The 71,894-nt window shown below is 47.0% G+C and overlaps 2 protein-coding genes across 2 annotated transcripts; both read left to right on the top strand.

Annotated features, from left to right (window-relative positions):
- The first annotated feature begins 11,554 nt into the window (after positions 1-11,554).
- LOC122387896 lies at positions 11,555-35,150 on the top strand. The gene is made up of 5 exons (XM_043378547.1): positions 11,555-13,103; positions 13,400-14,785; positions 28,610-28,811; positions 33,530-33,765; positions 35,125-35,150. The coding sequence occupies exons 1-5, from the start codon at positions 11,555-11,557 to the stop codon at positions 35,148-35,150; spliced, it is 3,399 nt and encodes a 1,132-aa protein (XP_043234482.1).
- An 11,076-nt stretch (positions 35,151-46,226) lies between these two features.
- Positions 46,227-67,639, top strand: LOC122387894. Its single transcript, XM_043378546.1, has 5 exons — positions 46,227-46,323; positions 46,768-46,847; positions 47,222-49,571; positions 50,848-51,549; positions 67,476-67,639. The coding sequence occupies exons 1-5, from the start codon at positions 46,227-46,229 to the stop codon at positions 67,637-67,639; spliced, it is 3,393 nt and encodes a 1,130-aa protein (XP_043234481.1).
- Positions 67,640-71,894: the final 4,255 nt, after the last annotated feature.

The raw sequence follows: 71,894 nt of genomic DNA, 5'->3' as shown, positions 1-71,894 counted from the left end.
ACGAATATTTACCAAATTTCATCGAAAAATATTCACCGGTTTTCAAGATAGTAGACTTTTACTTTTGTTTACTTTTTGGAATCTCCGCTGTTCCTAGCGACTTTATTTGAAAGTGCGGCATTTGTTGCGCGCAAAGCAGCATATACCACCGCGTGCTACAAAACGTTTTAGTCAAACATTTAACGGACGTTCGAAAGCCTGATGACGTCATCAGATTCCCGTAATGGTTTAGAGATAGGGACCACGCTGGTCCCACCCTGCAAGTAAAGGGAAGAAATTTCTTGAACACCATAAAGCTGCGGGGGCTGCGGCCTGCGACCAGGATAAATGGTGGTTTCTGAGCCTGGCCGCAAACTTGGCTATCTCAACTCAAAACTAATGTTAAGGTGGGAGGGTCCCTTTCATGTTGTCTAGGCCAGCATCTTCATTTTTCGTGAATCTCTTATACTCGGTCAGAAACCGATCAGCTGTAGGAGTCCGATCGACCCCCTCCCCCTCCCCTCCCCCCGGCCTCTAGGTACATTAGCTGCTGTAAAGACGCCAATAAGGACAAGGGTGAACCCGAAGAAGAGAAAGTTGAATACAGGGGCGCGGGAACTACTTTCCGACTGGGGGGCACACCATAATAGAGATTAACCTAGGGTACCCTCAAATCTAGTTTTCTCACCGGTTTTAGGCCACTTATTTCTCACCCCTCGGCTTTTTCAACAAAAAAGAAAACATTTGCAAAAAAAGTGTGGTATTCCGTCTCAAAGCTGTGGGGGCACCGCCCCCACGGCCCCAGAGTTGGGGGGGGGGGGCAAGCTGCCCCCACTGCCCCCCCGGCTCCCGCGCCTATGGTTGAATACTAAACACACTAATATGTCCAAAATAAGCTATGGATTTACTTGGGATACTCCTAAGGATATGCGATGGGTAGTCTTGGAATTCGAGACGAGAATCTTGGGAAATTCTGGTCGAGATCTTGGGATGGAGCAAAAATGTGGATGGCATCACTGACGCCGAGCAGGAGCTGTGAAAGGATCATTCGAAAGCCAACCGCCGTAGTGGCCTGACGTATCGTTATTCAAAGTCTCGGCCGACTGTTTATTACTTTTGGATTCTGTCGTCAAATTTGCAATACATTCTTGAAGAAAAGAAAAACCGTGTTGGTTATACGGCTGGAACAAGAGGTCCCCAAAACAGACTATCACAGAAGAAGAAATTGTTTATTTACTTTTTACATTTGTTACATGGTGGGATTTTCTGTTTGCGTTTTGTGAAATGCTGTTGGAGAGTTTTCCTTGGGTTAAATTGTATCATCCAGTTGTCACCGTACTTGTGGATCTCATTTAGATCTCTTTGAAGTGAGCTTTCAACTGTTTCTCTATTATTAGGAGAGTGTGGGGCTATCAGACAAGCATCGTCGGCGAAGAATAGCATTTCATTTTCGGTTTTTGTTGAAAGGGTTTTTAAGTACATTAACGCTAAAAGGGGGCCCAAAACTGAACCCTGAGGGCATCCCGCTTGAAGTGGTCGGAGCGAAGATGTGGAATTGTTTATTACTACGCGTTGATGTCGATTTGTTAAGTATGAAGTTAGCCATGGTATAAGGTTTGCCAGTCCGAATTCATGTTCACATTTGTGGAGAAGGCCCTTGTGCCAAATTTTCTCGAAATAGCGGCTGATGTCCAGATAGATAATGTTATGGTCCTTCCCGTCGTCAAGGGTTTCATATAACGAATGGGTTAAGTAGAAAAGCTGCAACTGAGTCCCATGTCCGGGCCGGTAACCGCTTTGCCGCTCCGTTAGTAGGTTGTGTTCAGTTATGTGGTTGTAAATACGTTTGAATACTATTTTTTCAAATATTTTCGAGATGCAGCTTAATAAACTGATGGGCCTGTACCCTTCTACATCTGCTGGACTACCTTTGTTTTTAAAAATTGGTTTCACGTTTGCAATTTTCCAGCTCTTTGGGTACTGGCTTGTGTCGATAGACTTATTGAACAGTTTTGAAAGTGGTTCAGCGAGAATAACTGCCGCTAACTTTATTATTTTTACTGGTACCTCATCGGAACCGGTTGATTTATCTACATTTAATCTATTTATTATACTTAATACTTCTCGTTCTGATATTTTGGCCGCCCTTAATAATGGGACTTCTGGATAGTCCTGTGGCTGAATCACTCTCGTTTCGCTGTCTTCAAGATGTGATTGGGCGGCAAAATATGCATTTAATAAATCAGCTTTCGCCTCATCATGTTCTATTAAGTTGTTATTGTTATTATTGTTATGCAAAGGGGGAATATGCGAAGATTTTGTTTTCCCAATCATTTTCCTTATGATTGAGTGGTACTTGTGTGCGTTGTGTTTCATTTGGACAAGGAGATGTCCTTCTTTAATAAGATAATTACGCTTTAATTTGTGTACCATTGCTGTAACTTGGTTACGGCAATGCTTTCATCTATTCCACTGCAATTTATTTAAACTGTCATCGGCACTGTTTTCTCTTCGAGCTACTCTAAATAGTCTGTCCCTTTTTCTCATCAAACGTTTCAGTTCAGCAGTTACCCAGGGTTTATCTTTTGGTCGGGGGGACACTCTCTTCTTGGGAATACTTTTTTCAGCTGCTTTCATTAGTGCAGAAGTGAGCAATTCGGTAGCGGTGTCTATGTCGTTGTCTAGAATACTGTCCCAGTCCGTTGTCATAAGTTCGTGCGTCAGTCGTTGGGAGTCGAGTTTGGAATAGTCCCACACCACCTTGTGTCGCGTCAAAGTTTCTTCTACCCAGTCGTTGAGGGTTACATATATTGGACAGTGGTCTATGGAGGAAAACGGTGGCAATACTCCGCTGTCTATGACGCTTTCCCGGTCGGATACCAGGCAAAGGTCTCTGAGATTCGCGATACTGCCCACGTAACGCGTCGGCTCGTTTATGAGTTGGGTAAATGATAGAGACTCAGTGGTTTCCTTTAATTGTTTCTCAAATTTAGTGATGGGAGTATGATTTTGCAGAGGATCTTGCAAGAATGAATTACCGGCGTTGAAATCTCCCATTATTATTATCACGGACGGGTTGTACTTCTGAGCTTTAAAGACACTTTCCGAGAAGTTACTCAAAAAAGTTTCTAAGCGCTCAGTTGGTAAGTTTGGGAGTAGGTAGAGACAACAGGTAAGGACAGTTAATTTTTTTAATTTGGTTTTCGCCCAAACCCACTCTTCCTCTCCGACTTCGAGATCTGGTAGCCTTGTCGCTGCCAGAGACGTGTGGAAGTATAATGAGACACCTCCTCCGTGCCGGTTTCGGTGTCGAGTGAAGGGAGCATGAAAGCTTCTTAGGGTATAAAGACTAGGATGTATTTCTTCGTTCAGCTTTGTTTCTGAGAGACCCAGAATGTTTATGTTGTTGTTAGCTACAAAGTATTCTAACTCGTCCTGTTTAGTTCCTGCTGTTATGCTGTTTATGTTCACGTGAGCCATATTAATTTTGTGACGTGTTTTACCCGAGCTTACCGTACAAGAATCAGAGTGTCCGATGACACGTGTACGACCAGAGGATTCGTCCGAGGCGGCACGAGCGGTTCGGGAAATGTGGCTGCTGACCCGGCCGTCCAGACGCGCCCCCAGCGCCTCACCCGCAACGCTACGGTTATCCATGACGAGCAGCCGCCGAAGGCGCGGGCGGGCACCCACCACGACGCTACCCTCACAGTCACAACATCATTATCGCAACATCCTAGAGTGAATAAGGCACATAAATGAACAAATAACATCAGATATACCCCGCGCACCGACGGGGGTCTGCGCCAACTTAGTACCGACGGGGGGGGGGGCGGATGACCGCCCCCCCCCCTGAGATCTCGAGAACGAAGCAAGATAGCGACAAGCGGTAAACGGCATCGGATACGCACGGACAAGGTCTACAATTTTTACTAAGGTCATTTTCAGGTCAGGTCAAAGATGACGTCACAGGGGTCGAAAAAGTCAAAATGGCGGCGCTAGATATGGAGAGGATTTTTCTCGAATAACTTTCGAAGTAGTCAAGATAGGAACAAACTAAGGGCATCATCGTGATCCTCTCGTCAATCCGCATCGAATGATATATATGTTGACCTCGAAAGGTCAAGGTCAAAGGTTGACCTCAGGTCACGTGACCTCGAGGTCATCATGTATATCATTCGATGCGTCTTGACGAGCTGAACACAATGAGACCATCCGCGCGGCTGTAGCTTGTTCCTGTAAGGAGTTATTGGCAAAAAACCTTTGGTGACCTTTGATGACGTCACATGACCTTACAGCTGCCCAACAGCAAAACAGACCTCAAGGTAGTGAAGGTTGATCGTATGTGAAGTCATGTATGGTATATGGGGCCATTCCGACCCGTTTTAGTGGTAAAAACAGGGAGTTGATTTTTCCCCCATTGACTTATAATGGGGAGGTCGCGAAATTGACCTGACCTTAGGTCACCGACATCAAAATTCCGAGATATACAAATTGTAGCTACTAATGACCTAATAACATCCTGCGACTTTCAAAGGCCTCCGACATCTACTGTAGCTCTGGCACGGTGACAAAGTTGCAAAAAAGTGACTTGAGGTTGGGTCATTCAAAGTGACCTGGTGACCTGACCTTAAAAGTTAGGAGGTTCAAACTTGCACACCATGTGTAAAATTGATGAGGTTATAGTCATACCAAATTTCGCGGCGCTACGCGCCGCGGTTTTCCCGCTATCCGCGAAAAACCTCAGGGGGGGGGGGGGCGGATATCCGCCCCCCCCCGTCGGTGCGCGGGATACGCTAACAAAAAAGAAACACACAAAAAAAAAACAAAAAACATGCAACTTGTAAACACCCTAATCCACCTTACATACATGTTACGCTTACATGAGCTGTTTCTGTGCTTTAAACCGTAAATGGTTCGATTATTCCGAAATGCGATCTCTATGGAAAAAAAAACATTTACGCTAAATGTGAACCTACTGAACCCACTCCCCCCAAATGCCTGTGAACGGTGAAAATCCGACCTTTGACCTGACCTGTGACGTTATCGGTTTGACCTAGGTCAATTAAATTTGGTCAAAAGGTAGTTCTCTAGTGGGGATATCGAACGTCGTTTAAATTTTGAAAATCGGCCGGTAAATTTCCGAGATCTAAGGGGGGCCGAAACGCCCCCCCCCTCTACGGGTGGTAGGGCCCGCCGGTAGCCCTAAGGGGCGCGGGTTAATAAGAAAGAGCTATCGAATGCGCTTTGCTGCGGCGCTGTAGCTCAATCTTATTCTGAATCCTGACTTATGCGCCGATTTGTCGAAAAAAATGCCAAAATCGGCGAAATTTGATTTTCGGTCATCTCTGGTGACCTGACCTTCGACCAGTTCGAACTAACCTTAACAATGACCTTAGTAGTTTTATAATAGTTTTTGACGCTTTTTCGAACGCCGCCTACTGCGTGTCTCGACGTGGCCCACAAGCTGAGTTAGAAGTGGGTGTTCAAACACCCCCAGCAGGTTCAATAAAAAAGCGCGCACGCTGGGGGTGGTACCGCACTGCTAGGCAGGGGCGGCATCACAATAATGGGCGGTGTTGTGAATTTAGTTGCGACTCGCTATTAGATCTGCGTCGTTTTGTTGTCTTGCTTTGTTGTTTTGTTGTATTGATGTCACGGATGTGTGAATTGGAGTTGAGTGTTTTTGCCGCGTTGGGAGGTGCGGTCGTGGTGAGCCACGTGACCTTTGTCAAGGCTGGTATTTTGGCATATTTACGTCTGGACAACGAGTTGCGTTGGAGAGGCCGGAAATAGTGGCGATTTCAGGACCGCAAGAATGGACCGTCATTGGAATGATTCTTTTTTAAACCGTGGACTGTTTTCAGCCGGAACTTAATAGTTACTACAAAATATTTTGTAATTACGTTTCCACCAAGAATGAATGCCATCAGGGCTAAATTTTCACTTGTATTGCATTTTGTCAAGAAGCATATAGTGCTGTTATATTGCAGTTTTAGCGCGTTTGTTACAAAATATGAAGCGAATAAGCGTCAGTGTAATTCATTAGTGCCAAAAGTTAACTTGAGGGGAAGCTGTGCTAATTGCTCTTGTCCATCCACTAAAATTTATTAAATATTTTGCTTTGTGTATTCCAAAAGGAGAGGGAACTATTTCATTTGTGCCTTCATGTCAGAATTGATGGTGGATCATTAAATTTTCAACGCAGTTTACAAACAAGCATTTGGTCTTTCTCGTATATAAGCAGTGGCTAAGAAAAGGTTGATCAATCCTGAAATTCAGTCATCGTACCTCAACTTGGCAGCAATATCCCCCCAAGGACAGAGGATATATTGTATACATGTCCTGTAAATCAAAGAAACAAGCATTTGGTCTTTCTCGTATATAAGGAGTGGCTAAGAAAAGGTTGATCAATCCTGAAGTTAAGTCATCGTACCTCAACTTGGCAGCAAGATCCCCCAAGGACAGAGGATATATTGTATACCTGTCCTGTTAATCAAAACATTTTTGTGCCTGCAAAGGCTTAAGTTATCTGTGGTGTGTTTGGAGTTAGGCCATATGGCCGTTTTTGTTGTATGTTTATGTGGAGATTGAATATAACTGTGACCCTGTGCTTGTTTGTATACTTACTATGGTCAAACAGGGAACAGCACATTCACATAACATACTCACCTAGCACCTAACTCATAGCTGTACCCTGCAGGATCTGTACTTGTTCATGTCTCGAGCATTAACAAAGCACTAAAGTAGCTAAGTAATCACTTCCCACATTTCTGAGCATCTAACATGACATACAGCAGTGCAGAGCAGCTTCAGAGAAGAAACACTTTAAATGCACAGACTCACACCAGCCACCCAATGAGCCAGTTCCTCAGTTGACTGTTTCCCTGGATGCAGCTTGGCAATGTGAGCTAACTTTTGGCAAGTTGAAGGTTAGCAGGTAAGATTGAGTTAGGGTGAGTACCTACCTATAACTGTCTTAAGGACATGATGTGGAGTTTGTTAATGTAATGGGTAAGTGAATAAGGACTTTACTCCACAAGAAATCGTTCGGGTCGGAGCTTTCGAATCAGGGTTGGCAGGGGGTGGCAAAAACTGGTTTTTGCCAGTGGTTTTAACCGGTTTAAACCGGCTGGCAGAAACCCCGGTGGCAAAAACTGGCAAAAATTGGATAAAACTCAGGTGGCCCAAACCACAACTGTTCTAGTTAGGAATGGATCTGAAATGTACAAATGTATTTCTAGATGTCATAGAGATGCACCAAACATTCTGAAGTTTGCCTCATTACTTATCTCCGCTTAAAATGTCTATGCATGTCCTGATCCTCGTTCGCTCTACGGGTCGTGAACGACTGGAACCTACTTCCGGCTGAGGTGGTGTGCGCCCCATCGATCAACTGTTTCAAGGCGAGGCTGGATGCACACTGGTCCCACTTAAGATACACCATTTCCGACTCTGATTGATCCTCGACAAGCCAAATACCAGGAGGCTCGATGAGATCGGGTACGACAGGCTATAAGCCTAAAAATCCCGATACCGTATGGTAAGGTAAGGTAAGGCAGACATCCACCACAGAATGTATTTCCATGTAGGGGAGAGTGGGGCAAAGCGGCCACGGTAGGGTGCAGTGCGCATATCATTGGCAGATACCCCTTCGCACTTCTGATTGTGCAGGACTCACTCTTGCACTGGCTCATTTGTCAACCTCAAAACTCAAAAGGCGTCTTACTGGTTCCTTATGGAAAGCCCATGAAAGTGTTTTTGAGTTATAGAACACTTCAACGGTCAATGTCACTTCTGTTGGAAAGCATTAAGCTTTCACCGAATTCTCCTCAAAATGTTACTTGTTTAAATCCGTGTCTAGGCATATCATTGTGATGGTTTTTAGTTTTTGCCAGTTTTTGCCACTTTTTGCCGGTTAAAACCGGTTTAAACCGGCAAATGGCATAAACTAGTTTTTGCCGGCAAAAATGCCAACCCTGTTTCGAATTGTATTACAAAACTTCGTCAGCGAGTCGTAATCGGGTTCGAGGGGTATCGGTCGCAAAATATTTGCGACCGATACCCCTCGAACCCGATTACGACTCGCTGACGAAGTTTTGTAATACAATTCGAAAGCTCCGACCCGAACGATTTCTTGTGGAGTAAAGTCCTTATTCACTTACCCATTACCTATAACTGGGTGCTACTGCTATGCAGGTCTTGGGTAGGCTGCAAATATGTGTGATGATTGAGGCTAGGTCAGCTGTCAGGCTAGTCAGGAGTATGCTCATTGCTCAGGTCACATTTTTATGGACACTTGGCAAATTAAAAAACTAACGATCTAATCTAAGCTAACCTGACTAAACATACACAACTACTGACTATAGGAACTAAGCACCTACCTACTTGTGCATACATCTCATACCATGTCAAAGTAGAGTTCCTTGGTGGAAGATTACCCTCAGTACTTTTTATCCCAGCCCTGTGAAGAAAACTAATGCTTCAAAGCTCTGAGTCACTGCTGGCCATCCACAGGAAGAAACGCTGAGACTGAGAGCTTTGCCATTGTATATTGGACCAATAATCACTGTCACCGCAACGGTGGGGAATTGATAACACTACATGTCAAGTTGAAGGCGTCTGAGCGATACTTCGTCTACACTGACTACCAACGTTGTACCGCAATATATATCCACGCCAATTTCCAATATGTAGTGTTATCAATTCCCCACCGTTGCGGTGACAATCACTATCACGAATGACTATAAACACATTATATGATCACATCGTTGCATGGATTATCACATTGACAATTCTACTATAATCCTTTTTTCAAGAAATACAGTGATGATTAACATCAAAATCAACATAAAGTGGATTTAGTGATCCAAGCTTTCTCCTCCAGTAGCAATAGAATGATCGCATGTTTCATTTGCCAGACACTGAGTACCTGATGCACATTACAATCTGCATAGCATGAAGCATCTAAGCTGCCCAAGTCCATTCATTCTAGATATTTAACTTGAAAGTTAGCACTAATTTATCTTGCTGTTGTAAGTTATCATTCAATATCCATACCAATACATCAATATGCGTTCACCAGTCAACATTTTCTGGCATGATCCTGCTCAGCGTGCTCTTCAGTAGGTATTGCTCTAAGGTCTGCAATATTATAGCTTGTTTTTGGCCAATAAGCTCTTTTAATTTTACTTTTTCTTGCTGATATATGAGCCCGATCACCTTGCGTTTATCAACCAAAATTTCATAACTTGTTCAACTTGATATTGATATTGCTCAGGAGTCAGGACCTCTGTCAGCCTCCTGGATACTTCGGATTGTTTTCAGTCAACATGCTTCTTAAATATGGTATAAGTCAATCTTAAGGGATTCAAAACATCCAACAAAACGATGTACAAGAGCAAGAAAACCACCAGATAAACTAAAAAATGGGCTTGGAATGGTGTGCTCCATTTGTTTGTTTACAATGATTGTAGTGCTGATGTATTTTTAGGACTCTGAACGTCGGCTTATAAAAAATGAAACGTTTTTACAAAAGTTGTAAGGCAAGTAATATTTATCTGAAAGAACTAAAATATTCAAAAGCCAAACACTATGAAATACATGAATCGGAACGAAAAAGTAACCCAAAAATCCAGCCTAATCACCGGCTCCTAAAACTGCAACAAAATCAGCACTTTTCCCCGCAACTCGTTGTCCAGACGTAAATATGCGGTATTTTGCGCCTTATTGTTGTTGTCGGCCAGATTCTGAAGTCTGAAGTTCTTGATCGGACGTTTTGTTCTGTTTTTTGGCTGAAATCGATGCTTGAAGTATTCTCTTTTCAACATGGGTTTCAATACAGAGTGTGATTTAATTCGTTACATTTGGTGCCGAAACGCTCGGGAACGGGATCTTTGATTTTCGTTTTGTGATCTCGCGTCAAGATGAGCACTGAAAAGCTTCGAAAGAGAGCGGCAGCGCGAGGATGGATGAGTCGCTGTCGCCGTAAGTTGGAGGAGTTGCTCGAGTGCCAAGGCATTGATGTAAGCGCCCTTCAGACAGCTAAAGGTGATTGTGAGAAAAGACTGGCACTGTTGGATGAAGCACAGTCAGAAGCCGAGCTCAGTTTCCCCTCAGAGGCAGAGATGTTAGATGATATTGAGAGTGCTGCCGAGTTCCGAGAGGGGATAACTGATGTGCTGAACAGAGCTGATGCTGTACTGAGCAAGAAGCCCTCAAGTTCCATTGGATCCTCGCAAACAGGCCATCTGCAGCTACCCAAACTAGAACTAGGTACCAAAGTTTGGAGGAGATGTGCTGCAGTGGCAGTCCTTCTGGGAGTGTTTTGAGGCCGCAGTGCACAATGCTGATCTGCCTGAAGTGACCAAATTCGCTTACCTGAGATCATTCCTCGTGGGTGAAGCCAAGGAGTGTCGCTGGCCTGCCTCTGACTGGAGCAAACTACAGCAGTGCTTGCGACCTGCTGATGAAGAGATTTGGGAGGAAGGAGGTGGTTGTCTTCTCCCACATTCAGCAGCTGCTCTCTGTTCCGGAGGCGTCATCCTCGAGCGTCCCATCCCTTCGAGAACTTCAAGACCGTCTTCAGGTCCACATTCGCAGCTTGGCATCACTGGATGTCGGAGGTGACCGTTACGGCATTGTTCTGGTCCCTCTGATTCTGTCGAAGCTGACCCCAGACATTCGCCTCGAGTGGGCCCGTGAGGGCTGTGGCAGGGAGTCGGACCTGGATTGGCTGATGAGCTTCCTGTCTGAAGAGATCAACCGCAGGGAGCGATCCTGTGCGTTCAGCAGACTACAGGTGGCGTCTGCTCGAGAGACTGCTGCGTCCACCGAGAGTCGACCGAAGACCACAAACGGCCCTCAGCAAAGGAGGAAGAAGGAGCCGCGTGAAAGGGTGCCAGCAGCAGCAGCTCTGCAGTCAGGAGCGAGTCCGGGGTGCCCTTTCTGTGGGCAGACACACCAGCCTGAGGTATGTGTCAAGCTTCAGCCCCTGTCTGTCCCCGAGCGTAGAGATGCCATCCGACAGGCAGGACTGTGTTTCCGCTGCCTGCATGCTGGGCATGTTGCACGAAAGTGTAGGGCAGTGTGCGCTGAGTGTGGTGGACGGCACAATGTAGTGTGCTGTTTCAAGCTACATGGAGGGGGTATGCAGCGCGATCAAGGGGGTGCGACAGGAGCCAGTGATAGCAGTATCCGTAGCAGTGGCTCAAACCCAGCTCAGCATCCATCCCTGTCATGCAAGAGTGGTGGTCTGGAGAGGAGCTGCACAGTGCTGCCCACCGCTCGTGTAACTGTAGTAGGTCGCGGCGGACAGCGAGTAGAAGCCACTGCGCTTTTCGATACAGGTAGTGATAGGACATATGTCAGTGACAGACTCGTTAAGTCAGCTGAGCCCGAGTGGGTAGTCTCTGAGACAGTATCCTATGCGGCATTTGGAGGGACTGGCTCATCTGCTGAGCACAGAGATGTGTACCGAGTGGAGATGGTTGGCTCCAATGTAGCCTCTCCGACAGCCCTTTCCGTTCAGGCTATCAGGATCCCTGTGATAGGCATGCCACTCCAGCGCCCACGCATGCCTGCTGCTGTGCTGCAGTCCTTCAGTCACCTGGAGCTGGCTGATCCGCCCTCTGACAGACAACTGACTGTAGACATACTGGTGGGGCTGGACTGCTACTGGGATCTGATGAAACAGGGTGAGATTCGGCTGGAAGGGGGACCCGTGGCGCAGGAGACCGCACTTGGGTGGATCATCTCCGGTAAGGTGAGTGCGCCAGATGGTGCTATGACGGTGGGCAGCGCCACAAGTCTGCTGTGTCTTGGTGACATTCACGAGCGGTCTCTGAGGCGGTTGTGGTCCCTCGAAGGGATTGGGCTCAGTGAGCCAGAGGAGACCGATTCTGAGGTGCTTACCCACTTTGATGCATCTGTGAGCAGAGTTGATGGTAGGTACGAGGTGGCGCTGCCGTGGAAGGCTGGCAGCGAAAAGAAGCTCGAAGAGAACAGGTCCGCCGCTGAGGCGCGCCTGTCGGGTCTGTCTCGTCGGCTGGACAGAGACCCAGAGCTGGGAGTGGCCTATTCGGAGTCACTCCAGGAGATGGAACAGGCGGGTGTGGTGGAGGAGGTTCCCAGCCACGAGCTGGATGGTCCTTATCCTTGCTTCTACCTGCCTCACCGTCCTGTTGTAAAGGAATCCAGCACTTCGACTCGGGTGAGACCGGTGTTTGACGCTTCTGCAACCGGTCCCAATGGTGTCTCGCTCAACGATTGCCTTGAGGTGGGACCCTGTCTGATTCCCAGTCTTGTAGACGTGCTGCTTCGTTTCAGACGCTGGAAGGTGGCCGTGACGGCGGACATCAGCAAAGCCTTCCTGCAGGTGGGCCTCAGGAAGGAAGACAGGGACGCTCACAGGTTCCTCTGGATTCATGAGGGTCGGAAGCGGGTGATGCGCTTTCGAAGGGTGACCTTTGGGGTCAGCTCCAGTCCGTTCTTGTTGAACGCGACTATCCGCCATCACCTTTCAAGGTATCCCTCCTCTCGCGCGATAACTGAGATGCTCGAGAACTTTTATGTTGATGACCTCCTTTCGGGAGCCGACTCTGAGCAGGAGGCGAGCGCTCTGCTGACGGAGGCTCAGGCCGTGATGGCTGACGCCGGCATGATCCTGACGAAGTGCACGTCAAACAGCTCAGTGATGTTCGACAAGGCTCACGCTGCCTCTGGCACAGGCGAGCTCGAGAGTGTGAAGGTCCTGGGGGTGAGTTGGAGTCCAGCTGAGGACGTCTTCTCGTTCGAGGGCCTCACTGTCCCTGCTGATGTGACTCCGACCAAGCGTGTGGTGCTGAGCTGCATAGCTCGGCTATTCGATCCCTTGGGGTTTGTTGCTCCGTTCGTGATGGTTGCAAAACGCATCTTCCAGGAGCTGTGGAAGCTCGGTATTGGGTGGGATGATGAGCTTCCCTCGGAGTCCAGCCTGATGTTCATGGAGTGGCTGAAAGGCCTGGAGCTGCTCCAGCAGATTCACATTCCCCGCTGCCACTCGACTGAGGGCTGGAACCGTGGTGCTGGCGTTTCGATTCACGCCTTCGGTGACGCCTCTCCTAAGGCTACCTCCGGATCTCCCAGTCAGATGGCTCTGTTGAGGTGACCTTGGTCATGGCCAAGGCGAGGTTGGCGCCACTGAAGAGTGTTACTCTGCCACGACTTGAGCTACTGGGAAGTCTTCTGGCTGCACGCCTGGCCGTTCTTGTGAGGCAGGCTCTGAGGCTTCCTGATGACACAGAGACTCGGTGCTGGACAGACTCGATGATCGCACTAGGATGGATCCGTGGCGAGCCTAGGCGATGGAAGCAATTTGTTGCAAATCGAGTGACGGAGATACAGGGTCTGGCCGCTCCGTCGGACTGGTCTCATTGCCCAGGTGAGGAGAACCCAGCAGATCTGACGACCCGCGGAGTATCGGCTGAGTGTCTGAGCGGATCGGAGCTGTGGTTCCGTGGTCCCAGGTGGCTGGCTACGCCTCAGGCTCGTCCCGGGGCTGATGAGTCAGTGCCTCTCGTGTCCAGTGAAGAGCTGCCGGAGGCAACACTTCTGTCGTGCGAGCTGGATGATGCCGGTGTCTCGGTGGTTGGGAGCGCCGGCCTCCCAGCTCTGGTGACTGCGGCACAGAGTGCCCCAATATTCGACTGCAGCCGCTGGTCGTCTATGAACAAGGCGGTCAGAGTGGTGGCTTGGGTGAACCGCTTCCGCCACAACGCGCGGTCTGGGCGTCACAATCGGTCCACTGGCGATCTCTCGGCCGAGGAGTTGGTGGCGGCCAGGCACCTGCTGCTGCGAGAGGAACAACGGCTGGCCTTTGCAGCGGAGTTCAGCGCCCTACAACGGGGCAAGCCAGTACCTAAAAATTCGAGGGTATACCGTCTGTCCCCCTTCATAGGCGACGACGGGCTCCTGAGAATCGGGAGCAGGCTTCAGGAGTCTGAGTTGACCAGTGAGGAGCGACACCCTGTTTTGCTCCCAAAGGGACGGGTGGCCGAACTGCTGGTGTGGGACCAGCATCGTATGATGTGCCACTGTGGTGTGTCTACTCTGATCACTGCACTCCGAGCGGCCTTTTGGATCGTGGGTCTCCGCTGCCTGGCAAAGCGCATCAAACGCTCGTGTTTGGTTTGTCAGCGACAGGATGCTGTCCAGTGTAACGAGCCGGCGGCGCCGCTCCCTCGCGACAGGGTAACCCGTGCGCCGCCGTTCTCGGTCACAGGAGTGGATTTCGCGGGGCCGATTTTCGCGGTGGACTGCCCGCGAAGAAAGTTCTATGTGTGCCTATTCACCTGCGCTGTGACACGCGCAGTGCATCTGGAGTTGACAGGATCACTGTCACAGGCTGACTTTTTGATGGCGCTCAGGCGTTTCGCTGCCAGAAGGACTCTGCCGTCAGTTATCTATTCAGATAACGCGCGAACGTTCAGCGGAGCCGATCAGCTGATGCAGCGGTACTTTGGCCATCTCGCTCCCCGGTGGAAGTTTATCGTGCCAAACTCACCGTGGTGGGGCGGTTGGTGGGAGCGACTGGTGCGCTCCGTGAAGGTGAGACTCAGGAAGTCGCTCGGCACAAGATGTCTCACTCAAGTGGAGTTTGAGACTGTGCTGACTGAGGTCGAGTCATGTGTGAATTCACGTCCACTGACTCAGGTGACTGACGCGATCGACTGCGAGAGTCCACTGACGCCCAGTCATTTCCTCACTGGACGTGGCGCCGGCTTCCAGGCCAGGCTGCTCATGCTGGAGGATCCAGAAGCGGTAAGTGGTAGAGCGCTCTCCGACAGGGCTAGGGTACGGGAGAGGCGTCTGAACCGTTTCTGGACGGTCTGGAGGGATGTATATTTGCGGAACCTCCCTCACTCGGTGCGCAAGTTTTCGCATCAAGGTCAGCTACAGCCGGGGTCGGTGGTGCTCGTCAGGGAGGATAACGTTCCCCGAATGAAGTGGGTGATGGGGACCGTCACAAAGCTGTTCCCTGGCAGAGATGGGGTGACCAGGTCTGCTGAGGTTCGAACCCAGGGAGGGCACTTGAGGACCCGGGCAGTCCAGAGACTCTATGACTTGGGACTACTCGACTGATGCCCTCCACCTGACAGCAGCAGGCAGCGCGCTCCTCTTCTTACCTCTGTCCCCTCATAGACAGTTCGAATGAGAAAGGGCTGGACGGATTGAGGCAAAATAGGTTTGGATTGTCAAGGCAATTCAAAGGCGGGGAGGATGTTGTGAATTTAGTTGCGACTCGCTATTAGATCTGCGTCGTTTTGTTGTCTTGCTTTGTTGTTTTGTTGTATTGATGTCACGGATGTGTGAATTGGAGTTGAGTGTTTTTGCCGCGTTGGGAGGTGCGGTCGTGGTGAGCCACGTGACCTTTGTCAAGGCTGGTATTTTGCGCCTTATTGTTGTTGTCGGCCAGATTCTGAAGTCTGAAGTTCTTGATCGGACGTTTTGTTCTGTTTTTTTGGCTGAAATCGATGCTTGAAGTATTCTCTTTTCAACATGGGTTTCAATACAGAGTGTGATTTAATTCGTTACAGGCGGCACTGCGCTGAGGGGCACCAACGCCAAATTTACAGGGTAGATGTGTCCATAGAAGATCTCACCTCTGTGCAAATTTGGTTGTTCCAGGTCAAAATTCAGGGTTTTTTTGGGAGGGAGGTATAAATGCAACAATTTCGCTAAAACAGGTCAAAAGTTTTTCGCTTATTCCTTTTCATGTAGTTAACACAGAGCAAAAAGAAAAGCACTAGTGAACTCAGCACATCTGTGCGCATGGAATGGTATACTGATCGAACGTACAATGAGGTGAAGTACTACGAATATATACAGTTAACCATTAGTGATAGTCTATTCTACGATACCTTAAAGGGACCCTCCCACCTTAACATTAGTTTTGAGTTGAGATAGCCAAGTTTGCGGCCAGGCTCAGAAACCACCATTTATCCTGGTCGCAACCCCCGCAGCTTTATGGTGTTCAAGAAATTTCTTCCCTTTACTTGCAGGGTGGGACCAGCGTGGTCCCTATCTCTTAAACGGGAATCTGATGACGTCATCAGGCTTTCGAACGTCCGTTAAATGTTTGACTAAAACGTTTTGTAGCACGCGGTGGTATATGCTGCTTTGCGCGCAACAAATGCCGCACTTTCAAATAAAGTCGCTAGGAACAGCGGAGATCCCAAAAAGTAAACAAAAGTAAAAGTCTAATATCTTGAAAACCGGTGAATATTTTTCGATGAAATTTGGTGGATATTCGTTTTTGCTCTTTCTGAACCGAGCGACATCACTTTCATGCCTATTCATTAACTTTTTTGAAGGTGGGAGGGTCCCTTTAATGATGATGATAAGAGGCGAAACATTTAAATTTTCTAAGAGTAAAGCAAGAAACACACGGAGTCTAATTTAGAGAAGGAAGTTGCAAAAGCAGAAACGAAACTTGTAAGATCGATAAGATAACCCGGCAGGCGGCGGGCCTCCCGGCCACCTTCCGCGCGGTGGGGGGGGGGGGCATTTTTTTGCCCCCCCCCCGAAAAAAAATATTTATCTTATTTCATTATTTCATTTCACAACTTGGGGCTGTAATAGCCACGATGCATTGTGGATTGCCCTGCAATTGTAATACAATACAATACAATAATACAAGGTCAAAGATTGACCTCAGGTCACGTGACCTTGAGGTCATCGTGTATATCATTCGATGCGCCTTGACGAGCTGAACACAATGAGACCATCCGCGCGGCTGTATCTTGTACCTGTACGGAGTTATTGGCAAAAAAAACCTTTGGTGAATTTTGATGACTTCACATGACCTTACAGCTGCCCAACAGCAAAACAGACCTCACCTCAAGGTAGTGAAGGTTGATCGTATATGAAGTCATGTATGATTTATGAGCCATTCCGACCCGTTTTAGTGGTAAAAACAGGGAGTTGATTTTTCCCCCGTTGACTTATAATGGGTAGGTCGAGAAATTGACCTGACCTTAGGTCATCGATATCAAAATTCCGAGATGAAAAAATTGTAGCTACTAATGACGTTATAACATCCTGCGACTTTCAAAGGCCTCCGACATCTACTGTAGCTCTGGCACGGTGACAGAGTTGCAAAAAAGTGACTTGAGGTTTGGTCATTCAAAGTGACCTGCAGTGACCTGACCTTAAGAGTTAGGAGATTCAAACTTGCACACCATGTGTAAAATTGATGAGATAATAGTCGTACCAAATTTCGCGGCGCTACACGCCGCTATCCGCCCCCCGTCGGTGCGCGGGATAGTGTTGCAGCGTGACCTCCAGGAATTGCCCGAGGTATCTCGGAAACCGTTGTTCGAAGAAAAAACCCTTGCCACAGTTGGCTTCCCGCCCATGATAACCCTTTGGACCAATTTTGAATAGAAAATAAAATATGCGGGTGTCAATTTTTTTTTTGTTGATCTATCGTGGAATGCCCCTCATATATGTCTGCCCGCCCATTCGTTGCACACTGTATGTACTTACAGCACCCGGCCCCGCCAGAAGGATCCTAGCGCGCTGAGAAGTTGCCTCCAGCCGCGTCATCGCGAGGCCCCGCGAGGCCCATAAATGAATACTTAACCCGCGCCCCAGTGGCGGTCTCAGCCAACCTCGCCCTAGTGAGGGGGGGCATATGTTACCACCCACCTCTAACTCAAAAACTAAGAGGGCTAGAAAGACGCGGTAAAAAGCAGTCGATAGCTCTCAATGCGTACGTTTGAAAGTATTTCGGTCATTTTTCACCTTAGAGCAATATTGGGGTCACCAGAGGTCATCAAAGGTCAAAATTTGCCAATTGTCATTATATTTTTCAGAAAACATGCCGCTATCTCAGGAACTATGGTAGCTAGAAAAACGCATGAAAAAGCAATCGATAGATTTTGAACTCTGCTTTTGAAAAGGTCATTATCAATATTGACCTCAGGTCAACGGTTTAGCCTCTAGAGGGCAAAAACTCAAAAAATAGCTGTTTTTACGAAAAGTGTTTTTCGACAATAACTTTCGACTACAAAAAGCCACGACATATATATTGCCAGAATCGTGTTCCCCTCGCCGAGACGCGTCGAATGAACTATAATTTGACCTTGAAAGGTCAACTTGAAAATTTGACCTCAGGTCAAGGTCATGACCTGACCGGAAAAGGTCATGTTGCATATCAGTCGATGCGTCTCAACGAGGCAAACACAATGAGACCATCCGCAGCGTTCTATCTCTTTCCAATCGCGAGTTATTGGAAAAAAAACTGTTTGTAGCCTCAAATGACCTCGGATGACCTTTCTAGAGGCTATCAGCAAAAATGACACCTTGGTCATCACGGGTGGTCCAAATCATTGTGATTCTGAAATATTTGGACTGTTCCTATGCGTACACACGGATCTAGAGGCATTTTCATTTTTCTCCATTGACTTGTAATGGAAAGGTCACTCCACTGACCTGACCTTAGGTCACGGATATAAAAAATCCGAGATATACAAATTGTAGGCGCCCATAACAGCATACAATCCACGAAGTTTAAAACCTTTCTGACAAATACTGCAGGCTGGACATGATTGCAAACTTTGTTTTAGGCTTGGTCAGTTAACCTGACCTGGTGACCTGACCTGACATGACCTGGGGTCAAAAATTTCACACATTGTCCAAAATTGATGTACCAAAAGCTACCCCAAGCGGCGCGGCGCTACGCGCCGCGGTTTTTTATTCAAACGCGAAAAACGCGACAGGGTGGTAACATATGCCCCCCCCCCCCCACTGGGGCGAAGGTTAACGTGAATAGCCGTTGCTGAGCGTATAGGAAGGCCTTAAATTAATTATTGTTCATTTGTTTTAAACTAAGACTAAAGCTAATGTTTAAAAATTGAGGTTTTTTTGCCCGACGTTTCGCGTTTATTGCTTATTCATGGGCTAATGCTAAAACATAATTTCGTCGACATACATATCAAAAATTCAAATAACATCATTGACAGCACGCTTCACTATAAACATTGTCTTTCGCTAAAAGATATCGTATCCGTTCGATCGATCGATTGTGTTCCTTCGTATACATACGTCCATGCATCCGTTCATATCTATCGCATGTCTTTGATCTGGGATGCTATAATATCATGTAGTTTGAAGAAGCCTGGCGATACGTTTATCACTTTTTCTGTGGAAATGTAAGCGGCCTCTATCAGCCACCGACGTGTTTTCGTTAAACCTGTGTGTATGGCCTGTGCTTCTTTCCAGTTTGGTAGATGTCCTTCTTGATCTGCGTGAATGACTAATGCCTTGGATGTTCTGTGATTGCGTAAGTCATTTTTGTGCTCTTGAATACGTTTTCTTAGACCTCTCCCCGTTTCTCCGAAATACGATTTATCACATTTGCTGCAAGGGATTTTGTACACAATACTGTCTGAATCTACTTCCTTTGGCTTTTTTTCTAGCAAGTATCTGCCCGACCTTCTTTCCCGAAGCTGATACTACTCTCAGATCAGGCGCCAGCATCTTTGCTATTTGATCAGTTGTCTCACTATTTGGTGCAATAAAATATGCCCTTTTCTTGTCTTGTGCATCCCTCTCTGTCCTGGGCCTGTGTCTGATCTGTTTTGCTTTTTTTGTAACTCGATCAGTAGAGCCTCGGGGAATTTCAACGCCATGAATGCTTTCTTAATGTAATCTAGCTCGTCCTGTAGGAACTCAGGAGAGCAGATACGGTAGGCTCGCAAAAAGAAACCAATGACTATGCCTGTCTTACTTCGCAAGCTGTGTGCCGAAAAATAGTGCACGAAATCATCTTTGTTAGTTGGTTTCCTATATACAGAGAACTTAAACCCTTGTTCAAATCTCCTGATGACTACATCAAGGAACGGAAGTTTTCCGTCCTTCTCCTGCTCTAACGTAAACTGGATGGCTGGTTCGACATCATTGAGTTGTTTTAACAGGTCTTCCACATTACGTTCATTGGGGATGAAAGCTACTATATCGTCTACATATCTGTAAACTGTTGTATCTTCCCCGAAGATAGAAAGGAAGTGCTCCTTTTCAAGCAGCTCCATGTATAAATTCGCCAAAACTGCACTCAATGGAGACCCCATTGCTAGTCCGTTGATTTGTGTGAATTCCTCCCCTTGAAACTCAAAACTTCCAAATCTTATGCAAAGTTCGACTAATCTAATATAATCATCTTTTGGGACCGGAAGTTGGACGTCGTCCACTAGATCTAGTACCTCATGAAGGGCCCTCATGGCTCCATCAATTGGAACATTTGTAAAAAGTGATTTTACGTCGAAACTTACCATGTGTTTTGTGTGGTCTACTGTCTGGATTCTTTCCAAGAGGTCTGCAGAATTCTTTAAGTGTGTTGGACTCATTTTTCCTAGACATTGTGAGAGTGGTTTGGCTAGATGTTTGGCAAGTCTGTGCGGTGCACTGTCGACACCTGATGTGATGGGCCGCATCGGCACGTCCGTCTTATGTATCTTGGGCTGTCCCCTCATGGACGGTGTCTTGGGCTTTTCTTCTAGCAGGTATTGCAGCTTTTTTCCCGGTTCTGAGTTCCGCAGTATCTTCCTTGCCTCCTTGGAAAAAGAAGTGGACTTTTTCTTAGATGTGCCTGGCGCCTCGTTCTGGTAAGTGTTCCCGTCTTGTAGCAGTGTCTTCATTTTGGCTTCGTAATCTTTTGAGTTCATGACAACCACTCCTCCCCCTTTGTCAGCGGTGGTGATGATTATGCTACGGTCCTTTTTCAGTGATTCCAGAGCCTGCACAAACCGCTTAGGAACAGTAACTGTCTGGTCCTTGGCCATTGCTGTTAAACACGCAGAGACACCTTGCTTGAAGCCCTTCTCTATGTCCGAATCTCCAAATCTATGATTTCTTATCACAAATTTCTGTAAATGCTTGCTTGGGCCACCCACATCGAACTTTAAACCGAGCGATAGCACTGCTATTTCTGTCTTAGTAAGTATACGGTCGGATAAGTTCGTGACCAGAGACATGTTTCCTGCTGTGTTCCAGTCACTTGAATCGCATAACTTGTCTAGCTTCCTATTTAGATTCATCCTATGTTCAACTGATTCTGCCTTCAGTCGATCCCTCAGATGTTGTGGAAGCTGTACTTGGTTCTCAACGCGGCTCGACAAAATGACGTCCTTATTCCGCAAAGTCTTAATTGCATCTTCTAGGTATGCTTTGGCTGCTGGAGTAAAAGGATGTTCCTTTGACTTCAGCTGTACTGGTGCTGAGGAAGGGAGAACTTGTTCCTCTATACACCTTTGAAGAAACTCAATTCGTTCGATCGTTCGGTTTCGTTTTTGGCTAACGTAAAATGCTTGTCGTACTTCAAATGGCTCTTCCATGACACTTCTGGACAGATTAAGTATATAAATTGACAAGTGTTGCTGAGCGTATAGGAAGGCCTTAAATTAATTATTGTTCATTTGTTTTAAACTAAGACTAAAGCTAATGTTTAAAAATTGAGGTTTTTTTGCCCGACGTTTCGCGTTTATTGCTTATTCATGGGCTAATGCTAAAACATAATTTCGTCGACATACATATCAAAAATTCAAATAACATCATTGACAGCACGCTTCACTATAAACATTGTCTTTCGCTAAAAGATATCGTATCCGTTCGATCGATCGATTGTGTTCCTTCGTATACATACGTCCATGCATCCGTTCATATCTATCGCATGTCTTTGATCTGGGATGCTATAATATCATGTAGTTTGAAGAAGCCTGGCGATACGTTTATCACTTTTTCTGTGGAAATGTAAGCGGCCTCTATCAGCCACCGACGTGTTTTCGTTAAACCTGTGTGTATGGCCTGTGCTTCTTTCCAGTTTGGTAGATGTCCTTCTTGATCTGCGTGAATGACTAATGCCTTGGATGTTCTGTGATTGCGTAAGTCATTTTTGTGCTCTTGAATACGTTTTCTTAGACCTCTCCCCGTTTCTCCGAAATACGAAATAGCAGTGCTATCGCTCGGTTTAAAGTTCGATGTGGGTGGCCCAAGCAAGCATTTACAGGAATTTGTGATAAGAAATCATAGATTTGGAGATTCGGACATAGAGAAGGGCTTCAAGCAAGGTGTCTCTGCGTGTTTAACAGCAATGGCCAAGGACCAGACAGTTACTGTTCCTAAGCGGTTTGTGCAGGCTCTGGAATCACTGAAAAAGGACCGTAGCATAATCATCACCACCGCTGACAAAGGGGGCGGAGTGGTTGTCATGAACTCAAAAGATTACGAAGCCAAAATGAAGACACTGCTACAAGACGGGAACACTTACCAGAACGAGGCGCCAGGCACATCTAAGAAAAAGTCCACTTCTTTTTCCAAGGAGGCAAGGAAGATACTGCGGAACTCAGAACCGGGAAAAAAGCTGCAATACCTGCTAGAAGAAAAGCCCAAGACACCGTCCATGAGGGGACAGCCCAAGATACATAAGACGGACGTGCCGATGCGGCCCATCACATCAGGTGTCGACAGTGCACCGCACAGACTTGCCAAACATCTAGCCAAACCACTCTCACAATGTCTAGGAAAAATGAGTCCAACACACTTAAAGAATTCTGCAGACCTCTTGGAAAGAATCCAGACAGTAGACCACACAAAACACATGGTAAGTTTCGACGTAAAATCACTTTTTACAAATGTTCCAATTGATGGAGCCATGAGGGCCCTTCATGAGGTACTAGATCTAGTGGACGACGTCCAACTTCCGGTCCCAAAAGATGATTATATTAGATTAGTCGAACTTTGCATAAGATTTGGAAGTTTTGAGTTTCAAGGGGAGGAATTCACACAAATCAACGGACTAGCAATGGGGTCTCCATCGAGTGCAGTTTTGGCGAATTTATACATGGAGCTGCTTGAAAAGGAGCACTTCCTTTCTATCTTCGGGGAAGATACAACAGTTTACAGATATGTAGACGATATAGTAGCTTTCATCCCCAATGAACGTAATGTGGAAGACCTGTTAAAACAACTCAATGATGTCGAACCAGCCATCCAGTTTACGTTAGAGCAGGAGAAGGACGGAAAACTTCCGTTCCTTGATGTAGTCATCAGGAGATTTGAACAAGGGTTTAAGTTCTCTGTATATAGGAAACCAACTAACAAAGATGATTTCGTGCACTATTTTTCGGCACACAGCTTGCGAAGTAAGACAGGCATAGTCATTGGTTTCTTTTTGCGAGCCTACCGTATCTGCTCTCCTGAGTTCCTACAGGACGAGCTAGATTACATTAAGAAAGCATTCATGGCGTTGAAATTCCCCGAGGCTCTACTGATCGAGTTACAAAAAAAAGCAAAACAGATCAGACACAGGCCCAGGACAGAGAGGGATGCACAAGACAAGAAAAGGGCATATTTTATTGCACCAAATAGTGAGACAACTGATCAAATAGCAAAGATGCTGGCGCCTGATCTGAGAGTAGTATCAGCTTCGGGAAAGAAGGTCGGGCAGATACTTGCTAGAAAAAAGCCAAAGGAAGTAGATTCAGACAGTATTGTGTACAAAATCCCTTGCAGCAAATGTGATAAATCGTATTTCGGAGAAACGGGGAGAGGTCTAAGAAAACGTATTCAAGAGCACAAAAATGACTTACGCAATCACAGAACATCCAAGGCATTAGTCATTCACGCAGATCAAGAAGGACATCTACCAAACTGGAAAGAAGCACAGGCCATACACACAGGTTTAACGAAAACACGTCGGTGGCTGATAGAGGCCGCTTACATTTCCACAGAAAAAGTGATAAACGTATCGCCAGGCTTCTTCAAACTACATGATATTATAGCATCCCAGATCAAAGACATGCGATAGATATGAACGGATGCATGGACGTATGTATACGAAGGAACACAATCGATCGATCGAACGGATACGATATCTTTTAGCGAAAGACAATGTTTATAGTGAAGCGTGCTGTCAATGATGTTATTTGAATTTTTGATATGTATGTCGACGAAATTATGTTTTAGCATTAGCCCATGAATAAGCAATAAACGCGAAACGTCGGGCAAAAAAACCTCAATTTTTAAACATTAGCTTTAGTCTTAGTTTAAAACAAATGAACAATAATTAATTTAAGGCCTTCCTATACGCTCAGCAACACTTGTCAATTTATATACTTAATCTGTCCAGAAGTGTCATGGAAGAGCCATTTGAAGTACGACAAGCATTTTACGTTAGCCAAAAACGAAACCGAACGATCGAACGAATTGAGTTTCTTCAAAGGTGTATAGAGGAACAAGTTCTCCCTTCCTCAGCACCAGTACAGCTGAAGTCAAAGGAACATCCTTTTACTCCAGCAGCCAAAGCATACCTAGAAGATGCAATTAAGACTTTGCGGAATAAGGACGTCATTTTGTCGAGCCGCGTTGAGAACCAAGTACAGCTTCCACAACATCTGAGGGATCGACTGAAGGCAGAATCAGTTGAACATAGGATGAATCTAAATAGGAAGCTAGACAAGTTATGCGATTCAAGTGACTGGAACACAGCAGGAAACATGTCTCTGGTCACGAACTTATCCGACCGTATACTTACTAAGACAGAAATAGCAGTGCTATCGCTCGGTTTAAAGTTCGATGTGGGTGGCCCAAGCAAGCATTTACAGGAATTTGTGATAAGAAATCATAGATTTGGAGATTCGGACATAGAGAAGGGCTTCAAGCAAGGTGTCTCTGCGTGTTTAACAGCAATGGCCAAGGACCAGACAGTTACTGTTCCTAAGCGGTTTGTGCAGGCTCTGGAATCACTGAAAAAGGACCGTAGCATAATCATCACCACCGCTGACAAAGGGGGCGGAGTGGTTGTCATGAACTCAAAAGATTACGAAGCCAAAATGAAGACACTGCTACAAGACGGGAACACTTACCAGAACGAGGCGCCAGGCACATCTAAGAAAAAGTCCACTTCTTTTTCCAAGGAGGCAAGGAAGATACCGCGGAACTCAGAACCGGGAAAAAAGCTGCAATACCTGCTAGAAGAAAAGCCCAAGACACCGTCCATGAGGGGACAGCCCAAGATACATAAGACGGACGTGCCGATGCGGCCCATCACATCAGGTGTCGACAGTGCACCGCACAGACTTGCCAAACATCTAGCCAAACCACTCTCACAATGTCTAGGAAAAATGAGTCCAACACACTTAAAGAATTCTGCAGACCTCTTGGAAAGAATCCAGACAGTAGACCACACAAAACACATGGTAAGTTTCGACGTAAAATCACTTTTTACAAATGTTCCAATTGATGGAGCCATGAGGGCCCTTCATGAGGTACTAGATCTAGTGGACGACGTCCAACTTCCGGTCCCAAAAGATGATTATATTAGATTAGTCGAACTTTGCATAAGATTTGGAAGTTTTGAGTTTCAAGGGGAGGAATTCACACAAATCAACGGACTAGCAATGGGGTCTCCATTGAGTGCAGTTTTGGCGAATTTATACATGGAGCTGCTTGAAAAGGAGCACTTCCTTTCTATCTTCGGGGAAGATACAACAGTTTACAGATATGTAGACGATATAGTAGCTTTCATCCCCAATGAACGTAATGTGGAAGACCTGTTAAAACAACTCAATGATGTCGAACCAGCCATCCAGTTTACGTTAGAGCAGGAGAAGGACGGAAAACTTCCGTTCCTTGATGTAGTCATCAGGAGATTTGAACAAGGGTTTAAGTTCTCTGTATATAGGAAACCAACTAACAAAGATGATTTCGTGCACTATTTTTCGGCACACAGCTTGCGAAGTAAGACAGGCATAGTCATTGGTTTCTTTTTGCGAGCCTACCGTATCTGCTCTCCTGAGTTCCTACAGGACGAGCTAGATTACATTAAGAAAGCATTCATGGCGTTGAAATTCCCCGAGGCTCTACTGATCGAGTTACAAAAAAAAGCAAAACAGATCAGACACAGGCCCAGGACAGAGAGGGATGCACAAGACAAGAAAAGGGCATATTTTATTGCACCAAATAGTGAGACAACTGATCAAATAGCAAAGATGCTGGCGCCTGATCTGAGAGTAGTATCAGCTTCGGGAAAGAAGGTCGGGCAGATACTTGCTAGAAAAAAGCCAAAGGAAGTAGATTCAGACAGTATTGTGTACAAAATCCCTTGCAGCAAATGTGATAAATCGTATTTCGGAGAAACGGGGAGAGGTCTAAGAAAACGTATTCAAGAGCACAAAAATGACTTACGCAATCACAGAACATCCAAGGCATTAGTCATTCACGCAGATCAAGAAGGACATCTACCAAACTGGAAAGAAGCACAGGCCATACACACAGGTTTAACGAAAACACGTCGGTGGCTGATAGAGGCCGCTTACATTTCCACAGAAAAAGTGATAAACGTATCGCCAGGCTTCTTCAAACTACATGATATTATAGCATCCCAGATCAAAGACATGCGATAGATATGAACGGATGCATGGACGTATGTATACGAAGGAACACAATCGATCGATCGAACGGATACGATATCTTTTAGCGAAAGACAATGTTTATAGTGAAGCGTGCTGTCAATGATGTTATTTGAATTTTTGATATGTATGTCGACGAAATTATGTTTTAGCATTAGCCCATGAATAAGCAATAAACGCGAAACGTCGGGCAAAAAAACCTCAATTTTTAAACATTAGCTTTAGTCTTAGTTTAAAACAAATGAACAATAATTAATTTAAGGCCTTCCTATACGCTCAGCAACACTTGTCAGTGAATAGCCGTGTCGCCCTCTGGACTCTGGAGTCTACATACATGCCCAAATTAACGTTGAGCGCGGCCGTTTTCGGTCGGTTTTCCGCGACCTTTTGTCGAAATCGCCTTATTTATTCAACTGGGGTGGACTAGTTCGCTTAGCAAGGAATAAGGTGTTGAAGAGAATTATTCAAGGAATAGAGCTGTGCAATTTTTTGTGTTGTTAAAACTGTATCCGCCCTCGAACGATAAGTATTGTTGACGCATCAGAAACACATCCCATGGAATGCGTTTGGACTTGGCTGGATCTAATATTAGCGAGTATCTGCTAATGCAGCTTCTTGGCTTGCACAGCATGCACATAAACATACATGCTTCCTGCCCTTGGATTATTCCTCACTTGAATAGACATTTTTCTATAATAACTATTCCAAGCAGTTGACAGGGTTAGTGCAATGCAAAGTCGGAACCGTCCCGCGCCGCCAGTCTCCCAGGCGGCGTGTAACGCGACCCCCACCGGACACGATTTGGTAGCCGAGGTCTGTGACGTCAGCTGGGCGCGAAGTTTTCCCTTCACCATAGGCTTTACACACAAATTAACCAAAGTTCATGCCAGGATATCTCAGTCTGGAAGTGCAAAAAGGATTAAATGTTGGCGTCATTAGATTCAGTGTTTCATTTTATGTCTGAAAACGTCCATTATTAGGCCTCAAAGAAGGTACAAGTACTCGAAATCAAAGTTCAAGAAGATGCTGTCGTGTACATAATCTGGTAGCATCACGTGACCTCTTTACAGCAGTTTATAAATAATTTCAAAATCTAGTTACACGATTGCTGCTTCAAACAACATACCTAAATAATACATCACCAACATTTATTACTTCCGTTTAGGTCACAACATTGCAAAAAGCAAAGTTTACCACCGTAGTCACGTGACCAAAGGTGTAGCGGGGGGTTGGGACAAACGCTTGAAGGGCTTTAATTTTCAAAATAAATTATATAGGTAGTTTTCGTGATGAAATTGAAAGATTGCACCACCACACCCGTGTTACCAGTGTGGTGTCGGTTATGCCGTCTGTTGAGCTGGCTGGCTGTAGTCTCAGCTCCGCCCCCACACCAAGGCCCCCCACACCAGTGTGACTCAGTGACTGCCGACTGGTGTGGGATGACGTTCGCCGTGCCATCTGTTGGCTCCAATGGAAACCCCAGTTGTGCCCCGCCATCTGTTGGCCGTAATTTAGACTTCGGTTCCGCGCTGTCAGTGCGTCCGCCACCTAAGGGTCGTAATGTGAGTGAGGAAATGGAGCTTGGCTCTCTTGCCCCGCGGTCGCCGCCGCAGCTGGCCGACGAAGTGGCCGGCTGCCGCCATTTTATAATAAATCCGCTGTCGCTGTTAATGAACCTCTCTCTTTACACCGGGGATAACTGGCGTGGTGACAGCGTTTTAACCTATGCCTCCCCTTGATGTTCGTTTTGCCAAAAGCGGCGCAGCGACACTTGTCGTACTGCACATTTGAGGCGGTTTATTTATCAAGATGGCGGCGCTGGCGCGTCCGCGCCGTGGCCTGAGTCACCTGAGTATTGTTTATTCTCGGAATTGACAAGCATCGGATTTGACGTCAACAGAAGCTAGAAGATACGGTTCTGCGCCTGTTGTTTGTTTTTCAAGCTGAATATGTCTGCTGGCTCGCTCTGCCGTGGTTCTGCTGGTGCTGTCGGCCGGAGACATGCTGCGCCACGTCGGTCGCCGCTGCCTTCGACGCCTGTCGGTTTGACCGCCTCAGACTGCCGCCAGCTGCGGGCCGTTGACGGCGGCCCCGCCGACTCCAACTCTGATTCTACTGACTCCCTAGTCCCTGCTGAAGACTGCCGCGCTCACCGTCCGCCGTCCGGTTTGCCCCTGCGTGAGGCTGCCGGCTGGCCGAAGAGCGATTCCAGTCGGGGAAACTGTGGAGCCGCAGCCTGCTGAAGAAGCGGCTGGTCCCCAGTATTTCTAACTTCTCTGCCGGCCTGACCCTGCGGCCGCACACTGGACGGCCGCCCGCTCCTGGTCGCTGTGCGACGCTCCTGCGCGCCGTCGACCGAGGAGATCGGCCCATCAAGACTCGACTGTACGAGCACGTATGTAGCCGTGACCCCGCCCGAGTGTCTTTGTTGTTCATTCGGACTGTGCCTATGTTAATGCGCGCTCAGCGACTCCCCTCTCCCGTTCGTTTGGGGTGATACGAGTACGACCTTACGATTCGATACGATGCGATGTTTAGTGATGCGTGTTTTGCCACCCGCGGTGATTTCACTTGTATTTTTTTCCATTCGCTCCTTGCACCTCGTTTTGCAGTCCATCACAAGCAGGGCTATGCTGATTTTATCCAGGGCATTCGTAATTTTCTTCTCGCTTTTTTCGATTGCGGAAGAGAAGAAAAAGTGGTCACACCACCACACCCGTGTTACCAGTGTGGTGTCGGTTATGCCGTCTGTTGAGCTGGCTGGCTGTAGTCTCAGCTCCGCCCCCACACCAAGGCCCCCCACACCAGTGTGACTCAGTGACTGCCGACTGGTGTGGGATGACGTTCGCCGTGCCATCTGTTGGCTCCAATGGAAACCCCAGTTGTGCCCCGCCATCTGTTGGCCGTAATTTAGACTTCGGTTCCGCGCTGTCAGTGCGTCCGCCACCTAAGGGTCGTAATGTGAGTGAGGAAATGGAGCTTGGCTCTCTTGCCCCGCGGTCGCCGCCGCAGCTGGCCGACGAAGTGGCCGGCTGCCGCCATTTTATAATAAATCCGCTGTCGCTGTTAATGAACCTCTCTCTTTACACCGGGGATAACTGGCGTTGTAATTTTTCATTACATAATACGAATTTTGGTATGTGGGATATTTTATTTGTAGCCAGAATTCTCCACATAAAAAATGATAATGACGTCACGGGGGCTTTACTCAAAACATCCGACCTACCTGTTTCTTATAGGTATCTTGGTGTAACGGCCGCCGCGCCGTCGCTCTGGCAAGGTGTTTGACTTTATACCCCGGCCCTGTTGTCAGTAGCGGCGGAACACCTTCAATTAGGGGGGGGGGGGCAAGGCCGTATAAGAGAGGTAGAATCACCCCGCGATTTCCAATGGACCGGTCGCTAAGCATTAGCGTGACGTCACTGGTGGAGACCGGGCGGCGCCCGGCTCCAAGCTGTACGTCTGGTACATCTGGCACCGTATATTGTTAGTATTACTGAACGCAACGACAACTAAGGACTCTTAATAACTTCTTTACTCACCTAAAGCTAATTTCCTTGCCGGTACATTGCCGACCCGAGCCCCAGGGTTGACAATCATGGGATATGGGTCGGATGGGCGGCCTCGCGACGGGAGAAGGAACGATTGCAATTGCTGTGTCCCGCACCGCCGATTGCATTCTCTATCTGCGCCTGGGGGGGGGGGGGGCAGGGGGCACGTGCCCCCATCGGGTCAGGGGGCCTCAGGCCCGAGGGGCCTTGCGACGCCAATTGGCGGCTGAGGGTCCACGCTGGCATCTTTCGACTCAGACGGGCCCCACAGGGCTCGGAAGAACACCTTATGTGCTCCGAAGAGCCACATTCCTCTCCATAAGAGCCCCACACCGGTTTTTAGGTCCCTTGTCGGCCTTTGAGGGCCCCTTGCCGGCTTCTCAGGGCCTATTGGCGACCTCTGAGGGCTACTTGCCGGCCTCTGAGGGCCCTTACCGGCCTATCAGGGACCAGCAGCTCTAAGGGTTCCACACACGCCTGCGATGACCCCCTAAACCAATGGTTGAAGGCCCCACAACGGCGCCTGCGAGGGCCCTCACCGGCGGCTGTGAAGGCACCACACCGGTGCCTAGCTGAGGGCCCCACACTGCCACCTCTGAGTGCAACCGGCACCCCTGAATGAGGTCCCGAAACCAGTGCTTCTTAAGGCCATATATCGGCGGCTCTGAGGGGTCAACCCCTTAGCCTCTGACGGCCTCAGACGGGACCTGCACATCGGACGGCCACTCACCGGTGACTTTTGAGGGCCCCGCACCGACGACTCTGAGGGCCCCCACCGGCGTCTGAGAGTACCTTGCTGGTCTCTGAGGACTCCACAGTCCACAGGGCTCCCAAAGGCACCGCAGACCTCTTGAGAGCCCCTTGTCGGTTTCTGAGAGCCCCTGTCGGCCTGTGAAGGGTTCGAGCCAGCAGCTCTAAGGGTCCCACACCCGACTGTGACGACCCCACACTGCAGTGTCTCTGAGGGCCCACAACGGCAACTGTGAGGCCGATGACCCTCACCGGCGCCTCGGAGGGCCCACAGCGGCACCTCTGGGGGCCCGCACCAATGCCTCTGAGAGCCTCACACCGGTACCTGTGAGGGCCCACACCAGTGCCTCCAAAGGCTTCATAACCGGCGGCCCCGGGGGCCCTACACGGGTGATTTTGAGGGACCTACCGAAGGCATCACGCAATCCCTTAGTCTCGCTAAGCTTCTATCCCAATCACAAACTGGTTTCTATCCCAATTCTGGCTCAACCTATTAGCAGCCCACGCCCCCTCCCCCCCCCCACCCCATATTGACAGCAGCGCCGCGCCGGTGCCGGGGCCAGCGCCATCGGGGCGGCAGTCGGCCACGCGTACTTACATAATGGTTAGCGCTTAGCACCGGCGGCTAGCGCACGCTCGGTGTGTTATCTGGTCGATATAGGTAGTAAGCAGATGCAGAGATGCAGGTGGATTGATGACCGGCAAGCTTTTGTGTTTTACGAGGGTGAAGGGTCGAAGTCGGCTGCTAAGTGGTGAGCGGATTTTATCAGATGCCGGTTCACTATCATTCTTTCCATGCAACGCCCTTAGGGCTAATGCCAAAATGCCAAAATCAAAGGGGGCACGGTGCCCCGGTGCCCTCCCCGTTCCGCCGCCTATGCCTGTTGTTAGAAAAGCTGTGGATCGATTTACTTGATTCTTGCATGACAAGATCCGCCATTCAATTCTTAGCAGGTACCGAAAAGTTGACGTCAATCGCACGATCCGCCATCCATATTGCGGTACTGCCATCTATTGACATTGACAAGGCTGGAGAACTAAAGCCGTGCGGCAATTTCCACTTCTGACACACCATGTAAATATTTCACCTCGTGAGTACATCGACGGCGCCGCAATGAGCGTTTTTGATAAGCGTCAATAAGGTCACGAAGCTGGTCGACGGAGGTCATGTTACATATCATTCGATTCAGCAGGTTTTCCCGAGTCCATATCGCCAACGTGTTCGGAGCTATCGCAAAAGAAAAACCCTATGGGGGGGGGGACCTCCCCTCGGCCGGCGAGGGTTAAAACGGTTAGAGCGAGTCTAGCACAAATTCCTTACATGGTTAGCAGCTCGGGCCGGTGGCACGGACAGATCAACTTGCCTGGAATACCCTCATCGTTTACACTTCTTTCAGGTTTCATCCCTCGGGGCGCGCCGTACCCAGTTCCATCTTTTATACCTGAAAAGCATCTGTTCTGGAGTGACCTGGACGTATCGACTCGTCTTTTTTTATAGCTTCATTCGCGCTACATACACCACGTCGTCCGACAAGGAATGTCCTCTAGTGCGACAGGGCCGGGCCCCCCCCCCCATAGGTTTTGTTCGCGATAGCTCCAAAGTCCAAACACGCTTGAGATAGAGAGCTGAAACTTAGCATACCTGACCTTTGATTCAAGCCAGATCTTTTGACACCAACAGTATTTTCGGGTCAGGTCAGGTCACTGACCTATGACGTCATAAGTGAACCTCTGCACGGTCTTAAGATATCGCAACTTCGCAACGCCCTCCCTGCCATAGGAGCTTTCACAGGGAAATGAAACTTACAGGATCTAGTATCTATTACGAGTCTCACGACTTGCGTATCTCGGATTTTTCCTAAAGGTCATATGAGGTCAGGTCATTTTCGTGACCTCACCATTTTAAGTCAATGGGGAAAAATGAAAACTGCTATTCTGGCGCCGGGAACGATCTCCAACTATCTCAAGCACACAGAATCGTGATTTAATGCACTCATTGCAAGGTTAGATGCGTCACTTTTGCAATGTTGACCTTGCGTGACGTTATTTATGACGTCATAAAGGTCATATTTGTTTTTCGTCAATAACTCCCGATCAAATTGCGCTAGCGAGTCGGGAAAGCCACCAGTGGACTCAGGAAGACCTGCCGAATCGAATGATATGCGACATGACCTCCTCCGACCGACTTCGTGACCTTGGGGTGCTGACCAGACCGTGACATGAGGTCAACACCCTAAGTTGACCTGACCCAAACAAAAACTATATCATTCGAAGCGCCTGAGCGAGGCAAACACGATGCTGCCAAAATCGCGGTTCTGCGACCGTTTTTTTTTTTTTTTGCTAAGTTATTCACCAAAAACAGAACCGTACCTCGGGGCACTTGACCTGACCTCAGAGGTCACCGGTTGACCTAGAACCTTAAAATTGGATATCAATCTCTGCGTCTCGTAAGGGCGCACACGCTCGTTTTTTTCCGCGACGCGCTAGCTGAGTACTGAGAGAAAGACACCAGGCGGTGGACCATTTGCAAATATTGGTGAGATCAGTTTGAAGGAGGCCGCAATCAGCAGGAGATGAAATTTACCGGTAGGATCTTGAACGTTTATTTTTGTCTCGCATTTCTTTAAACTTCCTATCGCGGGTGCTCAGGAGCGTTTGCACGTGCCCAGTTTGACTTTGTTGGTTGCCCATGCACCCACAAACAGAAATAAAACCCCATTCCTGCAACAACACCCTTTTTTCTGAGTGCACACTGCACATAGATTGTACGGTGGCTAACAGCGTGACCGACTGGCTGTGCAGGTGGGAGGCTGCCGTGTGGGCGCCCCCAGATCCCTGGGTGAGGAGAGAGCAGCAGCACTTGGCATCCATTCGGCCTGAGCCGGAGCGGCCGACCAGCGCCCTGGTCTGTCTGCTGGGCCGCCTGGTGCCGCGGAGCCCGCCGCAGCAGCCTCGTCACCAGCGAGCGCGCCGGCGGCGGCGGCCGCCGGCGCCGGCCAGCGCCGTCCGGGCACCAAGCAGCGCGGCCGCTTCGGCAGGTCAGTGGCCACGGAGCCGAACACCAGCTGCAGCTGCCACAGGCCAGCCACGCGCCACGCGGCCGTCTCACATCGCTTCGATGCAGCTGTGGCCGAGTTTGTTTATCCCTATTAGTGGCACTGTCATAAATAGATACTAAGGTAACACGGAGCCGAAGCGTCAAGCCAGGGGACGCGGGAGGCATGCCGTCAGCTGTCCATTTATAAACAATCGTTTTCTTTGACATAATTTCTAATGTTTTTTATGTCTTGCATGAATTAGGTTCATCAAAAATTATATTTTTTATTCATGAGGCAGGAAATATTTTGTAGTCCGAACTAGTGGTGTCAATCGGTTACCGAAATTTCGGTATACCGATAGCGAACCAATACCGATTCGGTGTTTGGTATTATATACCAAAAGCATTTGGTATTTTGTCGGTATTATAAAAATCAACTACTGCCACCAGTATAACGCCTTTTGGGGCGACTAACGGAGCGAGCGAGAGGGTGGGCCTTGCACGTGCGAAATTGCGAGGGGTACCTCCAACTGACTTGTGCACGGCACCCTACTAACTGGTCTCTAGCGATGTGCCAAATTTGGGCACAATCGGCCCAGCCGTTCTCGAGATCTGGAAGCGGCACCCTGCACGTGCGCACGTGCAAAATGGGTCCCAACTGACTTGTGCACGGCACCCTACTAACCGGTCCCTAACCGTGTACCAAATTTGAGCGCAATCGGTCCAGCCGTTCCCGAGATCTGGAAACGACCCCTGCACGTGCGCACGTGCAGCAGCACCCCAACTCTGGCACATGTATATGCAGTGCCTAGTGGGTGCCTACCTACATGCCAACTTTCAGCGCAATCGGCCAAGTAGTTACCGAGATATTGCAACAATTACAAAACTGACACCTCTTCGTTTTGCACGTGGCACGTGCATAAGGGGTCACCCACATGCATCGGGAATAGTCCAATACGTGGTAGAAGGAATGTAGCTACCCTACAAAAATTACCGCGTGTAAATCGGTCAAGTGGTTGCTGAGATATAAGCCTCGCAAAAGCGTGACCACGGCCGGCCGGCCGGCCGGCCGGCCGGCCGCTCATACTCAGAAATTTCCGTTAATCTAAGGAAAGACTACGCTCGCTTCGCTCGCTCCGTAATAAAATATTTGAAAGCTTTTTTAATAAACCCTCTGAACTCAAATTTGATTTGCTAAATGACGTTGGATGAAGAAAAATGGCAATCATGACATATTTCTCCCAAATGCATGATGTCCAAACAAATGGGCAAGCACGTTAACTGTAATATCAAACACATCAGTCTACCAAGGTTAAATGGCAACTGTTCGTGTGATTCGTGGTCGTTTACTCTGATCCAGCACGGCAGACCAAAGTGTTCATGTAATCGTCCAGTTCACTAAGAATTGCGTAGCTGATCGTATCGTTTCATTAACCGGAGGACCAAAAGAGTTCTTTGATGAATGTCTATTTCTGGATTACTCGTCACACACTGCACGTCAATTGAATCGTGCGACACCGGCGCCGTTGCGCCGGCGGAGCCGCGCCGTCGTCGTCGTTTCGCTGCGAACTGCACTCAGCACACATGTGCTCCAGATGACCCCCCAGGCCCTGCAGAGGACCACGTGGACGGCGGGGCTCGGCCGTGCCCGCCGCGCGCTGCCGTCGCTGTGCGGCACGGTACGTTTTCTCTCGAACAGCAACTTATCAGTGCTAGCAAATTCCAATACCATGAGGATAATTATCTTACAAAGAAAGCTAATGTGCAAGACAGAGACAATGTTTAACTCACTGTATGCTGGAAAACATCCTTTAACTACCTTACTCAAAATTTCCAAAGCATTTATTAGCAACAAATTTGACTGTGTTGAGGAGTCTGTGATTGATCTTCACCTTGTCTTGCTCTCTATTTCACTGCAATGTAATTACATTATCCAAAACCCTGTTTTATACAGCACTAGCTTCACCATTATCATCTGATATTGACGGAAGCATTTATCACTATCATCACCCCACAATTCCTCAACTTCGCTCAACTTCTAACAGCCTCTGTTAATGACTGAGCGATTCTGTGGATAATTTATTTTATTTAATTAGTGTTCTCTTTCCTGCTCTCCTCAACAGATAGAGATCGCTAGCAATGTAATCAAAATCATTCCTAAAATATAATTGGTTTTTGGCTTGATTCGCACACAGCAGTTTCAAAACTGAACAAATCTAAAAAAGTATGTCGCAGCTGCGCCAAGTACCTACTGATGTAGCTCAATAACTAATTGAAAATAATTGAACATTTTCTGGTTCTTCATTTTTCAGCAATAGCAGCCTACAGTCTTTCTTGAATTAATTTTAAGATGCCAAAATATAAACATGGAATTTTTTACTTAAGTGTACTAAAGCAAAAAAGAAAAAAAATTATCTTATACAGTTCCGTGCCTAAATGCAAATGGCCGCCGCCATCAAGGCTGTCATTTGTGGAAGAGATGACATGTGACATGTGTCAATGCTTCCATAAAATTGTGGACATTTTACTTAGCTTTCATCGCGATATCATTACAGTGGTGTTTGCTATCTATCAGTGTGCCTCGTAAGTAATTATTTATCAAGTTTTGTTGTGTTAAACATTTGTTTATGAAAAAAAAATGGTTGCTTCAGTATCGTCACCATCGCCCTTGGGTTGACTACACTGAACTCTATAATGTGGAAGGCGCATCGGCCGCCAGATGGTGTCCAACAGTGCCGCCATGTTGCACAGACCAGGGAAGCGGCCGCCGCCTGTGCTGGGGAATAGGGAATTCGGGACCTCTATTTACGTTTGCGGCCGCTGCATCCGTTACGTTCAAGCTATGTAGACACAGAACCCGGCATCTTACGCGGAGTTGAGTGGAGAACAAGATGCAATCTTTAAAAATCCTCAGATACAGGAAACTTATACGATAAACCCTTATAAGTCAATGGGGAAATATGGAAATTACTTCTGTTTAACCCTCGCCCGTATTGGTGTTTTTCCAGCCGCGAACGTATAAGGGGGGGGGGGCTCCGTTGGACCCCCCCTTGCCGTTTCGCCCCTGATCGAGCTAGAGCTTCGCGGAAAAATCGAGCGTGTTGCCCGTGACAAGAGGAAGCCGATGATACCCAATTTTAAGGTCCTAGGTTATTGGTTGATCTTCCAGGTCAGGTCAATGACCCAAAAGTCGGGAAAATCGGGACCTGTCAGAACGTCGTAAAATGTGGCTACTTTGGGGTTTTTCGGGGTGCTGATCACGAATATCATGCTAGTTTTGTTCACAGATGATGTCTTCATGCATTTAGGCCAGGTCGGGTCAGGTCAGGCCAGGTCAATCAGTAGAGGTCCTGCCGGGTATTCGTAGTAGGTGTCAACCGGCTCTGACAGCTTCGTAACATGTTACGAAGGCACCAAAACTACTTCGTAAATGTTAATATGGTTGCTAAATTCGAATTCAGGTCCAAAAACTGGCCTAGAAACATGTAAAACTCGAAAAAGTGAACCGAGGTCATCGAAGGTCAATGACTTGACCTGACCTTAAGGTGACCTTGACACCCACCCTAATGCATGGGGGCAACATCATATCACATGTTTGAACGCTTGTAACCACGAAAAGACTGCAAACACGCGGCTAATGCGAGCCGACATACGCCGAATCGCGATTCCGGCCAAACATGGTCTCGAAAAGTAGGTCACAGGTCAAAGGTCATTTGGGTCAGGGTCATGAAATTTTCAGGGTAGGTGTAAAATTGATCAACTCGATGGTACTGACAGTTTCGTCGCGATCAGCCGCTTTTTACGCGAGTTATTCGCGAAAAACCGAGGGGGGTCCGTTCGACCCCCCCCCCCCCCCTATACGGGCGAGGGTTAAGTCGTAACATTGCAAAACGCAAAGTTTATCATGACAGTCACGTGACCAAAGGTATAGCAGGGGGTTGGGACAAACACTCAAAGGATTTCAAGTTTTTTAATTAAATCATATAAGTTTAATGATGAAATCGGAAGATTGTATTTTTTCCTAATAAAATACATATTTTCGTTTGTAAAATATGTTCCTTAACGGCGAAATTCTCCATAAAAGAAATGTCAGTGACATCACCAGGGCTTTACATTCGACCTATACATTCATACATTCGACCTACCTGACAGCTGCCTAAGAATATTTTTCGGGGTACATAACTCGGCCCTGGTGGCGCAGTTGGTTAAGGCGTCGGCCCGCGGTGCGGGTGGCTCTGGGTTCGATTCCCGGTGTCGCCCGTCCCGCGGGCGTCGTCCCCAGCTGTGTCACCAGGAGTGGGGTGGGCTCCCACGTTAGCCGTAGCCTAGGGGGGAGGGGTAAGGAAGAGGAGGAGCAGGAGCCTTCCTGTAAGTGGGCGCATCAGCCTGTTGAGCCTTCCTGTAAGTGGGCGCATCAGCCTGTTGGAAGGATGACGAAATAAAAAAACTCAAGTTGACCTAGCCCGCGCGGGGTTGGGGTCTCCAGCCGAACGCGCGGGGCTGGGGGGGGGGTAAATTTTACCCCCCCTGTTATCTCCCGAACTAATGGTCCGATTTGGAAAATTCAAACGCCAGTCGAAAGCTCTCATCACGAACTACTAAAAACATGTACTTAATTTAACCCGCGCCCTGCTGGGGGTCCTGGATTTCCACGCCCTGCTGGGGGGGGGGGGTGTTTGAACACCCCCCCCCCCTTGTAACTCGGCTCCTGGGCCACGTAGCGATACGCGGAAGGCGGCGTTCGAAAGAGCGTAAAAAATAATGACGAAATCACTTCGGTCAATTTTTTGGTCAGGTCAAAGGTCAGGTCACCAGAGGTCATTGAAGGCAAAATTTCGCCGATTTCCAGGTCGAATGTCGAAATTTTCCAAGAAGCCAACGCATAACTCGGGAACCAATAGAGCTACAGCGCTGCGGAAGAGCGCATTCGATAGCCCTATTAACGCCCTTTCTGAGTAATTCTCTCAGATTTGACCTAACGTCAACGGTTTTGCCTGCAGGGGGCAAAAACTGCAAAAATAGCCGATTTTTTCGAAAACAGTTTTTCTGCAATAACTTTTGACCCAAGCCTTGTACGAGCTTACTTTTACCGGCATCGTGTTCCTCTCGTCAAGACGCATCGAATGAACTATGACTTGACCTTGAAAGGTCAACCTGAAAATTTGACCTCAGGTCAAGGTCATGACCTGACCGGAAAGGGTCATGTTGCATATCAGTCGATCCGTATCGTCGAGCTGAACACATCTAAGGCGTTTTCATCGCTCTAGCATGCCTCTATCAAAAGTTATTTGCGAAAAACTGTTAGATACCATTCGTGACCTAAGATGACCTCAGGGCATAAACAAGGGTCACGGACACCATTTTCAAGTTCAGTGTGTCTAAACCACTTGTAATTCGGTGTTTGGAAGTGTTTATAATGTCTTTCATCCAAAAGAGACGCATTTCAATTTTCTCCCATTGACTTATAATGGGGAGGTCGCAAAATTGACCTGACCTTAGGTCATCGATATCAAAATTCTGAGATATACATTTTGTACATGCTATTGCTCTTAGCAATCGCTGAAAGTTTCAAAGTGATCGGTCACTCGGTGTAGCTATGACAGACATTGAAAGTTTTTATGAGGTGAGGTCACTTCAAGTGACCTGGTGACCTGACCTTGAATGACCTTGGTCTGAAATTTTTACAACATGTGTAGAATTGATGTATGATAAGGTGTACCAAAAACGGCGGCGCTCCGCGCCGCCGTTTTTGAGATATTCGCGAAAAACCACAAGGGGGGTGTTCAAACACCCCCCGCCAGCAGGGCGCGGGTTAAAGTTTGAGGTCAAGGTCAAGGTCAGGTCAAGGGTACAAATTGCAAGTTTCTACAGTATCGGCCTTGCACCGTAGTTACCGAAGAATGGAGTCATGGACTGAGACTGATCGCCCAAAACGTGTTCTTAGGCTACCAAGACAATATTCGTTGCATACAATATCATTCAGAGGTCAAGGCAAAGGTCAGGTCAGGTCAGGTCAGGTCACCAAAAAACAAAATATAGAAAAGGGCATGTGCGACACATGTTTTATGGGTCATTTTACTCATAGAAGTCAATAGGCACACTCAATAAGTGATATGGACCACCTCTGGATGAATTTCAGGTCGAGGTCAGGTCAAGGTCAGGTCAAGTGAGGTCAAATTTTGAAGTTGGTTGTTAAGGCCTAAAAAGGTGTCTATCTGATGCAGTTTTTCACGGCGAATCGAATGGTGCTATTTTTGTTTCCGTACGAGGTCTAGAACTTCCAAAACAGTCATTTTTCAAAAAAAAATTGTGTCGTGACGTCATAAAATTTTGAATAACTCCCACATTTTTGAACCGATTCTTCTAAAATTTGGTATGTAGGTGCACATAGACCAATTCTATGACATATATTCCGGTTTTTTCGATAGACTCAAAATTTTGGATTTTATAATGATTTTCCCAAAAAAGTTAGTTTTAGTTTTTTGAAAAAATTTAGGCAAAAATCCAAAATTTTCAAAAAACCGAGATAGCCATTTGATAGACAAAGTAAAATTACGTATAACCTTTTTTGTTACGTCTTGATTCCTTTAAAAATGAAGATGTTAGCGGCGTTTGAACTTTAGCCGTTTTTGAGGCGAAAATGGCGAACATGACGTCACTAAAACGTCAATTTCTCAAAAATTTTCCAAAGGATTTCGCTCAAATTTACAGGGAACGTGTCAAATTGATGTAAGAAAAGGTACTGAAAGTTTGGCGGCGCTGCGCGCCGCCGTTTTTGAGATTTCGCAAAAATTCGCGAGGGGGGGGGTAAAATTTACCCCCCCCCCAGCCCCGCGCGGGTTAAGCTTAAGACTTACCAGAGGACTCAAAACAGTCGAAAATGTCTTAACCCTCGCCCGCACATGCCATTTTCCCATCCTAGAACGCACATTGGGGGGGGGGGGGGTTGCCACCCCCGCGCCATTTCGTTCCTGTGGGAGATAGAGCTTAGCGGTAGGGATCAAAAAGATTCTTTGGGAAGAGACGAATCCAATGATACCCAGTTTTACCTTCTAAAGTCATTCATTGACCTTCCAGGTCAGGTCAAACTAAAAAATGTTGCTGTTTTCGTTCACCGTTGGATATCAAGTGCGCTGCTTATATAATGTATACCGATGACGATGCCGTTTTCTAGTGCCAAGCCAGCTAGAACCTCTTTGTCACACTACCCGACCAGGTTTTTGCTGCTGAGGTCATTTCAGGTCAAGTTAGGTCAAAGTCAATTATATGTGTTTGTATGTCTGTGTGTGTCTGTGTGTGTACTGATGTGTGCACCGAGTGTTTGTGTCCATATTACATGAAATCACGATCTGAGAGGCTTTTACCAAAAATGCAGTCAAAAAACTTCACAAAAAGTAAATTCCGCTTGCCTAAAACGTTATTATCTTAGATGACCTAGGTTGACCTTGACCCTGACCTTGACATCTGTACATCGTCGAACAACATGTTCCATGATAGGTGGGTGGTAAGACTGGCATAAAAGGCCGAAATCAAGGTGTCAAAAGTTCACAAGGACCATAGCCAACGCAAGATGTTGAGAATTGGCCATTTGGGTCATGACATGACCTGAAAAACAAGGTCATATCTCCGAAACCAAAAATCACAGAAACTTGAAAGTTTCAGTGGACATCAAGAAAGGATAGAGGAGCAGCTATACGAAAAACCAGCCTTCTAGCTCTAAAAATGTTAAGTGCAGAGCAGAAAGACTACCTGGGGGGGGGGTGGCAACCCCCCCCATGTGCGGGCGAGGGTTAAAATGGTCAAGCATGTGTTTCGTTATGCCTGAGGCCAAAAAACTGAAGGGCCGATGACATCAGCGTGCTCATCTGGACTACCTAGTCCATGTTCGAGATGAACACACGCGTCCCAACCCTAAAACGGTCCCATTAAGGCGAAAGAGAAGGCCTCCGTTTCGTCCCTCTTTTTTCCTAGCAAAAGGCCAGGGTCACGGTATTGCGGTGTTATAGGCCTCCAGACGCTGACCAGGATGCGATTGGTGATCCAGAAACAGTTTTGGGACGCAGAATGCTTCTCCACGAAGACCTGGAAGGAATATCCGCGTTCTAACTCAACTCAAACCGCAAGCATGAACACATTTTTGGAGCAGAAAATGGCATCCGGAAGGTCGTAGGCCCATCTTCAAGCGAGACACTGAATCGGTGAACAGGTCAATAAAAGCTAAAAAGCGGTGCCAGGAGAGTGTGGCAGGCATCTGTCGCAAGATCACATGTCAGGCAACTCATGGGATCAAAAATTTCATGAAAATACGTTGGGGATATTGAAATCGTGGCTCGTCGAAGCGAAGCGCCGTTCCAGCCTCCAGGAGCTCACCGCGAATGTTAAGTCAGTAGGTATGGGCTAACTTCAAGCCTGCTACGCTGCGAAACATGCCGGTTGGCATGCCGCATCATGTAGTCATGTGTTTGACCATGAAATGAGGAGCACATTGACGTGTCATTAACCCTCGCCCGCACATGGGGGGGGGGGTGGTTGCCACCCCCCCCCAGGCAGTCTTTCTGCTCTGCACTCAACATTTTTAGAGCTAGAAGGCTGATTTTTCGTATAGCTGCTCGTCTTTCCTTTCTTGATGTCCACTGAAAATTTCAAGTTTCTGTGATTTTTGGTTTCGGAGATATGACCTTGTTTTTCAGGTCATGTCATGACCCAAATGGCCAATTCTCAACATCTTGCGTTTGCCATGGGCCTTGTGAGCTTTTGACACCCTGATTTCGGCCTTTTTTGCCAGTCTTACCTCCCACCTATCATGGAACATGTTGTCCGACGATGTACAGGGGTCAAGGTCAGGGTCAAGGTCAACCTAGGTCATCTAATATAATTGCGTTTTAGGCAAGCTGAATTTACTTTTTGTGAAGTTTTTTGACTGCATTTTTGGTAGAAGCTTCTCAGATCATGATTTCATGTGATATGGACCCAAAAACAATCGGTGCACACATCAGTATACACACAGGCACACACAGACATACAAACACATATAATTGACCTTGACCTAACTTGACCTGAAATGACCTCAGCAGCAAAATTCTGGTCGGATAGTGTGACAAAGAGGTTCTAGCTGGCTTGGCACCAGAAAACAGCATCGTCATCGGTATTTGATAAGCAGCGCACTTGATATCCAACGGTGACCCAAAACAGCAACATTTTTTAGTTTGACCTGACCTGGAAGGTCAATGACTGACCTGAGAAGGTAAAACTGGGTATCATTGGATTCGTCTCTTCCCAAAGAATCTTTTTGGTCTTTACTGCTAAGCTCTATCTCCAACAGGAACGAAATGGCGCGGGGGGGGGGGTGGCAACCACCCCCCCCCATGTGCGTTCTAGGATGGGAAAATGGCATGTGCGGGCGAGGGTTAATATATCAAAACGCAATATGCTCTGTTTTACATGCAAATTGAATGTGAGAACGAACTTATGGGACACCGTGTATGTATCATTAACCCGGTTTACATAGGGTTTGTTGCAAGCTTATATCTCCGTCCGTGATGTTGCAGAAGATGCCAATGGTGCTTAACCCACGAGCCGCTGGGGGGGGGGGCATAAAGTTGCCCCCCTTTACGTTTTGTGAAATATCTCCGAAACCTGATGAGCTACGAACGTGAAACTTGGCATAGCTTCAAATGAATACCTAGGCAATGTTTGAGGAAAGTTTGGTGGTTGTAGCGCCTAAGATGACGTCACAGTGACGTCATAAAGTTTTGTCGTTTTCCGATATGGACCGTTTCTGATGACGCTGAGCATGAAACTCGACTGTAAATGAACTAGACAGCACCTGCTGTCATCCTAAAACATCTTACTACACTTCCATCTAGTTTCTGACCAATAATCGGCCCTTTATATTCGGTCCCATATATGTGATGCATCGTGAGGAATATGAGAGTCGCAAATCTATAATTTCACTTATGACGTCACTGTGACGTCATTTCAAATGGGATCGACATCAAATTTGGACACAACCTCGGCTAGGTATTCAGGAAGATGTGTGCAAAGTTTCGCTTCTCTATCTCTTCGCGTTGCGACGATATCGTCGCAGAAGTAAAGGGGGGGCAACTTTATGCCCCCCCCCCAGCGGCCGGCGGGTGGCGCGGAGGCCCAGCGGCCGCCGGGTTAACAATTTACAAAATGATCCCATCTAAATATTTGAAGACCACTGCATCGAAATTATCGCCAAATTAACAAGCTAAGAGCCTCGTCAAAAATGCTATGTAAACCGGGTTATTGTTGATTTTTATCCCACAAACAGTTAACGATTGATTCGTCGTTTTTACTCATAGCGGATGGTATTCCGGTACCTATGAATATCTGAAATAATAACAACGCCTTACGTTAACGGCCAATGTACCTTCTTACACCTGATTTCCCTATCCCTCCGGTACTACTACCATCACGTCTACTGAACCGAAACCTGTCGGCTACCCATCATGTTGGCAGCTCCAGCCGACCGGAAGGTGAGTCGTAACGACTGAGCAGCCGTATAGTGCAATGTGGTGAACCGTTATTAGTTATGAACCACTACCTACTATTTGGCGAAAATGCATTGCATAGCTTAATGCCATATGCAATGTGAACAAAACATCACAAATCATTATAATTAGATAAATAAAAGAAGTTGACCTTTTCCTCGACATCAAAAATGTAAAAAGCCGAATAATATATTTAAAAAAAAAAAACGGTGAGCTTTCGGCCACTGGCCTTTATCAAACCAACGTGATAACAATATTAAAAGACTTTTAACATTTTAACATTGTTATCACGTTGGTTTGATAAAGGCCAGTGGCCGAAAGCTCATCGTTTTTTTTTTAATATATTATTCGGCTTTTTTACATTTTTGATGTCGAGGAAAAGGTCAACTTCTTTTATTTATCTAATCATATTCAATATGTTCCTCGCTCGAGCACTTAGTAATATTACCACAAATCATTGTATAATTTGAATTCACATAATGTATCTAAATTACGTCATATCAAGTCAGCACCACTCTTTGGCAGTATCCGTCACGTTGGTGTCCTAATATGTCTCCTGTCTTTTTCTAATGCCATCCAGCTCCTGCAACCCGTTCCACATCGGATCCTGCCGGCGGCCCGAGCCCGACTCCGATGGTCCCGCACCTCCGACAGTCCAGCCGAGCCGGGAGAGAGCGCCGACGACCCGCCCCCGCCGTCCGAGACGCAGCGGCGGGACACCGATCATGAGACCGTTGACGGAGAACTAGGTGAGCTTCACCCTCACCCCACTAAAGGTGAAGCACGAGGCCTCCCTGACCGTCCGACCCAGCCTGTGCTGGCCTTGTTTCCGGTCTCCAAGGGTCGGAGTTTTCGGCGGAATTGGTACAATCAATTCCCGTTTCTGAGCTATCATGTTGATACTGATACGGTGACTTGCCACAAATGTCAGTCAGCTTTGTCAAAGAAGCTTATCAATGCCGAACAAATAAAGAAAGCATTCGTGACAGGTTCAAGTCGTGGAAGAAGGCCACCATTAAGGCCCTATAACGTAGGGAATGTTATGGATTTTTATTTAGTTGTCTGTTACTGTCGAAAAGTAGCAGTGCTTTAGCTGGGTTTCGCTTGATTGCGTCGCATTTCGTATGAAATGCGTCAGTTTGTGTTCGGCGTGGTCTTTTCGGTTTTTGGTCTTACGCAGGATTATTGTTGTACGTTGTTCGGTGGAAGATGGTCGCACATGGCAAAATAGACTCTTGCTGAGGACTAGGAGTTTATTTGGAACAATTTTGGTGCCATCGACCCGGGACCAGGAACCTTTTGATTTATTGATGTGATTAGACTGGAGTGGTTCCATTTCCGATAATGAGTGCAGAGCTACTAAGGAAGAGGGCGGCAGCGCGAGGATGGGTAAGTCGCTGCCGCCGTAAGCTGGAAGAGCTTTTAGAGTGCAAGGACTTGAACATTGAAGCCATTCAGGCTGCAAAGGCTGACTGTGAGAAAAGACTGAATATTTTAGATGAAGTCCAGTCAGAAGTTGAACTGAGTTTTCCCTCTGAGGCAGAGATGATGTCTGACATTGAGAGCGCTGCCGTACTAAGAGAGGGAATTTCTGAAGTGCTTTGCAAAGCCAATGCTGCCCTGAATCTAAAGGCACCAAGCTCTGTGGGCTCATCAGGTCACCTGCAGCTCCCTAAATTAGAATTGCCCAAGTTTGATGGAAATGTTCTCCAGTGGCAGTCTTTTTGGGAATCTTTCGAAGCTGCAGTGCATGGCTCTGACTTGCCTGATGTGTCTAAGTTTGCCTATCTCAGGTCATTCCTGATTGGTGAGGCCAAAGAGAGTGTTGCTGGTCTGCCGCTGACTGGGACCAACTACAAAAGTGCCTGTGAGTTGCTGAAGGCGCGTTTTGGAAGGATGGAGATGGTGATTTTCTCCCACATTCAAGAACTCCTCTCTGTTCCAGATGCCTCGTCCTCTGAAGTCCAATCCCTCCGAGAGCTGCAAGATCGCCTCCTTGTCCACATCCGAAGCCTGGCATCGTTGGACGTCGACGGTGACAGGTATGGCATTATTCTTGTTCCTATGATCCTTTCCAAGCTGACCCCTGACATTCGTCTTGAGTGGGCCCGTGAGGGCTCAGGCAGGGAAGCAGACCTGGACTGGCTGCTGAGCTTCTTGTCGAAGGAGATCAGCCGCAGGGAGCGATCCTCCGCATTCAGCAAGCTCCAGGTGGCTTCAGCTCAACAGACAACTGCATCTGGTGAAAGTCGAACAAAGGCCACAAGCGGTCCTCAGCATAGGAGGAAGAGGGAACAGCGAGAGAGGATGCCAGCAGCTGCAGCTCTGCAGACAGGTGCAAGGCCTGTATGTGCTTTCTGTGGACAGGCCCATCACCCTGAGGTATGTGTGAAGCTGCAGCCCCTGACAGTACCAGACCGCAGAGACATGATCAGGCAGGCAGGACTTTGCTTCCGCTGCCTGCGTGCGGGTCATGTCGCCCGTAGATGTAGTACAGTGTGTGCTGAGTGTGGTGGGCGACATAATGTGGTGTGCTGCTTCAGGATTCATGGAGGGGGTGTGCAGCGTGAGCATGATGGTGCTGCAGGTGGCAGCGACAGCATGCTCCGCAGCAGTGACTCTAACCCAGTGCAGCGCCCATCACTGGCTTGTCAGAGTGGTGGACATGAGAGGAGTTGTACTGTGCTGCCTACTGCCCAAGTAACTGTGCTAGGTCAGGATGGAAGGCGTGTCCAAGCCACAGTGCTTTTTGATTCAGGCAGTGACAGAACTTACATTAGTGATAAGCTCGTAAAGGCAGCTGAACCTGTGTGGGTAGGCTCGGAGGCTGTGTCCTATGCTGCTTTTGGAGGGACCGGCTCATCCTCTAAGCACAGGGACGTGTACCATGTGAACATGATTGGCTCTAATGTGACCTCTCCATCTGTCCACTCTGTCCAGGCTATCAGGGTTCCAGTCATCTGCCTGCCTCTGCAGCGCCCGCTCTTGCCTCCTGATGTCCTCCAGTCCTTCAGCCATCTGGAGTTGGCTGATCCTCCGTCCGACAGGCAGCTGTCTGTGGACTTGCTGGTAGGGCTGGACAGCTACTGGGACTTCATCCGACAAGGTGAGATCAGGCTGAGCGGGGGACCCGTGGCTCAGGAAACCTCCCTGGGGTGGGTCATCTCAGGCAAGGTAAGTGGGAAGTCGTCTGGTGGCGTCACCAGTCAGCTGCTATGTCTCGGAGACATTCACGAGCACTCTCTTCGCCGGCTGTGGTCTCTCGAGGGCATCGGCGTCTGTGACTCGGATGATGCAGAGCAGGACCAGGTTTTGAAGGAGTTCAGCTCCTCGGTGGTGAAGGCTGATGGCAGGTATCAGGTCGCCCTGCCGTGGAAGGCAGGTGCCGCCGAGCACCTGATGGACAACCGACCCGCCGCCGAGGCGCGTCTGCAGGGTCTGTCGCGCCGCTTGGCGAGGGATCCGGAGCTTGGGGCAGCATATTCTGAGGCGCTGCAGGAAATGGAGAGCGCGGGCGTCATTGAGGAGGTGCCCAGTCATCAGCTGGACGTCTCGCGCCCGACGTTCTATCTGCCACATCGCCCTGTCGTTAAAGAGTCTAGCGAGTCGACAAGGGTGAGGCCGGTTTTTGATGCTTCCGCTGCCGGTCCCAATGGCGTCTCCCTCAATGAGTGTCTGGAGGTGGGGCCTTGTCTCATTCCGTCGTTAGTGGATGTGCTGCTGAGATTCAGACGCTGGCAGGTCGCAGTGACTGCAGACATCTCTAAGGCTTTCCTCCAGCTAAGTCTCAAAGTGGAAGACAGGGACGTCCACAGGTTTCTGTGGGTCCACGAGGGAAGAACACGTGTGATGCGCTTTCGCAGGGTAACGTTCGGCGTGAGGAGCAGCCCGTTCCTGCTAAACGCTACTATCCGGCATCACCTGTCCAAGAGCGCTCCGTCCAGGGCTGTACGTGAGATGGCCGAGAACTTTTACGTCGACGATCTGCTGTCTGGGGCCGATTCCGAGGAGGAGGCTAGCTCGCTGCTTAGTCAGGCTCAGGACGTGATGGCTGGAGCGGGAATGACTTTGACAAAGTGTGTCTCCAACAGCGCAGTTGTATTTGACAAGACTCACGCCGCTAACGGCTCTGGCGAGCGTGAGAGCTCCAAGGTTCTGGGAGTCATGTGGCGCAGCGGTGAGGACGTGTTCTCGTACGAGGGCCTCACCGTCGCCGCTGATGTAACGCCGACCAAACGTGTGGTGCTCAGTTGTATTGCCCGGCTTTTCGACCCGCTGGGGTTCGTGGCTCCGTTTGTGATGGTGGCCAAGAGTCTGTTCCAAGAGCTTTGGCAACTGGGGCTCGCCTGGGATCAGGTCATCCCGGCGGACCGTAGTCAAATCTTTTCAGATTGGCTGAGAGGTGTTGACTCGCTGAAGCAGCTGCGGATACCGCGCTGCTACTCGACTTCCGGCTGGCGACACGGTGAGGGTGTGTCCCTACACGCCTTCGGTGACGCTTCTCCCAGAGGGTACGGAGCGGTTGTGTACCTCCGTACAGCCAGGCCTGATGGTTCCGGCGAGGTCAGACTGGTGCTGGCAAAGGCGCGGCTCGCGCCGTTGAAGCGAGTGACGGTGCCGCGACTCGAGCTGCTGGGCAGCCTACTGGCAGCTCGCCTCGTCGCTCTCGTGCGCCAGGCACTGAGACTTCCCGAGGACACGGTAATCAGGTGCTGGTCGGACTCGATGATTGCGCTGGGCTGGATAAGGGGAGATCCACAGCGCTGGAAGCAGTTTGTGGCCAACAGAGTGCGTTCCATTCAGAGTCTGACGACTCCGTCCGACTGGGGCCACTGTCCGGGGGATGAGAACCCTGCTGACTTGACGACTCGAAGGGTGTCGGCTGCGGAACTGCTTGAATCCGAGCAGTGGTGGAGCGGCCCGAGCTGGTTGGCCTCTCCTCGGGCTCGGCCCGACAGTGGCGAGGCTTGTGACGAGCCGACTGAGTCTGGTCAGGTGACTAGTGTCCCAGTGGAGGTCAGATCAGAGACAGCGGAGGCCGTTGGCGGCAGCTGTCTGGTGGCTGGTACAGGTGAGCAGCCTGTGTTCTGCACGACCCGCTGGTCGTCTTTATCGAAGGCGGTCAGAGTCGTGGGCTGGGTGCGCAGATTTTGTAACAACGCGCGAAACGCGCGTCAGAAGTGCGCCCTTCCCGACCTGTCCTCTGATGAGGTCGTGTCTGCCCGGCTGGTGCTGCTACGGGAGGAGCAGCGGCTGGCGTTCGCTGCTGAGCTGAAAGCGCTGCAGCAAGGCAAAGAGGTTGCGAGGAGCTCGAGGGGGAGCATTCATTCTGGCCAGGGTTCATAATGTCCAGGGTACGCTATGCCCAGTGTCAAAATGGCCAGTGCCTTGAATGGGCCAGAGTTCATAATGTCCAGGGATTGCATGGTCCAAATGTGGCCAACTGGCTGCAGATAGGGTAAATTCAAAGAGGCCAGGGTCCATAATGTCCAGGGCACGATGTGTCCAGTGTTCAAAATGGCCAGGGTTCATGATGTCCAGGGCACGATGTGTCTAGTATTCGAAATGGCCAGGGTTCATAATGTCCAGGGCACGATGTGTCCAGTGTTCAAAATGGCCAGTGCCTTGAATGGGCCAGAGTTCACAATGTCCAGGGATTACATAGTCACTGAAAGTGACGTCATTATGTAAAAAACACGGAATCAGCTCAATGCAAAGCAGTGCAGTGCCGAAGGCAATGCCTTAGGAGAGATTACAGGCAATCTATTCATGCGAGAAACTATTTCCTTATCCCTGGTAGGCAAACATCATTACCTTAGGTTAGGTTAGGTTAGGTTAGGTTAGGTTAGGTTAGGTTAGGTTAGGTTAGGTTAGGTTAGGTTAGGTTAGGTTAGGTTAGGTTAGGTTAGGTTAGGTTAGGTTAGGTTAGGTTAGGTTAGGTTTGGTTGGGTTGGGTTGACTATGTAATCCCTGGACACTATGAACTCTGGCCCATTCAAGGCACTGGCCATTTTGAACACTGGACACATCGTGCCCTGGACATTATGAACCCTGGCCATTTCGAACACTGGACACATCGTGCCCTGGACATTATGAACCCTGGCCATTTCGAACGCTGGACACATCGTGCCCTGGACATTATGAACCCTGGCCATTTTGAACACTGGACACATCGTGCCCTGGACATTATGAACCCTGGCCTCTTTGAATTTACCCTATCTGCAGCCAGTTGGCCACTTTTGGACCATGTAATCCCTGGACAATGTGAACACTGGCCAATTCAAGGTACTGGCCAATTCGAGCACTGGACACATTGTGCCCTGGACATTATGAACCCTGGCCTAAATAATACGCACCCAGCTCGAGCGTGCACTCTCTGACTCCATTCCTCGATGGTGATGGACTTCTGCGGATCAGAGGCCGGCTGCAGCAGTCCGACTTGTCCTATGATGAGCGGCATCCGATTCTGCTTCCCAAGGGATGGGTCGCCGAGCTGCTGGTTCGGGACCAGCACCGCCTGATGAATCACTGCGGTGTATCTACGCTCATCTCCGCTGTCCGAGCAGCGTACTGGATAGTGGGTCTGCGCTGCCTCGCTAAGCGAGTCAAGCGCTTCTGTGTTAGTTGTAAGCGGCAGGATGCTCTAGCCTGCAACAAACCGGCGGCGCCGCTGCCGCGTGACAGAGTGACCCGAGCGCCACCGTTCGCCGTCACAGGGGTGGACTTTGCGGGGCCCATTTTCGCTGTAGATTTTCCGCGTCGCAAGTTTTATGTGTGCCTCTTTACCTGCGCTGTGACGCGCGCGGTTCATCTTGAGCTCACAGCATCTTTGTGCCAAGCAGAGTTCTTGATGGCCCTCAGGCGGTTTGCGGCCCGAAGGGGACTCCCGTCCGTTATTTACTCCGATAACGCGCGGACGTTTTGTGGAGCCGACGCGATGCTGACGCGCTACTTTGGACACCTCGCTCCCAAGTGGAAATTCATTGTGCCGCGCTCACCGTGGTGGGGCGGCTGGTGGGAGCGACTGGTTCGCACGGTGAAGGTGGGTCTGCGGAAGTCGTGCGGCTCCAGGTGTCTCTCTCGCACCGAGCTGGAGACGGTGCTCCTTGAGGTTGAGGCCTGCATCAATTCCCGACCGCTCACTCCGGTGACCGACTCATTGGAGGGTGACAGTCCGCTGACGCCCTCCCATTTTTTGACGGGACGCGGCACAGGCTTTCAGTCGAGAGTGCTCGAGGATCCGGAGGCAGTGAACGCCAAGATGCTTTGTGACAGAGCGCGTGTGAGGGAGAGACGGCTGAACCGCTTTTGGTCTGTTTGGCAGACTGAATACCTGCGGACCCTCCCTCAGTCGGTCCGTAGGTTCAGAGAGCACGGTGAGTTACGGCAGGGTTCAGTAGTACTGATCAGAGAGGACAACCTTCCCCGTATGAAGTGGATGATCGGGGTGGTAACTAAACTGTTTCCGGGCAGGGACGGTCTGGCTAGGTCGGCCCAGATCAGGACCCAGGGGGGACAAGTGAAGACCCGAGCCGTCCAGCGATTGCATGATATGGAGGTATAGGACCCGTGAATGTACCCACCTGACACTACCTGTCTTGCCGCCTGGTCACGAGTTTGCCATGGAAATGCTCCTGTGTTCCTCCCTCTGCCTGGTAGGTCACACCAGTTAGAGCAGCGTTGTATGTTTGTTTGGATGGTGTTACATCCAAAGGCGGGGAGGATGTTATGGATTTTTATTTAGTTGTCTGTTACTGTCGAAAAGTAGCAGTGCTTTAGCTGGGTTTCGCTTGATTGCGTCGCATTTCGTATGAAATGCGTCAGTTTGTGTTCGGCGTGGTCTTTTCGGTTTTTGGTCTTACGCAGGATTATTGTTGTACGTTGTTCGGTGGAAGATGGTCGCACATGGCAAAATAGACTCTTGCTGAGGACTAGGAGTTTATTTGGAACAGGGAACATTACGACGCGGAAAATATCAAAATAAACCCTAGAATATTTTTACTTAAAAAATTGTGACGGTTGTGACAAATAATGTAGCGTACATTTTAATTTTTACAAAGATTTTCCATATTCCTATCCTAGCTATCGGATTGATTTGGACATGTTCTTGTACATACGGGCCCAACATAATCAAACCTTACCTAACCTGACCTACTGATGTTTGCCTACTGGGGGATAAGGAAAAAGCCGCTCCCAGGAATAGATTGCAAGCAATCGTAAGTCAAATATTTTTAGGTTAACCCGGCGGCCGCTGGGCCTCCGCGCCACCCGCCGGCCGCTGGGGGGGGGGGGGCATATTTTACTTCTGCGACGATATCGTCGCAACGCGAAGAGATAGAGAAGCGAAACTTTGCACCCATCTTCCTGAATACCTAGCCAAGGTTGTGTTCAAATTTGGTGTCGATCCCATTTGAAATGACGTCACAGTGACGTCATAAGTGAAATTATAGATTTGCGACTCTCATATTCCTCACGATACATCAGATATATGGGACCGAATATAAAGGGTCGATTATTGGTCAGAAACTAGATGGAAGTGTAGTTAGATGTTTAAGGATGACAGCAGGTGCTGTCTAGTTCATTTACAGTTGAGTTTCATGCTCAGCGTCATCAGAAACGGTCCATATCGGAAAACGACAAAACTTTATGACGTCATTGTGACGTCATCTTAGGTGCTACAACCACCAAACTTTCCTCAAACATTGCCTAGGTATTCATTTTAAGCTATGCGAAGTTTCACGTTCGTAGCTCATCAGGTTTCGGAGATATTTCACAAAACGTAAAGGGGGGCAACTTTATGCCCCCCCCCTAGCGGCTCGTGGGTTAACCCGCGCCCGGCTGGGGGTCCTGGATTTCCACGCCCTGCTGGGGGGGTGTTTGAACACCCCCCCCCCCTTGTAACTCGGCTCCTGGGCCACGTAGCGATACGCGGAAGGTGGCGTTCGAAAGAGCGTCAAAAATAATGACGAAATCACTTTGGTCAATTTTTTGGTAAGGTCAAAGGTCAGGTCACTAGAGGTCATTGAAGGCAAAATTTCGCCGATTTCCAGGTCGAATGTCGAAAATTTCCAAAAAGCCAACGCATAACTCGGTAACCAATAGAGCTACAGCGCCGCGGAAAAGTGCATTCGATAGCCCTATTAACGCCCTTTCTGATTAATTTTCTCAGATTTGACCTAACTTCAACGGTTTTGCCTGCAGGGGGCAAAAACTGCAAAAATAGCCGATTTTTTTCGGAAACAGTTTTTCTGCAATAACTTTTGACCCAAGCCTTGTACGAGCTTACTTTCACCGGCATCGTGTTCCTCTTGTCAAGACGCATCGAATGAACTATAACTTGACCTTGAAAGGTCAACTTGAAAATTTGACCTCAGGTCAAGGTCATGACCTGACCGGAAAGGGTCATGTTGCATATCAGCCGATCCGTATCGTCGAGCTGAACACATCTAAGGCGTTTTCATCGCTCTAGCATGCCTCTATCAAAAGTTATTTGCGAAAAACTGTTAGATACCATTCGTGACCTAAGATGACCTCAGGGCATAACCAAGGGTCACGGACACCATTTTCATGTTCAGTGTGTCTAAACCACTTGTAATTCGGTGTTTGGGAGTGTTTATAATGTCTTTCATCCAAAAGAGGCGCATTTCAATTTTCTCCCATTGACTTATAATGGGGAGGTCGTAAAATTGACCTGACCTTAGGTCATCGATATCAAAATTCTGAGATATACATTTTATACATGTTATTGCTCTTAGCAATCGCTGAAAGTTTCAAAGCGATCGGTCACTCGGTGTAGCTATGACAGACATTGAAACTTTTTATGAGGTGAGGTCACTTCAAGTGACCTGGGGACCTGACCTTGAATGTCCTTGGTCTGAAATTTTCACAACATGTGTAGAATTGATGTATGATAAGGTGTAACAAAAACGGCCGTTTTTGAGATATTAGCAAAAAACCACAAGGGAGGGGGGTGTTCAAACACCCCCCCCCCCCCCCCAGCAGGGCGCGGGTTAAGTGGTTATGGATTTCGGGCTGAAGCCTGCTCCATAACCACTTAACCAAAAAATATTTGACTAACCATTTCCTGTTATCTCTCCCACGCAATGCCTTCGGCACTGCAATGCTTCACTACGAGTATTTTGACGTCACTTTCCTTACAATTTTGTATCATCGTTAAATTCGCTCAATCCTATGACGTCACTTCTTTAGCAGCTTAGCATCATTCGTAAATTCTCTCAACCTTGGACGGTCTTTTGACGCGCGCACTGCGCAGTTCCGGTCGGAGGTCAGAGGTGAGAGGGATGGGTTGGTGGTGATGGTAAGTAGTAAATAGTGTACTGGTGCTTTTGAATTGGTTTCTAGAAGGAACTAGTGGGTGTCTACCTACATGCCAACTTTCAGCGCAATCGGCCAAGTAGTTACCGAGATATTGCAACAATTACAAAACTGACACCTCTTCGTTTTGCACGTGGCACGTGCATAAGGGGTCACCCACATGCATCGGGAATAGTCCAATACTTGGTAGAAGTAATGAAGCTACCCTACAAAAATTACCGCGTGTAAATCGGTCAAGTGGTTGCTGATATATAAGCCTCGCAAAAGCGTCCGCACGGCCGGCCGGCGGCCGACCGGCTGCTCATACTCAGAAATTTCCGTTAATCTAAGGGAAGACTAGGCTCGTTTCGCTCGCTCCGTGATAAGTATCAGAAATGAAATCAGGAGGCCTTAGAATATCTTGGGAATGGCTTTTACTTATCCGTCTGTTTTGCGGACCTAAAGTAAATGAATACCCAACCTTCTAGTTTTGACCTGAACCTGAGCTGAGAAAGAACAAATAATTGGTCTTGTGAGTACTAATTCATACGATGCTGAATATTTTTCGAGTGCAGTACACGGTGAGGCAACTAAAAGCAAAACCGCTCACCGCCGTGCCCACTGGCAGTTCGAGAGGCACAGTTTGAGCACTTGTCCCTCTCACAGCGCTCCAAATGTACGAAATTATACATTTTCCCTCGCATAGGAAGGAATTGCGAAGCCCAACAACCTTTACAAGACGAAGTTTGATTTAAAATGAACAAATAGGCATAACAGATCAAAATCCGATAAATTTTCGGAGAAGTAAAGATGAAGCACGTTATTGGGAACCCTCGCCCGTATAGGGGGGGGGGGGGTCGGACGGACACCCCCAAGGTTTTTCGCGAATAACTCGCGTAAAAAGCGGCCGATCGCGACGAAACTTTCAGTAGGGTAGGGTGGGGTAATTTGAACATATGGGGCAATTTGAACATAGTGTGAATAACAGAAAATTACGGAAAATCCATAAGTGGCATGACAATAAGACCAAGGAGAGAAATTATCGTAACTAAAAGGGCTATCATATGAACGGGGTTTAAAGTTTCAGGGAATGAAGATGTTGACGCACAGTGTAAAAAATCAATTTCGCAAGGAAAAACGCCTAACAACACGTCATTGCAACTTCATTGCAGCGCAAAATCTTGCATTGCTAGCGCCTAATACGCAACGGCTTTTGTTGTATAATGACCTAATCAGTGCCTTCAATCCAAGAAGTTTGCTTTTGAACCCTGTTTTTTAAAATGGCAAAATAACTTTTAGCGTGGGGTAATTTGAACATAGTGTGAGAATTTGAATGAAGACAGGGATAGCTCCGAAAAAAACAACGCTCCCAGTTTTTTTTGCCAATATTTTCGACCCAAGGCAGTAGCAGATAAGTGATGCCAGTTTTAGAAAATTTACGTCTAATATCCGTCTAATGTCCGGCATTTTTGTTGATTTTCCGTCAAAAAATGTTATTGTCAACTATTTGTCCAAATATGTCCGAAAATTATGCAGCTATCAACACTCAAAACCGTCATTTATATTGCTCATCATGTAATTTTACCAGCCGAAAAGTGTTCATTATATTGAGAGCTTAACAAGCTTTCCATTCGCCAATCAATGCTATGCACGATTACTTTATAAAAATCGCTGAAGTGTAGCAAGCCATCGTCCAATGTTGTCCAGTCTGCTACCTTTGTCCAACTAATTCTGAATTGGACATTGGACAAAATCAGAACTCCAAATGTCCAGGTTTCGATTGGCACCACTTTAACAGATGTAGTTCGGTTGCGAGAGTTTTTATCGAACAAAAATGATAGACGTTCGGTTAATTGAAGAGGGGCGAATTCTGTCAACTGACCGGTGTGCAGCGTGCAGATATTGATACTCTGCAACTGTTGTTTTTGCTGTTGTGTTGATTTTTCAAGTGAAGGTATGTTTAGAATTGTTCTGCCTATTTATTTATGGGTCAAACAACATCGGTGCTGGCGAAACTGTCGTTTTTATGACAGGTAAAGGCAGTATGTTCAAATTACCCCACGGTGGGGAAATTTGAACACACCGTGACTTGGTGGAAAAGTGAGGCTATGCTATTCAATGTATGCTCGGCTCGTCCAAAAATGAGGCTTGCATGGTGAAAGCAAGTGACACTTGCGCTACTGAAGCAGTTTTTCTTCATCCAGGGTTGAACTGGAATTTCGTACAACGGAGAAGACGTAAAAATATGTTCAAATTACCCCACACTATCCTACCCTCGCGTTCATCAATTTCACACCTACCCTGAAAATTTCATGACCCTGACCGAAATGACCTTTGACCTGTGACCTACTTTTCGAGACCATGTTTGGCTGGAATCGCGATTCGGCGTATGTTAGCTCGCATTAGCCGCGCGTTTGCAGTCTTTTCGTGGTTTCAAGCGTTCAAACATGTGATATGATGTTGCTCCCATGCATTAGGGTGGGTGTCAAGGTCACCTGAAGGTCAGGTCAGGTCATTGACCTTTGATGACCTCGGTTCACTTTTTCAAGTTTTACATGTTTCTAGGCCAGTTTTTGGAGCTGAATTCGAATTTAGCAACCATATGAACATTTACGAAGTAGTTTTGGTGCCTTCGTAACATGTTACGAAGCTGTCAGAGGCGGTTGCCACCTACTACGAATACCCTTACTGGTTGACCTGACCTGACCTGACCCGACCTGGCCTAAATACATGAAGACATCATCTGTGATCAAAAGTAACATGATATTCGTGATCAGCACCCCGAAAAATCCCATGGCGGCCACACTTTACGACGTTCTAACAGGTCCCGATTTTCCCGCCTTTTGGGTCATTGACCTGACCTGCAAGGTCAACCAATGACCTAGGACCTTAAAATTGGGTATCATCGGCTTCCTCTTGTCACGGGAAACACGCTCGTTTTTTCCGCGAAGCTCTAGCTCGATCAGGGGCGAAACGGCAAGGGGGGTCCAACGGACCACCCCCCCCCCTTATACGCTCGTGGCTGGAAAAACACCAATACGGGCGAGGGTTAACCCGCGCCCCACTATTCATAGCTATTCATAGCCCCCTCCAGTTTTTCTGCAATAACTTCCAAACCACTTGACGTATCGACGCCAAACTTTCAGTACCTTCGGCTGCATCAATTAGACACCTTGTGTTAAATTTTGAACATCGTAGCTACCATAGATCGGCCGGAAATGACGTCAGAGTGACGTCATGTTCGGCCGATTTCGACGCAAAACATTGAACCACGGCAATCGCTCCCAGGAGCTCAGTTTTTAAGCTAGATCCATTTTTTCATGAAAGGACTCAGAATTGAATGTGCTATCAAACTGCTATCTCGGATTTTAAAAATTTTGAATATTTCGAAAATTTTATAATAATATTCAAAATTTATATTTTTATATTTTTTTCAAAAAGTTTTTGACTTTTCGAAAAAAAAACCGGAATACATGTGACAGAACGCATGCTTATGACTAACTCTAGCAAGTTTTAGCTAAATATGTTCAAAAATGGTCAAGTTACACGCATTATTGCAAAAAAATCAGAATTATTAATTTTTCAAATCAATTTTTCAGTACATATTTGACATCGTATACCAATATAAATATCACCATCGTGTTCCTGAGCTCAAACTGCATCCAATAAATACTCTTTTTGTTGAAAAATTTTAACTTCAAAATTTGACCTTTTTTGACCTGAAAGTGACCTGACCTAAGCTAAATTCGACTCAAAATGACCTCGAATGACACAGACGACATCAAATTCGAAATCTGTGGCCTAAATGGACCATAAAACATGTGTCACGTGACCGACGCATGTTATAATATTTCCGTGACCTGTAATGACCTGACCCTGACCTGAAAATCAAAGTACAAGTTTTGTACCCTCAAGGTATCTAGAGCATCTATTCACGAGTGTGTAAACCAAAAATGAGCCTGATCTGACTTGTAAGACGGCGGCCATAGCCCAAAATGTGAACCAGCCGAAATGCTAATAATTTTGACTTTGACCTGACCTGTGGCGTCATCGGTAACCTCGAGGTCAATGAAATTTGGTTTCGCTCGACAGTTTTTTTCCGGGGCTATCAGACGCCGTTTGAATTTTGACGATCGGCCCAGTAGTTTCGGAGTTAGGAGGGGGGCTATTGAGAGCCCCCCCCCCCCCAGTAGGGTGTGATATACGCAGACCCCAGTGGGGCGCGGGTTAACTGACATATAAAATAACTTCTGGGTCTCCTATGGCTGTGTCGGTTAGCCGACGGAGTTATATACTTTACAGCGGCGCTATCCACTCGGGCTATTGTGTGCGATGTTCTCCTATACCTACCCACCTACAAGCAGCTCTGAATAAGTACGGCAGTCGCTGCCGGTACCTTATGATGCCAGATAGGCACTTTGGCAGCCATCGACAACGATTGGTAGGTATCTTGTCAGCTATCGAAGCCATCTGTTCAAATCGGCCCCCGCCGAAGTTAGTTGGTAGCACTGCTGCTCCACGGCGTACATTTCCTACCAGCCCATAGCGTTTACATGTTAAATGGCCTGTTTTCGGCGAGCGATATCTCGGTCAACCTTTGAAAGAATCAATGGTTCTTAGTCTCAAATGATAGATCGATGAATTTTCTTTCGACAATTCCTCTACCATTTTTCACGAAACCCAGCCGATCTTCTACGGCGTACAGGGTAAAGATTTCTCTGCACGCCAGCACCCGCGATCCGCCTCTCCGATCGTCGGTTCGCGGTCCTCGGTAGCGCAGTCGGTAGCGTATCGGGCTACAGATCCGAGGGTCGTGAGTTCGAATCCTGGGAGCGCCGCGTGTTCTTGGCTAGAATTAAATGATGTAGATTCTTGAATGTTTGCATAATCAATTATTAATAGCTAATGGAATGTATCTGCCCACTAATCGGCACTTAAAACCTGTTATTTAAGAAATTTAAGAAATGATTGTCACGTGCGCGTCACGACTGCCAACCATAAGCGCTACCATATTCTAGATTGAACTAACTTTTTGCTAGTCCCGACCACATATAGTAGGTTTTCTAGTAGGTATACTAGAAATTCCTACCAAAGTTCGTCCTACCCTTCACTCAATATACCCTGGTTCAAATAACCAACTGTGCGCAGTGTGAAGGGAGAGGACCGATGAGCAAGTAGCAACTTAAACCGCGACAGGGAGCGCCCGTACGAGTTCATTGAACCACCCGGCGGCTTGTGGAATATCACTTTTCTCGCTCATGTGTTGTAGATACTTGCGCAAGTGTATGCGAGGCTGCGTGTTTGTAAACTTTGATACAAGATACCTATAAGGAACAGCCAGCTGATAATCCATCCTGAAAAGCCAGCCTATCAACTTTTAAACATTTTGACCTTTTTGATGGCCACGTCGACGCCAGACAGTTTTGGCCACATGGCTCACTCCTGAGGGCTGCCTGGAAAGAGGATTAACTTGCAGTGATTGACTCCCGGCAAATCATCGGTGTCGCTTGCTGACTGCGCGTGAGTTAGCGATGGACATTACATTGGCTACAGACTGAATGGCCTCAATTACCCTCAATCGTCGCGAATGGTCACGTGGTGACTAAATACCGAGACGTACCCGTATCCGAGACCTCTATGTTGCGAGTTAGCCGTCTCTATAGAAGTGGACTCTAGAAAAAAACTCTTTTGTCTAGAGAAATAATTTACTGTGGAGCATATTGCTACCAGCCATGGCAACCGCATAAGCTCAGTTACAAACCAAGTTCAGCGTGCCTTTAGGCAAGAGAGCCTCTAAACGTAAAATTTAGGTGATAACGAACTTATGGAACACCCTGTAGGATTAGGAAAATATTCGAAGTGACGGAAATTATGACTAATCAGAACATTGACCTTTTACGATAAGAAAGTCATTGTTCCTGAGACATCTCTCAACTGCCGAACATGCTAACATGAGGTTAGATTTTTAAAAGGGAAAAACGGCAAAAGTTAAACAGTTTTCATGATAATACATCGTTGAAAATTGCATTTAACTTGCGCAAAAAAATTGTCAGCTTTATAAACTTTGATGCCTCCACCGATGAGTGGAGCTTTTCCAGGAACGTTGGTGGGGCAAAAAGTTGTCAAACCTGCAATGTCCGATTGTTAAGTTAGATAAAATACAACAATGAATCAATTATTTTCATTACAGAGATAATATTTTGCATTACACAGACATTTCAAAGCTCCTCAATCATCAATGCGAAAAACATTGGTTTGCTAAGCAGTAAAGTCCTGAAAATCGGCTTAAGTTGGTGGGGCAAAACGCTTATTGGTGGGACAAAATGGCAAGTTGGTGGGGGAGCCGCCCCACCAAGTGAATAGGAAGCTCCGCCCCTGCCTCCACCTGTTGTTTTTTCTGCTCCTTCCATTTCCGTTTTTGCGCACCTGACGCGTTACCCCTGGAGGTCATTCTCAGAGGCGCAGTCAGGATTTCATTTCGGGGGGGGGGGGAGTCATCGCCTCCAAAACGGGCCCCCTAGTGTGCGAGCCCCCCACCATTTTTCAGAATCTCTCCATATTTCATACACATTCTGCTGAGCGGGCCCCCTTCACCTGAACGATAACCCTGAGCGAGTTTGAATCAGAACATTTGGATAGAACAATAGCTCGGTAATTACCCGGTGTTCAATTTTAACCCTCGCCCGTATTGGTTTTTTTCCAGCCGCGAACGTATAAGGATGAAGGGGGGGGGGGGTCCGTTGGACCCCCCCTTGCCGTTTCGCCCCTGATCGAGCTAGAGCTTCGCGGAAAAAAACGAGCGTGCTGCCCGTGACGAGAGGAAGCCAATGATACCCAATTTTAAGGTCCTAGGTCATCGGTTGACCTTCCAGGTCAGGTCAATGACCCAAAAGTCGGGAAAATCGGGACCTGTTAGAAAGTCGTAAAACGTGGCTGCTATGGGGATTTTCGGGGTGCTGATCACGAATATCATGTTAGTTTTGATCACAGATGATGTCTTCATGCATTTAGGCCGGGTCAGGTCAGGTCAGGTCAGCAAGTAAGGGTATTCGTAGTAGGTGACAACCGCCTCTGACAGTTTCGTAACATGTTACGAAGGTGCCAAAACTACTTCGTAAATGTCCATACGGTTGCTTAATTCGAATTCAGCTCAAAAAACTGGCCTAGAAACATGTAAAACTCGAAAAAGTGAATCCAGGTCATCAAAGGTCAATGACCTGACCTGACCTTCCGGTGACCTTGACACCCACCCTAATGCATGGGAGCAACATCCATGTTTGAACGCTTAAAACCACGAAAAGACTGCAAACGCGCGGCTAATGCGAGCCGACATACGCCGAATCGTGATTCCGGCCAAACATGGTCTCGAAAAGTAGGTCACAGGTCAAAGGTCATTAGGGTCAGGGTCATGAAAATTTCAGGGTAGGTGTAAAATTTATTAACACGAGGGTACTGAAAGTTTCGTCGCGATCGGCCGCTTTTTACGCGAGTTATTTGCGAAAAACCGTGGGGGGGGGGGCGTTCGACCCCCTCCCCTATACGGGCGAGGGTTAACGCAAATTGACCACGACAGAAATATGTTACTATGACGTAAAAATTCGTATCTTTCGAGGCCGAAATGTGCCCCTTCCGCAATATGCATAGCATATATGCAATCGGAACTGTTGCCAGCTTCTGTCGGACAATATTTTACTACATATAATGTGCCTGTCCTAAGTCATCTATTGGCTGCTGTAGTAGATTATGCCTTTATTCAACAATATGTAGGCGAGACAGGTAGGGGCCTAGGTACCCGTGTCGCGGAGCACAGAAGAGACGTGAGGGGGCACGTGTTAAGTAATGCGCTAGTGGTTCATGTGGATAAGGCCGGGCACTTACCAAGGTGGGAAGGGGCTGAAATTTTAGAGAAAGGTATTAACAAAAATATCAGGAGGGCACTAGAGGCTGCACACATCAAACCCAAGAACACACCTAACACAAGAGGGGGATTTTATTCGATGGCAGTAGCGACAGCTAGATTATCCTTGCTGAAACGTAGCACCATTGTGGGGAACGAACGTGATCGAATGTAAAATATCGAAATGTCATTACCATGGCCCAATCTTATAAAGGTTGTGCTACCAAATGGCGTACTATCATTCCACCCCACTCTATTTACGGCACCCTATTCACGCAATCTTATAAAGAGAATAGTATGGTAATTCTATTCACGCCATTTTGCCCACAGTACAAATCAACGCCAGCAGGGAACACGCAACGTGATTGGTCAATGTCTTGTCGCCGTCGCTATTGGAAATTATGCGTACTGTTTGCGAACAGCAAAAGTTATGTGTTTTAATTTTTATGGGGCATTTATTTCTTTTAGAGACACACATATGTGTAATGAATAAGTTATTTATGGAAAACGTGATAGCAAACTATGGAAAACACAAACATGCTTGACGAATTCTCCTGAAAAGTGGATTGCCGACCAAATAAATTTTAGCGAGGGCATTCTCGCGCTCAGAAATTCGAGTGAATAAAGTGTTTCTTCTACTTATCATTTGCATTTATTTGCTGTTAAGGCATTGCAATAAATTTGTTAAAGAATTATTTAAATAGTCATTTAATTATAGCTCGGCTACTGTTTCAGTAATTGCCGTTGACAATGAAGCTCCTATAATTTGAGCATCAGGATACGTACGTACATTAACTGGATCAATTCAAGATATAGCTTATTTTCCTTCTTGTCATAAGCTCTTGACATTTACCTTCTTGAAGATAAACTACTAAAATTCGAAGACTACGTACATGAACTGAATTAGGTCAAGTTACAGCTTATTTTCCTTCTTATTCAAGCATAGGTACCTGTCACCTAACCAAAAGCTAAAAAGCAATTCCTCAAAAGATTGAAGAACCCAGTCTACATATCAAAGCATATCAAGAAAAATACTCGGCTCAGAAGTCAGATCGAGATGCAGGAAGAGAAACAACACATTGATCCGTAACTGTGCCAGACAGAAAGTGAGGAGATACGAATAGTGAGTAGGAATTAACAATTTTTTGACAAACTAAGGTATATCATCATTAATTTAAATATCTTATCAGAAGCCATGAAGTGCCCGTTATTTGTGTCATACGTGAGACGTGAGAATAGGCTAAAGACCCATACCGATTCTATAATTCAGTGGCTGCCGAAAATCTATGATGGTTACTGGTGCTAAAATCCTCTTAAAATCCCCTTTTAATTTGAAAAATAAATCCATATAACGATAAACACTCGTTTTTATGTGTTTTAGTGTGCATTTAGTGCCTGAAAATACATATTTTGAAATTGATCGTTGTCTGTATAATAAGCATCATTATAATAAACCATGAGTTAATATGTGAAGGGTGTTTTAATCTTAAAAATATCATAACGTAAAATATTGCATACTTATATCATAAAAACATTGAATTTATCTTAAATGAATTAAACTGTCTGAGAAGCTCGTCAAAGTACGCCACAAATTCTGGCGTGAAATAGGTGCCGACAATGCCGCAATCAGCTGATTATTGTTTGTGTTTTGAGATGTGCACAGCTGCTGACGGCTGAAATCATTCTACGGCACATCCAAAACTGGCGGTTACCAAAACCGTAAAGAGCGTGCCGTGTTTTCGATTTCACAGAGCTTTATAAGATTGCGTACTATATCCAGCCTTAGAGTGCTGCCATATCCATTTCACGGCGTTTATAAGATTGGGCCCATGAGTGATTTATTAGTGGATGTTATTTCAAAATGTGATTTGTGACTTCAGGTATATTTTGGCTCAATTACCATAAGCGTAGGAACCATGGGTGCAAGGGTGCAGCTGCACCCACAATATTTCTCCAGTGGGTGCAGACAATGTATTCTGCACCCACAATAATCTGAACCAAAAACCCCTTTTCTCATCAACACTACTTTCCATGCAGCACGGCAAATTCAGGATATGTTGCCCACTATCCATCTTTCGAAGCATTTGCTTTTGTGATGGTCTTCAAAACTTACATTTGTGCTGAAGAAAAAAAGGAAATGGAGCATGTGATTGAACACATACCGAGCCGATAACCCACTGTCAAAATTTTTAGCCCGATATCTTCGAAAATGGCTAAGTTGGCGGCTTTTACTTTTTGCGGTAGTCAATATTGACAATATTAACCCTTGCAATTGTGCGGCGTATTCCATCTTCTAATCTGTAGAGGGAGGGAGGGCAGGGGGTGATCGAGCTAGAGCTTCGTGGAAAAAACGAGGATGTTGCCCGTGACGAGAGGAAGCCGATGATACCCAATTTTAAGGTCCTAGGTCATTGGTTGACCTTCCAGGTCAGGTCAATGTTCCAAAAGTCGGGAAGATCGGGACCTTCTAGAACTGCGTAAAGTGAAGCTGTTAACGGGTTTTTCGGGGTGCTGATCACGAATATCATGTTAGTTTTGATGACAGATGATTTCTTCATGCATTTAGGCCAGATCGGGTCAGGTCAGGTCAGGTCAACCATTAGGCGTCCTACCGGCTATCCAAAGTAGTTGTCAACTACCACTGACGGCGTCGTAGCATGTTACGAAGGCACTAAAACTACTTCGTAAACGTTCAAATGGATGCTAAATTCGAAATCAGCCCGAAAAACTACCCAAGAAACATGCAATACTCGAAAAAGTGAACCGAGGTCATCAAAGGTCAATGACATGACCTGACCTTCAGGTGACCTTCACACCCACCGTAATGCATGGGACGAACATAATTTCACATGTTTGGACGTCTACAATCACAAAAAGACTGGAAACGCGCGGATAATGTGAGCTGACATAGGCCAAATCGCGAGTCCGGCCGAACATGGTCTCCAGAATCAGGTCACAGGTCAAAGGTCTTTTGGTCATGAAATTTTCAGAGTAGGTGTAAACCTGATCAACTCGAGGGTACTTAAAGTTTCGTCGCGGTGGGCCGGTTTTGGCGCGAGCTATTTGCGAAAAACCATGGGGGGCTCGTCCGAACCCCTACACATGCGAGGGAATTAATGCTTCCAAATGCACTTATCGGTCGGTACCATTTCGACATGGTATACAGTCCCCCTCAAAGCAAAGCTCGTAACGAGCCTTCGCTCGGGTGACGCTACCTACCCCCCCCCCCCCCCCCGCTTCACCAGCCATGGCTGGATTTCTGCACCCATGCACCCACAATGTTCCAGCAGTTCCTACGCCCATGTCAATTACTGACGATGGCACATTGTTGTCGAAACGTCTAAAATACAAAAAAAAAGATTTAGATTTTAATTATCATTTTGGTTTGCAACTATTGGCCATCAGATTTTACAAATATGTCTAACAATACCGAACAACTATCAGACACCGTTTGAATTTTGGCGATCGGCCCAGTACTTTCGGAGCGCGTTGTGGAAAATTCCCCAGTCATGCGCGGTTAAGAGAAGTCGCCAAATTTTGAAATGCTACCTTACCCCTCGCGGGCTCGGGGGGCGTTTCCCCCCCCTCTCTGGCGAATATTTCCGATAGCTCCCGAACGCGGGTTAGGAAAGCAAAACTTTCAGTACCTTTTCTCCCATCAATTTGACATCATCTGAAATAAAAAAATTGGACCTAGCTACATTGATGACGTCACAGGGTCGATTTCTCTAGACCCCTTCACGGCAAACTTCGGCGTCACAGACGCGAACTTCAAATAGCTGCTAAAAATAGAGTTTTAGAGATAAAGACAAATTACGAGCACAGTTGTGTAGCGTTTGACCTAGATCAAAATATAAAAACTAGTTTTGGTAACCTGAGAGGTCAGGTCAACGACTCCGAGCTCTGGTTATAGTTTTCTCGCAAATAACTTCGACAAAAATTTTCCTAGAGCTAAGGCAGTGGTACCATCGCATTTGCCTTGTCAAGCCGCGTGGAATGAGATATATTTTGTTTGGAAAAGGTCAAAATATGCCATTTTGTTAGGAAAAAGTTTTCTTGTTGTACGTTTTTGAAAAAGGTCAAGTTTTATGTTTACCCCATGTGACCTCGAATGACCTTTGGTTGACCTTGACACATGAAATGTCGTTTATGATGGATTCGTATCCGCTGATCACGAAGCTGGCGTCTATTTTCCTCTAAGCCTTCATTTAGAGCCTCCAAATTGCAAAATTGTCTTATTTACTATCACTAACTTGAATCAGTGAAATAGCCTCTAGCAAGGATACTCTTCTGTGACCTTGACCTTTAACCAGCCTTGTATCGTAAGATGAACCACAAATTGGCACCTGATAAGCCTCAAAACATTTCAAAACAACTTGGAAGTTAACACGCAAGATGTACGAAAAGGTGCAAAATTTGAGGTCAATTTTGAGGATGACATAGGCCTTGAGCTTTGATTTTGAGCACCTTTTCGGAATCCTCAGATTCTCTTCTTTTGTTTGACACCCAATTTTGCCGGTTTTAGGCATCCTGCCGTCCTCAAGAACGCTTACTTTGGATCACTAGGTACACATGTGCCGGTTTTTGCCTTTGACCTTGACCTCTGACCTTGAAAATTGACCTGAGGTCAAAAATGTTGGTGCCTAAGAATCGTCTTGTAAGGACTTTTTGTTTGATGTCGTTATTGTTTTCGTGGCTCCCTTATTAACTGAGTCAGACAGGGGGGGGGGGGCGAAAAAACGCCCGCCCGCTCCCCGGATGCGGTGGTCGGGATTACCCCCCGCGCCCGGCCGGGTTTAGGGGGTTTTGTGGAGAGCAGAAAATCCATCCTGGGCAGGAGGAAATAGTCACTAGCCCCCCTTCTCCTCCTATCCTGGGCAGGGGGAAATAGTCACTACCCCCCCCCCCCTCTTCCTTCCACCAGTTAAAGATAGAACGGTGCTCTGTGTGGCCGGCTATCTAACAGTGCGCGCCGTGTTGCAGCCGGCGGCGCGGCCAGCTGTGTGCGCCGCTGCGCCTCCCGGGCCGGCTGCAGCGCTCTCTGCTCGACGCTCCAGACGCGCGCCAAGAAGAAGAGTCCCAGCTGCCTGCGGCGCTGTATGATGCAGGGTCTGCTGCACCCGGCCCAATGCCACTCGCTGTGCTGAGCGACAGTGCACGCCCGGACACGGCTCCGAGACGACGCCGTTCGGGCAGCACCCGCCAGTCTGTGCCATCGCACCGGATACCCAACACTGTCACGAAAGCTAGTTTGGTGATATAAGTTCAAGGAATAAATTTTTCGCATACTAACAGAACTTTGCTTTTTTAAAGTGACACAACAAAACCATATTTTGTGGTACAGACTACAGACACTAAAAAAAAAAAAACGAATAGCTGACACAGATTTAGGTACTGCAATTATCAGAAAGCTAGATGAAATATTGTTGGCAATAAGTTGCTGTGACCAGGGGGTCGCCACGGTGTTTGCAGTGTGAGGTCGGGCTTCTGGTCACCGCTGTGGTGGGTAGGTGTGTTTTGGCCACACTCCAGCACCTGGGCCATGCAGAGATAAGCGTTAGTTGGTGCTCAAAAGAGCATAAACATAATCACGAACATACTTTGGTCAATTTTAGGTCGGGTCAAAGGTCATGCCACTAGAGGTCATCGAAGGTAACACTTTGCCGTATAGACAGTTTTTGACAAAGCGGCGCATAACTACTAGTAATGCGTTTCTTAGTTATTAACTAGGAAACGAACATGTAGTGGGGCGGTTCTTCGATAACTGTTTTTCGAGGACACAAAAGGAAGACCGAAATTCCTACGGATCATGTCATAATACGGCTGTGTGATTTTTTTTTTTTAGTTTTTGGGAGGTGGCAGCCAATTAATCAACGTTTTTTTTTTTCGCTACCTTTTCACTGCACACGACTTTTGAACACGAATAGGCGAGAGCGGGGTCAAACGTAACATGGGACAATTGTAGCAGTGTTAAATATACACCTTTTTGCACCTCAAATAGGCATCTTTTCATTCAATTTCGGCGAACTGCATTCAATTTTAGCGATCTCGCATTTGCTTCGAATAGGGGCATTTTATTTCGTCATATGGGCTCTACTTTGACATCGGGCACACCACATCGATATTCGTCATCATTTCGGCAAGGGGCATTCAATTTCGACAAGGCCTTACGTATTTAGACGATGGACATGGATTTAAACACGAGACATTCAATCTCGTCATTTTACAATTAAAATCGACATCACTCATTTGATTTAGACATTGCTTATTTAAAAATCGTTAATTAGGCAGTTTATGAAAAATAAAGAAAAAAGACCTGCTGGATGCTGGTCGTCCCAGTCACTCCTAATCATGCTGTTCAGAACCTTATGTAAATAAGTTTTGCCTACAGCACGGGTGGTTAATTCACTCTTACTCCACCTGCATCCTTATCCATCTGAATCCTTATCATGCTTCGTTGTTCCGTGCTGATGGTCACCCAGCGTATTTGGAATTTCCGACCTTGACGAGCGTCTGTGGTAGAAAACCACCACTTTGGTAGGGGAAACTACTGCTGTCTGCTACCATTTGTACTGCATGTGTCGCTATCGCTGCGACATCTATGCATAATGCATATACATGTAAATCACGACATCTGTGTGCGCTGATTCTACACCTTTTTGCACTACAAATCGGCATAGTCATTCAATTTCGACACTTTGCATTCAATATCGACAGAGCTACCTCCATTTTGACATACCTCACACATTTCGAATTATTTCATCAATTTTAAATATCACCGTTTCATATTCGATCTGTTGCGTCAAATTTCGACAGTGGCTTAGAATTTCGACAATGGTCAGCTGTAAATGAAGAACTACTGCATTTGACTTTGACATTTTACGATCAATTTAGACAACGGTTGTTTTGCTTTTTTATAGATTTACTTTAGATTTATGATAAAATTGTCTTATCATGTGAAAGCTATAACGCATTTTCATGGATATGTAAGAGTGCCTGTTAATGGCGCCCGCGGTTCGCATTTTATCCCCCACCCTTCCTTTGATGCCACACGTCAGCAGTTAAACTGGCACCTCTAGCTGAGTCGGGCGAGTGCCGATGTGGCAGCTGGCCGCGGTCACGTGACCGAGCGTGACCCTTGTGCGGGCCGAGTAGAGGGCGTTGTTTTGTGCCCAGTGTGCTCACGGTACATAGAATACTAGGTAACACCGGTTTGTCCGCTCAACACAGGGCCAATGGTCACCACTTTCTTCAGCTGACGTCTGTGACCTTGAGCTGACCTAGGATGATAAACAGCTGACAATTTAGGCCATTTGGAACTCACTTGACAGCTGAAGAGCGTGATTTAAAATATAAATATTTGTCAGACACTAATAAAAGATATTATTCACCAGTCATTTTTTAAGCACATTCTGTCATAAATTAGCTGACTCCCTCTGATCTTCCACACGGCAGAAAATGCAAGTGCAAATTCTGCAGTCTTGAAGTGAACCAAACGATTATGATACACATGATCGTTTCTCTCAGAGCACAACGGAAACTGCGAGAAAACAAGAGAGAGTCGGACTCTACAAATGAATGAATTTGGAAGAAAAATAGTTGTACTTTTTCCTGTGGAAATGTTGACTTTGAAAACATTGGCCATCAACTTTAAAATTGCCCCCAAATATGAAAATGTGTGAATTGACAAAACAGGCAATCTTGCTGTTTTTGCCCAAGTTTGTTCATGATTTAGAGAGATTCGATGCGAAAATGCACTGATAAATACTTTTGGAAGCGAGGTCTCGATCAGTTTATTAATTTTGATTTTTAATTCAACTCTAGTCCCACTTTTTCCTCCAAGAAAATATATTTGTCAATTTTTCAATAATTCTTTTATGCGTCATTGCTTTAAAAATAAAGAGAGTCGGACCGTAATTCTTTCAAAATGACTGATCGGGCTCAATATCTATCGGAATTTATCAACAGACTGGCCAGACTCATTGGCTAAATATGTTTAAATTGCATTTTCTTACTTTCTGCAGATTTTCCTGCAACATTTTACCGTAGTTTAAGCTGCGTTTCCTGCAGATTGTGTTCACGGACCAATGGGAGACAAGTATTTCTTCATCAACAGGTTTATACGCCATCAATTGGTCTAACGGGTGTTTTTTGCGTGCGCAGCTTATGTCACAGCTGCGTAAGAACACGTTCGCTTCAAATCATAATTGATATTTCTTTTCGGAATATCAATATTAAAGGTCAATGCAAGGCCCTAACCTGAACCGGTCAATGTGTTTTATAAGATTTGTGCCGACGGGATTATCGTCATTAACTAATTGCTTGATATCATATTTGAATGGGGAGTGGTGTACTGCCCGCACGACTGCTGACTTTCATTGTAATTGCTTGAGCTGGTTCCTGGGCCGCCTCAGATAGCAGGATGGTGTGTCAAGTATCATGGCCTGACAGGAAGGTGGGTACCCAGACCCCTAGCTCAATATTAATCTCAGATGAAGCCCGTATATATGTCTTAGAGCTTGTTTAAGTTGTAACCAGACCTACATATAACCTAACATTACCTGAAATAACCAGACACGCTAGAACCCTTATTTTGGTCAACCGTCAAATGCTGATGAGCAGAAAAATATTAACTTTTTGACAATTTGCAATGCCTACCTATGTCTGGACGAGGGTTTGTTGGTTACTGTGTAGATAAACTATGGTGAAGATAAAAAACATAATCTACCCTAGCCTAACCTTGCGTGCTAACCTACAACTTTTGGTAAATGTTCAGAAAGAGTCTGATTCACTTTTCAGGCATACATTTTGTACATTTTTACACTATTTGACATCTTGAATCCAGATATGATATTTACATGTGATTCAAATACAAAACAAAAATCAAACCTTACCTAACCCCATGTTGCATATTCATATGAACTGTAGATCAGATATTTTTTTTAACAAATACCCATCTTTCATCCTTACAGCATACCTACGACCTACTAAACAGCCTTGGTATCAACCTACCAGTCATACTTTATCTACACATACATATTGATAAATGGGGTAGGTATGTTTTGTTCAGTAGGTTATAGTAGGTCAGGTGCCAGCTACATGCTATCATTTGTCATGCTTTGATTTCAGGTGATGTCTTGTGGGCTTTATAGTGGGCTTTGTGGCCCTCTCTAAGTGCAAGGGTGAAGGGTCAAGTGTTGATGCACATAATGCAATGTGTTTTTTTCCATGGGCGCAGGAACCTCACGTAAAGTGTGTGTGTGGGGGGGGGGGCAGAGAACTTCAATGTCACTTTGTGTCACTTCAATGTCGACCCCAATACCCCTATGAACAAATTCTTTGCAGTTTCGTGCTCATCTCACCTTGCCGAACCATTTCTTGCTCTTAGTTTTGAATTTAAAT

The sequence above is a fragment of the Amphibalanus amphitrite genome, unplaced genomic scaffold (assembly GCF_019059575.1).
Source record: "Amphibalanus amphitrite isolate SeventyFive unplaced genomic scaffold, NRLGWU_Aamphi_draft 000302F_arrow, whole genome shotgun sequence".
NCBI classification, from domain to species: domain Eukaryota; kingdom Metazoa; phylum Arthropoda; class Thecostraca; order Balanomorpha; family Balanidae; genus Amphibalanus; species Amphibalanus amphitrite.
Note: the sequence above shows the minus strand (reverse complement) of the source record. Positions and strands in the feature narration are given on the sequence as shown.

What these genes read in the sequence shown, in the direction of transcription:
- LOC122387894 (XM_043378546.1), top strand. Translation starts at nt 46,227, where the DNA reads ATGCCTCGTCCTCTGAAGTCCAATCCCTCCGAGAGCTGCAAGATCGCC. An exon ending in TCATGGAGGGGGTGTGCAGC is followed by an intron (nt 46,848 to 47,221) that starts GTGAGCATGATG and finishes CACTCTGTCCAG; the next exon opens with GCTATCAGGGTTCCAGTCAT. An exon ending in AGTGAACGCCAAGATGCTTT is followed by an intron (nt 51,550 to 67,475) that starts GTGACAGAGCGC and finishes GCCGTGTTGCAG; the next exon opens with CCGGCGGCGCGGCCAGCTGT.
- LOC122387896 (XM_043378547.1), top strand. Translation starts at nt 11,555, where the DNA reads ATGCCTGCTGCTGTGCTGCAGTCCTTCAGTCACCTGGAGCTGGCTGAT. An exon ending in CGGCCCATCAAGACTCGACT is followed by an intron (nt 28,812 to 33,529) that starts GTACGAGCACGT and finishes CTGGCTGTGCAG; the next exon opens with GTGGGAGGCTGCCGTGTGGG. An exon ending in CAGCGCGGCCGCTTCGGCAG is followed by an intron (nt 33,766 to 35,124) that starts GTCAGTGGCCAC and finishes ACTCTGATCCAG; the next exon opens with CACGGCAGACCAAAGTGTTC.